We start from the raw sequence: 72,089 nt of genomic DNA, 5'->3' as shown, positions 1-72,089 counted from the left end.
AACAATAGAAATCATGGTTATTTAAAATGCTTTTCAAATAATTCTTAACTAAGTACAACTCCAGCAACACATAAACTAAAACAAGATAATATCAAAACAAAACATACTATGACATCCCTTCAAATCTTGTCACGACAACCGCCAAAACCACTAAACACACAATAAAGAATTTTAAATGATGTGATAGAGCACACATATCCAACTAAAACACTAAATAAAACTCTTAGTATAACAGAGCTAAATGCAAAAACAAGTCTTACCTTTTGTCGTCGTGCAGTTTTTATTCCACAAGTGGACAAAAATGCGCGCAACAATTCCCAGTGGAAGAAAACATGTTTATTTATCCACAGAGCAAATCATTACTTCTGGAATATGCAATATGCAAAGCGCGAGTGTGGGGGAGAACCATGAGTTTGTTTAAATGTTAAAACAAAAAAAAGGATTTTACTTGCGAAAATACAGATTATAAAAGCAGCGGTCATCATGAGACCTCCTGCAGCGCGAAACTCACTATAGATTGTGTTCGACTTCAAGCTGCGCAGCAAGAACGACACGCTGATGACGTCAAAGTACCGCGAGGGTGAGTCGAGGAATCATCAGAAGAGTTTGATTTCAAACCGCTTTCGCGGCACGTTGATGTCATCCGCTTGTCGGTTCCAGTGTTATAGCATGAAGTCGAACACACGTCTAAATGATCCTTATTAGTGATGTACCAATGTTTAGATATGTTCTACTGAAAATATTTAAAATGATCTTTAATGAGCATCATTATAGCCTGTTGATTTCTGGTGTTTTGTCTGAATGCTAGGGTATGGTAACTGCCATACCCTGCCATACGCAAACGCCGCCCCTGCTACTAATATAGGTCGAGACGGTCACATTTTAAACCATACAATTTCTACACAGAGGAGGTTAACAACACATTACCGTACTGGGGATTTGGAAATGTTGTGAGCGTGTCTTACACGTTTTAATTCCTAAGATAGCCAAATGCAGCCAGCAGCAACAGCTAAGCTCGTGAACGCGCGCTGACGTCTGCGGCTGCGCCGACTGCAGCGCCTGACGCCAGAATAAAGTAATGTACACGATCAAAACATTATCAAAACTCTGAAAAGTGACACGGATGCAGCACAAAATTGACAATTTGGGCATTTTAAACAGATTAAAAGATTAATGGACGCTTTTTTATTTTTGAGGTTGCTTGCAAAATCCATTTGGCTCAAAAATCCGAGGGGGCAGCTGCCCCCTTAGTTTCAATGGGCATGACGCCTCTGAGTATGTTATCAAGGAAGCTGAAAGAATTGGTTAAAATGTTTTCTTCTTTATTTTGTTTTTCTAACAAGGATCTCACTAAATTCTCTCACTAAATCAAACAAGAGAAAAACACATCATACTGTTGAATATTTAGCTGTGTTATCAGTGACAATACCTTTATGGTCTGCCCGATATGAAAAATCCCCAGCTCTGCTTCTGATGAAAGCCACAGTAGGACATCATTTAATATAATGTTAGGGTGCACTCACACTATTTAAACCAAACCATGCTCGGCTGCGCATGACCCCTGAACCCCAGAAGGTTTGTTTGACTAGTGTGATTTCTCTGTACCACACCTTGGCACGGTTTGGTTAATCGAGCCCTGGCCAGCTTGCAGAGGTGGGCTGGAGCGCAGTTCACTTGGGCTTAAGTGGAAGAGAGCACTTCCTGCTTTTTTCAAAACAATTGCATCCTAATGACGAAAGCACGCCGGATCGATAAAAGTACAGTGTGAGTGTGTGCTTCTGGGGGAGTAGCGAGGGGGACAATTGCATTGGGGCATAGTTTGGCTTGGATAATGTGAGTGCACCCTTAAGCCGAAGATATAGGGCTTATTCGATCTACGTCATCAATGTTCGCGGCCATATTGTTGACATAAAACTGTCAGTCTGTCAATTGACAAGCGAGGCAGCGTGGGTATTATGCATGGTATTATCGGTGTAATTTTTTTTAAAACCGCGCGATTGTGTGTGGTGTAATACACGGATGTTCTAACAACAGCAAAAAGAACCCCGGAATTAGTTTTTATGCGATACCGACTGTCAGAAAACATGAAAGGAGACAGAGGAGTTGAACCAGCGAAGGAGAGACTCCCAACAGCAAAGTCTGTCCCCATCATTTTACCACAGGTAACGTTAGGGATATATGCCTCACAGCCAAGTCTGTCCCCATAATTTGATCACATATGGTTAGCTGTAAGCAGTGGCTGAAACTGCTCTTTCAAATAAGCTGCCATAAATTGATATTAAATTAGTATTAATAACTATATGAACATAATAATAGGTCTGGCATTGATACTAGGTAGGGAATTAAGGGCCGTTCACACCAAAACTATAAAGATACAGATACAATGAACGACATCATTGGGATAACTTTCTGAGCGATTTTCCCACCTGATGAAGGATAAACCATTGATAGCATTAAAATCTATTTGAACTTCAAGTGCACGAGCACTTAAAATGACAGTGAAGCTCATTGCTGAGGTCTATAACATTAGATTACCTCCAGTTGCTGTGAAAATTGACTACGTAATGCTTTTTAATCTATTACATTAACTAACTGTTATGCCAAAAGGTAAGAGATTACACAAACTATTAGATTCACTGTTTAGAGTTACTCGAAACGCATCGTGTTGAGGACATCTGCAAAAGTTTTTATTACAAGCAATATTAAATGCAAGTGATTTGCGCGAGTGCCGTGAGCGAATTAGCATAAACGTATTGTTTGGTGATGTGGACGATGATATAGTTATCGTTATAGTTATTGTTATAATGTGAACGGCGCTTCAGTGCTTGTATGATGAATGTGGATACTGTATGAACGATATAGTTATAAATATCCGGATAAGTTACGGCTGGATCTTTACTTAAGGCTATTGGGTCTATTTGATATTGTTCCACAATAATCAAGCTCATCTTCTCTTAATACAGACGAGATTAAGCCATTAGGCTACTGCTCCCCTCGACTCAAATCTACGTGCGGCTAGGGGCAGGACAGATGTCATGTCAACAAGATGGCCGCGGCTAGCGACTTCCAGTGTTTGAGAATAAGCCCTATACTAGGGACGGCATTTTCATCAGCAGCTCGTACGCGTACAACAGCGCATGTGCGTGGACACTCCACCACAAACAATTATACAAAGAAAATAGACAGCATTTGCACAAACACTATCGTTTTACTTCTTTAATTTTTACTTTTTACCAAGAATTTTTACCAAGAACATAAAGAACAGAAAGCTGTGGAGCATGTTTGTTACCATAACATTTTGTTTAGGGCTGGGTATTGTTAGCAATTTCACAATTCGATTCGATTTCGATTCTTGAGGCTTCGATTCGATTCAATTCGATTCAATTCAATATTGATTTACTTCCTTCGATATCGATTCAATAATAAGTAAATACACAAGCAATTAAGTACCCGAGTATATTTTTAAATAATGTGTGTAGTATTACTTATGTTCAGAGGTGGAAAAAGTACTAAAATATTTTACTTAAGTAAAAGTAAAGTTACTGGTCTAAAAATCTACTCAAGTAAAAGTAAAAAGTAAATCATTAAAAAGTTACTTTTTTTACAGCGGGGAGAGGTGGAGGATTTTAGTATAGTTCAAAAACGACAAGGGAATATAAATCTCAAACTAGTTATTTTTAATTGTAGGAACATCTTTACAATTAAAGTGCAATAACAAAAAGTTAAAAAAATAAAAAGCCTTTTTAAACTAAGAAACATTTATGCAATTATTTAATGATTTTACATGTGAGTTATGCACTTTTGAAGGTGGTCAGCAGCTTGTAAATACAATCACTATAGTAAGGTTGTAATTGATGTACTGCTGGTAACATACATTATTTTATTAAACTATATATCTAGTTTAAATGAGCATATAATTAGATGAGTGCCATGTCATACTTTTGACAAGTTTATTGTCTTCTAGCGTCCCTGACCTGGGTACCTGATGTCAGACCTTTATTCTCTCTCTCTCTCTCTCTCTGCAATGTCTAATGAGCTGCGCATTTTCGAGGACGTTCTGAAGTTGTGTTTGACTTGACGCGAAGCTGCTTGACTGCGATGGATAATGCGCATTGTATTAAAAACGCGTCGTGCAAATGAGCATTAAAACCCGGTCTGCAATTTCGTACTCGAGAGCATGAATCCTACCTTTCATAGGAATGAAACACTTGCTTCGCGTCAGTGGAAAGTGGTCGCTTAAATATGACCAGGGGTTTCTTTCATAAGATTTGAACTGAGGCGGGTCTGCATCTGCGCCTGTCTTGCCGTCTCCATGGTTCTTTTTGCGCGTTCCCCCGCCCATCAATCATCCGTTGCGCGTCTTTATCACCGTGCTTTAAAAAAAATACTCTGTAACGGATATGATTAAAAATGTAGCGAAGTACAATACTTCAAGCAAAACATACTTAAGTAAAAGTACAGATTTTAAAAACTACTCAAAAAAGTAAAAGTACACAAAAAACTACTCATTTACAGTAACGTGAGTAAATGTAATTTGTTTCTTTCCACCTCTGCTAATATTTGATCAAGTTGATGGTGCAGGCTTGAAAGAAGTGCTGCTGTTTGCCATCTTTGATCTTTCTGTTTTGATATAGCGCGTCTTGTACAAGGCTGAATGCTCTCACTAGAGTGTTGCCCACAGCGCCGCCACTGGCCGGGGGGGCTGAATCGATTCATAGAATTTGATGAATCGATATTGAATTGAGAAACAAATAATTGCAATGCATTGATGAATCGATATTTTTACCCAGCCCTAGTTTTGTTATTTGTTCTAAACTGTGTTTGCAATGATGGATCGGTTACTTTTCTTCACCTATCCTAATGTTTTAATGTACTGTAAATGTCACCAAATCAATGCTGCCCTGACGGCTTGGTAGAGTAATAATTTGAATGAGAAATCATTTGTATTGCTTATAGTATCGAACGCGGCCATCCACGTATGGCCGCGGGGAGTATACTAGGAAAGCTGCTTCCACGTCCGGCTCGCACGCATCTGTGAAAAAATGTATACCCGGCCTTTAGTTTCCTTTAAGAAACACAAAACAGACTGAGTTTATTATCATACATGAAAAGATCATCTTTTTATAAATTGTTGTTTATAAAAACCATAAACTATTTATTCAGGCCTTACATTTAAACCCAATAAAAATAGTTTTAACAGTATAAAAAACACAATAAACATTATATAAAAATGTATTTACGTGCAACCGGCTTTGGTTTGTTCACTGGATGTTTTAAGAGTCAATTGTCTGTAAAGCTCTACTTTTTCATTTTCAAATCTATTCATTCAAAGACAAAGAACATCTTTCTAAATGACACTGCCAGAAAAACTAGTTTACTCTATTGTTGAGCAATTACTTATGGTTTCAGTAAATCTCCACCCACAATTATGAATAAAAACCCAGATTTGAACACCTGCAGCATCATAATTCTGCTTCATCTGTTGAAGAGAGAATCTCAGATTTTGTCCTGCAGTAACTTTTTATCACAGGTAAATTTAATTTTTATCATTTTAGGCCCCTGCTTATTTATAAATCTAAATGGTTTGGTAAAGGAAAGTTAATGTCTGTGAACATTTAATTTAATTTAATTTACAAACACAAATATAATAAAATGCAGATTCTTAATATAGACACAGGTACTGTATATGTTTTGTATTTATTCATTATGTTTGTGCAGGTGCAGGAGTTGCATGTTTGTCACAATGAGGTTTTTAATCTCATTGTCTATGTGTCTACTGTTGTTGACTAATGGTGAGTGTTTAACACATCTTACACTAACTAATCTCTCTTATGCTTTAGAATGACACTATATATGTAACTTCCTAATATTTAATCATTATAAGTATATATATTTGTTTCAATTTATTTCCTTAAAGTCGTATGGCATCATGAGGTAATAGCCACCACTGTACTTCATATAAAAATAATTAATTAAACAATCTTGAGCTATAACAACTTCCTCACCTAGCAGTTATTGTGTTCAAAATAAAATATTACTTTCATAGCCTTTACACACTGGATGTAAAAAATTATGCGGATGTGTGACGCCAATCTGATCTCATGAGAATGTGTGTGTGTTTTTTTAACGTATAGTAAAGTGTGATTGTACGACACATACATTAACTTACATTTTCACGAACATTGAAACACATAATATCAACGTGTTGATAGGACTAATTAGTCAATTATTTACGTATTAACAGCTTTACAGACGTACAGATACGTATTCCTATTTATAATTATTAAAATACTGGGCATTGGCGTCAAATTAATGACTTGTTTTCAGTTGTATTTTTTGACTTATTTATTAAAGACGGATTTCTCTTTTACCTGATGAAATGTTCATGACTTTAAAAAGAAAATTAGAAAATATTAAACAAGACTACACTTTAAAACCTGTAATCATTTAACCATTTTTTAAAATTTAATTTGTTTGTCATGACACACAAAAGGCGTTTTCTTCAATGCAGCACAATTACACCAAACAGGACATAACATCAATTCACAAAAGATTTTAATTTTATTCATTTGCTAATATACATCTACATCTTTAAAATTCATACGATTGCGAGGAACAGATCCAAATTCAGCCCTTTATCCAGCGATCTTGATCCCAGTTCTCAGCATCGACCATAAACGTCTACATTGTACATTTCATCATCTATTTAAACGTACAAAAAGTATGTTTTGTGTTTTTGAAAGTTACATGTTATTTCTGCGTTTTACAGTGAGACCAAGCTGTGTATACAATGTTAACTGCAGGGGCCAGATTCAGAAAACATTCTTATGAAGAAAATTCTTCATAACTGACATTTTTTTTCTTAAATTCAAGCTTAAGAAAAAAATTGTGTATTCTCAAAAAAAGCTTCAGAAGAAAGTTCTTATTTTTTTCCTTAAGCATGTTCCTAAAACATTTTACTTCCTTCATAATACATTCACTGTGACAGCTCAAAGACACTGTGAGTGGGTGTTTATCCGGCAATCGTTCGAGTTCGAAAGCTCGAATGCACACTTCACCATTCGAATCCACAGTGGCGGCTGGTGCAAAAAAAAATGGGTTGGGGGGGGCGCAAACAAAGTCAAAATTAAACTTTTACTGTAGTTTTAGGCAGTACTGTAAATAGCCATTCATCAAGTGATTGAATATCGTTACTGCTTAGCTAAAATGCTGAAAATGTTACAGTTGAAGTCAAACGCACAAAATAAATGAAGCTACTATGAATCTGTAATGAACTAATGAAGGTAATCATTCACACACACACACACACACACACACACACACACACACACACACACACACACACACACACACACACAGATAGAGAGGTTGCAATAGACTTCTTCAATCACCGTCATTTGTCCATTTCTAATCATAAACTTACAAGACGAGCATACAAGTCAAAATGTGTTTGTTTGTTTATTTATTTGTTGTAAGGTTTTGTTCTGTGTTTTCCTATGTTCTGTGTATTTTTGTTATTTGAACTTGTATTTTTGATTCTCTGCTCTGTCCGGACTTTTATTTTGAAATACATCATGCCATGTCACAGTTCACACTTCCTGTCTGTTTTGTATTTATTCCACTTCCTATACACCTGTTCCCGGCTGATTAATGTTTAGCCATACGCAACCTGTTAGCCTATCTGAATCTGAATCTGAATCTGTTCCTGTTTTTTGACCCGTGCCTGTATTTGGATTTATTGCCTGTTTGCCGCCTGCCCTGAACCTTTGCCTGTCTTTTGGAATACGAGTTAGGATTTGCCCTTGATGGATATGTTTGCTGGCCCATATTGGGATTTTTCTAATAAACAACTTTTGCAAATGGATTCACCCCCTTCTCCTCTTTCTTTAAAGCATCCGTTACAGATTACTCAGCCTACACCGGAATTCAGCAGAGGTTTGAAATTTCCCACCAGCAGCATGACTCCAGCAGATCAACTTGTTTGTCTTTGCCAAGGTAATAGGCCCATAGAGAACTATGTAGAGGATTTCTGTGAACTCTCATGTCAGGTGAACTTTAAAGATTCTTTTCTGAAAGACATTTTTATTGTGGATTAGATCGCAACATTTCCCGTGCTATGCCACTCCATACACCACACTGGACTGTAGAGATGTACATTGATCACGCTCTGTTGTTGTGTGGTTCACCCTTCACTGTGGGTGTTGTGGATACACCACCAGGGAATATTCACAACACGCCAACCCATATAATGCCTGTTCTGTCTGAATCTGATAAATCTGTGCCTGTTCCTAAAATGGCCGCCACCATGGCTGCATCTGAAAACTCTAAATTGCTGCCTTCTGAGGCAGCTTTCCAAGGCAGGAAGGCATCAAGGCATGTCCAAATTCATTGTTAGGTTTACTTCCTGTCTCCTGAGATACCTATGCGTAAGCGTACAACAAGAATGTGATTGGTCGAGCCCGGTCGAGTTCGAAAAAATAAAATGGCGGCCAAGGACGCGACTGGACCACCAATTTAGTGTAAATCAAGGTAGATGTTCACTTTTTACAACTTCTAATTTCATTTCTAGCAAGAAATTAGTATTGTAGTTTTCAAATATGTGATTAGTTATCACAAAGGGGCTCTCTGTTTATATTTCAAACACGCTGCCTTTGAAGTGCGTCCGAAAGTCTTTCTCTGAGCTGCCTTCATGCCTCCGAAGTCATTTCCTCATGAGGCAGCAAGGCAACGAGTCACTGCCTTGAGTTTTCGGACGCAGCGCATGTCTGTCGCTAAAATGGCCGCCACCATGCCTGTTCCCAAAATGGCCGCCATCATTCCTGTTTCTGCACCTGTTCTCGAGAGAGCTGTCACCATTCCTGCACCTATGCTTCAGAGAGACATCGTCCCTACCACACCTGCACTTATGAGGGCTATTGTTCACCCTGCACCCAACGTCAAGATGGCCGCCATGCCTGAACCGACTACCACAGAGGTATGTCTCCTTGACTCGGTACTGCCTGAATTTGCCATAGCCCTGTGGTGCGTTTGGTCTGCCTTCTGCTCTTTTGTCCCCTATGTTCCTCAAGGCCCTGAATCTGAACCAGTGGAAGCCTCTGGCTCGTCTGATTCGGCTGACTCATCTGATTCGCCTGACTCATCTGATTCGCCTGACTCATCTGATTCGCCTCACTCATCTGATTCGCCTGATTCATCTGATTCGTCTGACTCGCCTGATTTATCTGATTTGCCTGATTCGCCTGTCCCGTCTGATTCATCTGATTCACCCGATTCACCTGATTCGTCTGATTCACCCGATTCACCTGATTCATCTGATAGGTCTATTCCTGCCCCATGGCCAAGCTTCACGTCTGCCCCTTGATTCTGCTCCACGTCTACCCCTTGATCCTGCTTCAGGTCTGCCCCTTGATCCTGCTCCACGTCTGCCCCTTGATCCTGCTCCATGTCTGCCCCTTGATCCTGCTCCAAGCCTGCCCCTTGATCCTGCTCCAAGCCTGCCCCATGACCCAGGTCCAAGCCTGCCCCATGACCCAGGTCCAAGCCCGCCCGCCCACCCTCCATTGGACTATGTTTTGTTTGTTGGGCTCCGGGAGTCACCCTTTAGAGGGGGGGTTCTGTAAGGTTTTGTTCTGTGTTTTCCTATGTTCTGTGTATTTTTGTTATTTGAACTTGTATTTTTTATTCTCTGCTCTGTTCGGGCTTTTATTTTGAAAAAAATCATGCCATATCACAGTTCACACTTCCTGTCTGTTTTGTATTTATACCACTTCCTGTACACCTGTTCCCGGCTGATTAATGTTTAGCCATACGCAACCTGTTAGCCTGTCTGTGCCTGTTTGAATCTGTATCTGTATCTGTTCCTGTTTTTTGACCCGTGCCTGTATTTGGATTTATTGCCTGTTTGCCGCCTGCCCTGAACCTTTGCCTGTCTTTTGGAATACGAGTTAGGATTTGCCCTTGATGGATATGTTTGCTGGCCCATATTGTGATTTTTCTAATAAACACCTTTTGCAAATGGATTCACCCCCTTCTCCGCTTTCTTTAAAGCATCTGTTACATTTGTTTAGAGAACAGATAAACAGAGGCCATGCATCACTTTACATGTTTAACATCACATGAAGCAGATGAGTGACAGCGAAGGCGATAAAACACGCAAGCTTTATGCTAAACAGGCAAATATGAACAAATCAAATAACAAATACTAATGCAATTTAAATATCAAACGTGTAAAAATCTGAATTGAACTAAACTCATCTGAAACCATCTTGTGTAATAAACGCATGAAGGCAGATTAATGCAGACTCTTGTCATTAGATTTTGTGTCTTTACCTTAGACAGGCGTTTTGTTACAGCGTACCTGTAGTTTTTAACTTCAGCAGTGATGCGCAGACCAATCAGTGTATGACTATTGCGAGAAAGTTTAGAAACCAGGGCGTCATCAGTGAGATCAACACAACTGGACATGACTAGGAATTACATTTAGTCTAGTTGTTTGGGCAATCTGCCAAAATGACGTTCAGATTTTTCTTTTTCCTGCATAAAATTTTCTCCGTCAAAGACTTTTTGGTTAACGCAACCAAAAAACACAAAAAGAGACACTAAAGTTGCTTAATCACCGGCTCGTACGTTTCTTTTTGCTTTCATAGCAATAGCACAAGCACATTATTTCCCTCTTAAAACTAAGTACAAACAGTCCATCAGCTCAATCTGCACGGTTCGTGAATTTCCCTTAAAAACTTCACATCGGTATTCTCATGGGTGTTTTTTTTTAAACTCTACAACAACAAAACCAACAACAACAAAGTTGACCAATCCACTGAATATACCGGACTCTCTAAGCATCAAATGTGGCACAAAACTTTGCCCAGTATATCACGCAGACTTATAAACAGCAAACAGGGAAATAAAAGGCATTTGACTTACATAGCATCCAGCTAACGCTACCCTGCTGAAAAAACCGCATCAAACCAGCATGGATCAGCATGGGAATTATGCTGGTCTATGCTGGTTTAGCTGGTGGTCACCAGCATACCAGCACCAAAACACAACATATGCTGGTCTTGCTGGTATGACCAGCATGGGATGCTGGTGCTAATGCTGATTTGGTGCTGGTTTAGCTGGTGCTAATGCTGGTGCTGGTTTGATGCTGGTTTAGCTGGTGTTCACAAACAAACCAGCACCAAAACACAACATATGCTGGTCTTGCTGGTATGCTGTTTTTTTTCAGCAGGGTAGCCAACTTCGTTTGCCATAAGTCCTGGAAAAGCATGAAAACACGACCATGATAATTTCCTGCTGCTCAATCTGGTCCAAGCTCCTTAATTCTTTATTTATTCTTCAAATAAATGTCTTGTAAAGGGTGATTTTGTAAGCATAAATTCATATTTTCTTTCATCTCAAGGTATTTCACTTGCTTTCACTGATCAGAACTGCTGTATTTGGCAATCTGCAACGCGGTTATGAAACTCTGAAAACGATCCAATCACATGAGGTCCCAGACACACACACACACACACACACACACACACACACACACACACACACACACACACACACACACACACACACACATTCTGGTTTCCATGTTTTGTGGGGACATTCCATAGACGTAATGCATTTTATACTGTACAAACTGTATATTCTATTCCCCTTACCTACCCCATTCCCTAACCCCAACCATCACAGAAAACTTTCTTGTACCTTAGATTTTCAATAAACGTCATTTTGTTTGATTTATAAGCTTGTTTTCTCATGGGGACATCAAAATGTCCTGAAAACCTAGAGGAGAGAATACGACCACGAACGATACTTACCCAGAGCTAAAGTTAACTCACCTTGCACGTCCTGAAAACCTAGAGGAGAGAATACGACCATGAACGATACCTACCCATAGCTAAAGCTAACTCACCTTGCACGTCCCGAAACCTAAAGGAAAGAATACGGCAACGAACGATACTTACCCAGAGCTAAAGTTAACTCACCTTGCACGTCCCGAAAACCTAGAGAAGAGAATACGACTACAGACGATACTTACCCAGAGCTAAAGTTAACTCACCTTGCACCTCCTGAAAACCTAGAGGAGAGAATACGACCATGAACGATACCTACCCATAGCTAAAGCTAACTCACCTTGCACGTCCCGAAACCTAAAGGAAAGAATACGGCGACAAACGATACTTACCCAGAGCTAAAGTTAACTCACCTTGCACGTCCCGAAAACCTAGAGAAGAGAATACGACTACAGACGATACTTACCCAGAGCTAAAGCTAACTTACCTTGCACGTCCCGAAACTTAGAGGAGAGGATACGGTGACGAACGCTACTTACCCAGAGCTAAAGCTAACTCGCCTTACATGTCCCAAGAGCCAGAGAAAAGAATATGACCACGAACGATACGTACCAAGAGCTAAAGCCAACTCACCTTACACATCCCGAAGACCTAGAGGAAGGAATATGGCGACGAATGATACTTACCTATCTCCCAGCACTCAAATGTGCCTTCAGGAGGAAGAGAAGGGCGCCACGGGATTTACAGGAATACAGGAGGTGTGACAGGGACGAAGGAGCTCCGTCCTGTCCTTTCTCTGTGGGCACTTACCTTGCTGGCTGGACGATTGCATCCCCCTTCCCCTGATCCCCCGTCTCCCCTTGGAGGAGGGAGAGAGAACATTTTAGACTTTCCCCTTTCCCCAGTCTATTTTAAATAATTTAATAAAGATTGTTCTATTTTTACTTATCCCTTCTTCGTGTGTCTGGTCATTGGGATACTTTTGGGACCTCCTCGATGTGGAACTCAAGGAGGGGCGTGACACACAAAGTCTGTGGTCCGCCTCTGCCTGTGACAACATTTTAAAAATAAATACATTGAGATTCACTACTTTATTGTCATATACACTTCAGTGCACACAGTCAGGGTCGGAAACCCACAGACATCATGTGACTGTGACACACTTAGAACCTCTGTCTTTTTGGTGACATCGTCAAGCTGCTTGCCGATGCTTGGCCTAAGCATTTTGAGCTGGTGTTCAAGGCTGTCTTTGTCAAGCTCCTCTGAGAGCTGAAGGGCCTCCAGATTGACACTCCTTCCCTCTGCTGCTTTGATAACAGCCCTCTCTCCCTTTGCGGCACGCTTTCTTACTGGCCTGATTAAATCTTCTGTCCAGCTCCGCCGATATCACATCAATAGCCTTGAAAAAGCTACGTCACCAATCCACTGCCTCCGGCTCTCTAGTTTGGCAAAGTTGAGCTGGGGTTTTGCTCACTCTAGGGGTGGTGGGGTCGGCATTATCAGGGGGGATTGTGATGCGCAGGTTTCAACCTTGCGGATCAGCTTATCCACAATGGCATCATCCGGCATCAACGGAAGCAACTCCTTCACAGGGCTCGAACAGGGTTTAAATCTTTAAGCCGAGTTTGCAGGCCTGAAAAACACCCTGGCATATTAGCTGCTCCATCAAAACAAAATCCTGCAATGCGTTCAATGGGGAGTTTCTCCAGTGCTGTCCCGGGCGTTATAAAATCCCAAAAACACAGTGTGGGGCTCCAAGCTGCTGTCAACATATTTCAGACTGCAGAAGAACTGGTCAGTGGTGCTAATGTCAGTTGTAATGTCAGCTGTGAGGCCATAAAATCGGCAGTGCGATGAGCATGCAACAATTTCCCTCTGGATAGCATAAGCAAACTTTTCAATTACTAAAAATTTGTATATTTTGAATCCAGTTCATTTTGTATACATTTTGTATCCAGTTGTCTGTTCCTTCTATCCACTTTCTTTCTTTAGGGAGATAATAGGTGCACTCCAGCATTAATTCATACAGTATTACTTCACGTGGTGTGTCTCCCCTGAAGGCAATGCCCTTGTTGCCAAGGAATGGGGTGGTCCTGAAGAGAAGCTCCAAACAGTGTCGGGCAGTAGTTTTCAGAGGCCAATTTGAAAAGCCAGCATTCACGAAAGGGTTGTCTTTGTTAAATTTGTCTCTAGGTATGAATTTTTTCTGACTGCTGTCAGGCAAACAAAACACAAAATATAATCAGTCTCTTTCACATAATGGAGCCACTGCCATCTAGCAAACCAAGCCGGTGCCACAGAATATGAGAATTGTTCATTACCATTACATGTCGTGCAGGAAATTTGAAATTGCTTATTGGCTGGAAGGGCTTGTCTAATCCGGTGCAACTGCAGTCAGAGGCGGGTGGACAGTCTCCTCACTCAGGCTGCTCTCAGTTGTCATGGGTGCAGTACGGTTCTTATTAATCACTCCTGGTGGTGGTTTTTCAAAAAATCTAAAATCCGTTTCTGTGCCATATTTCCTCTTCATCGTTTCTGTCATTAGACCAGGCGCGAATTTATGGGTGGGCCTGGGTGGGCATGGGATCAGAAATAAAAAAGACTACTCTTTATAGTTAAACATGCATACTACACCATGTGCTCAATTATTAGGCAAGTTGTATTTTTTTAACACTCTGGGGTCGACGGCGGTGCGGGCGCCGCAAACTCTTTATTTTTCAATCACTCCGCAAAGAGACTTGGAGAACTCATGTTTGACGCACTTTGTATTAAGACGCATCTAAACATCTAAAACCCTGTTTGTTCGTGTATATCTCTGCACAATAAGTTTATTTAACGCAGGATCACGCATGGGAAGGCATTTCTTTTATGTTGCTTTCACAAACAAACACGTAACAATAATGGCGTTGTCTTACTGCCTAAAGGCTCATTATGCAGCTCATTATGCAAGTGTTTTGTTCTTCAGCTGTCAATCACAGATTATTCAAGAGCTTCCAGCCTTCTTGCATACAGTATTGCCTTCCTAACCAAAAAGTGACTTTGCAATTGTAAATCAGTATATTGTTTTATGTGAATGAGTAAGCAGAATGATTTTCACATCATTTTAAAGAAAAAACTCTAGACTACTAGATCAAAGTCTTGGGAAAACATGTTTAGTATGGGTTTTTTGGACTTATATCAGCCACTTAAATTTTTTTTATTTTATTTTTTCTCTCAAAAATACAAACATGTACATACATGTTGATCATATAATATAGTAGCCCAGTTTGTGCTGAACACAGTGTTATAAGACTTTTGCCATTATGTTTTTAAGCAACTGAAAAAAGCACAAATGTCAGTGCATGTCAAAACTTCTCCAGGGCCCTAAAAACCCCTTAGACCTTAGAATTATTAGGCAACTAAATGAAGAACAAAGATTTCCCATCTCACGGATTCAGTCAGTTTCTTGATCTGGTCAGAACCAACATTTTGTGCAGATGGAACCACAGCCTCCCAGACACTGTTCAGAGAGATGTACGGTTTACCTTCACTGTAAATGTCCTGCTTAGGAAGGGGTCCAAAAGTTCTTAATTGGGTTTAAGTGAGCTGAAGAAGGGGGCCATGTCATTAGATTTTCATCTTCAAGGCCTTTACTGGCCAGCCATGCAGTGGAGTACTTTGATGTATGTGATGGAGCGTTGTCTTGCATAAAAAGTCTTCTTGAAAGATGCAAACTTTTTCCTGTACCACTGCTTGAAGAAAGTGTCTTCTAAAAATTGTCAGTAGGTCTGAGCGTTGTTTTTTTATTTCCATATTCAAAAGGTACAACTAGCTCATCTTTAATAATACCTGTCTGTGCCTGTCTGCATGTAGTGTAGAAAAGTGTTTCACAAACTTTTTCATCGTGCGGCACCCCTTGTGTATGGTGCATTCCTTCGCGGCCCCCAAAAGAAAATTTGTGACAAAAAACTGTTCTAAAACTCAACATTTTAATAAAAAAACATTAAATTGTACAAAAAAGTAGTGCTTTTGGTTAGTAGCCTTATTTTTTAGATTTAATTACACAGAATTCATGATAGATGAATGTATTTCTTTAAATGTCATAAAACTGGGGCCCTCATGGCACCATCTCGCGGCCCCCAGTTTGAAAACCACTGGTGTAGAAGACACTTTCTTCAAGCAGTGGTACACATAAGGTACAGTGAATCATAAGAACGACGTATCGTTAAGATGTTTTCGGGAAACCCAGTCCTGGATTTAGGACAACTGCTTTGATTTCGGGACACCCATAGATTCAGGCCCACCTCGACTTAATCCATGCCCACCCATAAGTCACGTTTTGCATCCGCCACTGCATTAGACTATGTAAATTTATGCTGCATGGAATGAGCGGGAAACCTCTTTACTTGGGGAATGCAAGCTTGTCTGGCTGTAACGTAACTTCTGAACCTTGATTAGGCCTCAAAGTAATACAATTTTAATCCAAAATACAAGTTATAGCCTACATGTGTCAAAATAATCAAAATGTCAAAAATATCATTAAGGAATTTATAAATTGTGCAAAATATTTGTACTTTTTTAAAATTTCCCTCTCGCCAATAGGGGGTGCTGCAGCACCCGCAGCACCCCCACTTCCTTCTCCCATGTTGCAATGTGGGAAAAAGATTAATGGGCAGATAAACTCATGAGCACAGTAGAAAAATGTATTTCAAAGCTTGTCATTTAATTCTTAAGACATAAATTGAGGATGTTCTTAAGTAAATATTTTAGAACTTTTTAAGAAATGTCCAAGAATTGCACCAGGGAACATTCTTATCAACTTTTTATAATTTATCTTAAAGGCACACCATGAAACTTTTTGGCCACTAGGGGGTGCTAGACATGTATTTTTCACGCCTAACGCCCCTAGAGGCCACAAGCGCCGCAGCACTGTCGCAAAGGAAAGGAACTGGCCAACCTTAAAACTAAACTAAAAACTAAACATTTAAAACGCTAAACGATCAACATTTTGAGACAACAGGGAGAAACGCAGTCATGTTACAACTTTCTGATGAGGAACTCGTCGTGGCAGAAGCCATTTCTCAATCTGAAGGTTGCAGCCTCCGGATGTCGTATTTCTAAGCTGCATATGTCATCAAGACTCTCTTATTTCACAATATTAACGATTATAAAGTTGACTATTATACTTAGTTAATCGTAAATTGTTGCAGTATGCTTATGACTTGCGAATGTAATGCTCAGTTTACCTTAATAAACCAGGCTTGATAAAGTATTCAGCCTCCATATTTGACCTCCGGAGGCTGCAGCCTTCCAATTGAAAAACGACCAGAAATATTTCCTTGCCTTTTTCCAAACAAATATTGTTGCAGCGTCTCTCACTCCCTCGCCACCAGGATTTTCCGCAATGGCGCTCGTTTTTTCTCTCTTTTGTGTGAAAATTGTCGCTCCAAATCCAAGTAAATGTGATCCAAGCAGACCTAAAGTCTGCCGCTTTGTAATACGTCACGTGAGTGACAGCGGAACGCAGCAAATGAGGAAGAGAGAAGAGAGAAACGCTCGGATCTGATTGGTGAATGAGTAGGGTTTGGTTTTACACTGTGAGCAAGTTTGACTGCTATAGCATCCTGGATTGGAATGTAAATACCATAGACACAGTAAAATAAAGGTAAATACGTGAACACAGCATCTGAATACAGCGAACTATAAGCAAGATAATCGCCGTCATTTATAAATCGTGAGTTTATATAAAAAATTGCCTTAAAGGGGAATCGAACCCGGGTTGCCCGTGTTATAGGTCCGTGACACTAAAACTGTGCCACGGAGTCACATGCTATAAGTTGCTCTCTACACTCCTTAAGTAGCCTCCAGCAGAATTCACGTTAAAAACAAATTATGTGGAGGAAGTGACGTATGCTGTAAAGCAGTCGAATTTTGTAGTTTTTTTTGGAGTTTTAAAATACGAGTAAAAGTGATACACACCGTCAGGCTATGGTAGACATGTCATTCAACCTATTTAAAGTCGATGTACTATCACAAGGGTCTTGAAAATTTATTATGAAGGTTGAAAAATTACATGGTGTCACTTTAAGAACGTTCTTATTTTTTGTCTTAAGAATGTTTTCATGAATCTGGTCCAAGATCCTTAAATTGTTGCTTTGCTGCCTAACCTCTCTTCACACAAGTGTGATCCATGCTCACGTCTCCCCTCGTCTATAGGAAACTAAAACATTTTTATTTTCCACAAGGTATTGGTTCCAGAGGTAAGTTTTCCCTTTGGGCCAGTGCCTAACCATGACAACAAGCATGTGAAACCGTCTATTGAAACCTTTTGAAGCCTTTTACATTGCGTGCGATCATTCATGCCATTATAAAGCAATAGATACCGCAATAACATTTCTTATTCTTTCAACATGGAACGGCTTTATGGGACTTTTGCGCGTAGTTAACATACTCTCTGTCCAAAAGAGTATTCAAACTTACAATTAGTTGTACTACTTTTACTTAGTATTCTTGAGGTAAAAATTTTGAAATACAAATCTGTAAAACACCACAACTCATTGCGAGAGAGAATTTTATTGATGCTATAATGAATTTAAGAATGAAAAGATGCTTCACTGAGTAAAAACATTAATGACACTATATAGTAAACATACAAATGGTCCAGCATCATTAGTGTTGTTTACCTGAGTGATATTTTGCCTCATCAAGTTTATAAAAGTTTGGAAAAGCAACCCCAAGCAGATCGAGGACACATCTTATTTCTAGTCTTGACTTCAATTATTACACTCTTCTGAATGCATGCAGCCACAGTCTACCTTCCCGATGCACGTCTCAACTGAGCTTATTGATTTTTGATCGCCATGTCTCACCAGTTTCACGGCCCAAACGTTATCGTCCAGTTATGTTTGAGGTTTGTCTTTTAAAGATGATATTTCGAGCGAGATGGCAGGGATTTTGTACATGACTGTGACCAGATTTTAGAAATAAACTTGAATCATAGCACACACAGTTAAAACCGAGTGCCAAAAAACCAAGGCCATCTTGGAGGGGGGCACATGAGGTGGCCAACCAGATTTTAGTGTGTAATTACAGTAGGTAATGTACATCTAAACTGTCACTTGCATTATGCATTAGTATGTACTTGCATACTCCTTTGATACATACTTTAGGGCATAGTAGAAGTAGATTAATTGTGATGCAATAAATAGTCCAGCATCTTCCGTGCTGTTTACCTAAATTATTTTTTGCCTCACCAAGTTTATAAATGTTGGGAAAAGTAACTACTGCATTCAAAACACTGTGCAGTCTTTACATGACTTTAGAGAAAGCCTTTCTTCCCATGTTCTGTTTCAACAAGATGTCCTGTTTTCCTCATTCCTCTGTAAACATAAATATTTAATTCTTACATTTATGATCAAAGTTCTTAACACAAAGAATAATATTGTCCTTAAGCATAAATAAAATTAATGATGTTCCTAGAAAACACTAAAAACGATCAATGTAACTCTTATTTGGTGAGTGTAATGGAGTCTGTCTGTCTGATCTATCCTTAATCTATCACTCAAACATTCATGTTTTTATGTACTTCTGTAAGGTCTTTGACACTTTTTTAATGAAAATGTCTATAATGAATATCATCTCCTGATTTTTATTCATTTTCTCTTCAACAGTCAGCTCTGACCCATGCTATGATTACAACACTATTGATGACTATTGGAGAGACATACACCAATACACATACCAGTATGGACATGATGACACTACTGTTGAGTGGAACGGCTGGTATCGACTGTATTTGAATGGACAAAGTGCTCAGATGTCTGAATGGTGTGTGAGTTCAATGGGATGTGGTGGTGAAACTGGACTGTATCTCAATGGTTCTCATCCAAGACTTGAGGATGGAGTGGTGACCCGTGAGGTTGTGGGAAGTGATTTGTGGGGGTGGTACTCCAAGCGGTGTGATCAGTACAGATCCAACCCCATCCAAGTCAAAGCCTGTCCAGGAGATTATTATGTCTATGAATTCATCACACCAAATGTGTCACTCAACAAGCCCTCATACTGTGTAGGTAAATATCAAAATCTTCTGTTCTTTTATTCTCTTCAGATTTGTGTAAAGTTAACATGGTTTTTGAAAGATCAATATAAAGTCAGTTAATTATATCACAGGGTTGGTTGTCCTGAATGAACTTGATAGATACAATGGTAAAGAGATGGATCAAACAGACAGTGGAGGACTGATAAAGAAAAAATAAACACTCCCAGCCAACATTGCAAGGTGGGGCCCATGTGGGCCCCATATGGGCTTCCTATGTGGGCCCCATATGGGTTTGTCCATGGGTTCCACTATGGCCCCACGTGGGTTAGCCAACATGAATTTGATATAGAAACTGAGTGGGGCTTATGTGGGACCCAGCTGGGGAACACACATGGGGCCCATGTGGGCCCTACATGGGCCCCATATGGGCTTCCAATGTGGGCTGTACATGGGTTTGTCTATGGGTTCCACTGTGGCCCCACCTGGGTTGCCCACATGAATTTGATATAGAAACTGAGTGGGGCCTATGTGGGGCCCACATGGGCAACACACATAGGGCCCATATTGCACCCACGTAATGAAGCCCACGTTACATATCAGGGCCCAGAATGGATTTTTAATGGGTACTGGACTGGTCCCTTATTATGAAATAATTATAATTTTAATGCTTAATTGTAATTTACTTAAATAATATATTTGTTTTAAATTGAAAACCGATAAAAGCAAATCATTTCAGTTCGGTAAATATCAAATTTCAGCATAAATATTCAAGAGTTCATTCATCTGTAACATCACAAAACATGAAGGAGGTGCAATATGAGAAATCAAATTAAAAAACTGTAAAGGTTCAATATATCAAAATACTTTATTGTCAATTTATAACAATACAATGCTAAAATAATCATGAACATTTAAAAACTGCTAAGGCAGGTAATGACTAACAATTTAACATAACACTTAAAATAAGCATTGAAAGAAGTCAAACTCTTAAAATACTTTGAACTCAAAAACAACACAAACATTGCTCACTCTTCTGTAGATGGTCTTCTGATCATCAATTAATCTTTGCTCAAACGTTTTATGAGGAACTTCCGAAGCATCCACAGCCAAACTCATTAAATGTCTTTGCACGTTTGCTTTGATTCATCCCTGTGCAGTCCGTGTACTTGTACCGTAGTATTACATTTTCTAAAAACACAACTCAGGATAAATTACAAGTGTAACAGTTGTGAGAGACTCCTGCTGCTCCAGTAGAAACTGTATCCTTGCGCCTGAGCGGAAATTCTTGTAGTTTAAATGTTTATCATCTTTATAGTTGTAATTTTAAAAGTCTGCCTATTTTAGCAAAGATTATTTAAAATATGATATTTTATTATGTGATAAAAATCACAATTAAAAACATTTGAAGCAGGACTACTTTGTCAAGCGTAATGTGTCGTTGCAGTGAGCAGATCGTAATGAGGTCTCCTTATATGAAACACCTGACTCCACTAATCAGACTCCTTTCAGAATGTTTGAAACATTTCTTTAATTAACACACTTATCAAACTGATAACCTTTCTGACATTTCTTATTTTCACTCATGCTCAGCTGTGCAAATTAAAATTAATAATTGGCAGGTAAACATTACAAATATCACAAATAAATGTTAACAATAATGCATTTTTATTTAAAATGTTTTATACTGATGATATCCTATCTGTGATATTATTTGCTCTTTGTAAAAAAGTGACTATAAACCAAAAGTAATAATTTTAAGAGTTTAAATGTATATGAAATGTATTTTAAGCATAAAATGTTTTGCCCACATAGGTGCCATGAGGGCCCCACATTATTATCCCACATGGGCAAACCTATATGGGGCCCACATAGGGAAACCCACATGGGACCCACATAGTCAACCCACATGGGACCCATATATATTGCCCATGTTAAGCCCATGGCCACATGAAACCCATGTTGCCCATATGGGACCCATGTGGGGCCCACATATCAATGTTAATTAAATGTAAAAAAATTATGCATTTTTATTTAAAATGTTTTATACTGATCAAATCATTTCTGTTATATTATTTGCTATTTGTTTAAAAGTTATTATTTTAAGATTGTAAATGTATAAAGATGTATTTCAAGCATAAAAATGTTTTGCCCACATAGGTGCCATGAGGGGCCCACATTATTATCCCACATGGGCAAACCCATATGGGGCCCACATAGGAAACCCACATGGGACCCACATATATTGCCCATGTGAAGCCCATGCCCACATGTAACCCATGCTGCCCAGATGGGACCCACGTGGGGCCCACATGTCAATGTTGGCTGGGCTGAAAGCAACATGGCATCAGAATACATAATAGGGAGGTCATTAGTGCATTGGTCACAAATGTAGAAAACAAGTTTCAAAATGTTATAGCAACACTAAAGTCAATTTACATAAACTGCAACCGAAATGGATAACAGTACTGATTCACGTGGATAGCTGAGTTTGACACAAACGCATTGCTAATTATTAGCAATGTATGTATGGACAGGGCCAACCTGGTGGTGGTGGGGATGATGGAGGTGGACATCAGCGTCAGCATGTGCACACCCAAAAGAGGTTGAGTAGGGAACTTATATAGTCAAGTGATGATTGGCTAGATCAAAATGTAATGAATGACATGGCCTTTAGTCTTCCTAGTAGAACTTACGCTACAGCTTTCATTTCTGCCGTGCAGACAGTGAATCAGTACTGTTATCCATTTCAGATGTAGTTTATGTAAAATGACTCTTTTCTACTTTGTTTTAACACTTTGAAACTTGTTTTTTTACATTTGTGACCATTGCAATAATGGCGGTGCCCTTGCATTACAAACTCTAGTAAAACTCTAGTAACACCTTATTTCACAGAAAATGACTGTTCGCGTCTGTAGCATGACTTTCTTTATCGTGTCATTTTATATTTTGTTTTCTCATCGTTGTTTTCTATTTTTTGACCATTGTCGGTTGGGGTTTGGGAAAGTCAGATTTTCCTTATATGTCCAATTTATGTCATGTAAAAACATGTCTTGACTTATCAATCACTTCATGTTTTACGGTGAAGAATTCCTCAAAATATCATGTACTAAGGGACATTTAGATTACTCTTATGTCTGTGTTGTCACTTCTCTCTATCTGAAGGGTCTGAATGACTACTGGACCAGAAATCCTTTACTTGTGCTTGTACTAACAATTCTTTTCTTCATGTCAGTTGCTTTCAGCAGCATCATCAATGATCCCTGTTACAACTATGAGTCTCTGGATCGTCCCTGGAGAGCAACAACTGAAAGAGGATTGGATATTAGTGATAGAATCTTCTCATGGAATGGCTGGTACAGACTTTATCATTATGGGATGAACATCCAAATGCCAGAGAGCTGTGTTAATGCATACAGCTGTAACTCATACACTGGTCTGACACTTAATGGTCCTCACCCTCAGATAGAAGATGGGGTGGTCATCCGTGAGGTCTGTGGGGCAAGTTTTTGGAGTGGTGATTGTTGTGATTACAAATCAAAACCCATCAGAGTAAAAGCATGTCCAGGAAATTATTATGTTTATGAACTTGTAAATCCAAAAGACTCGTGGTCAGGATATTGCACAGGTATGTTCACTTTGTATTTTTCAGAGGTTTTCAAACATTTATTAATGTCTTTAATTATATTTCTTTAGATGTCAGCACTGTAACACAGGTGGACTACACAACACCTTCAGCCATGATTACTGGATCCAGCGTTACCATGAGTAGGTCTCCATAATGAGGTTATTAAAAAGAAATTTAAGAAAGTTTAAGCCTTACAAATGACAAAAATAATGTTAAGGCTACTTGAGGCTACTTTTAAAAACATCTAAAGAGGAATCAATATCCGTTTGTTTTATCTACAAAAATTCTGCTATGTGATGCAACAATTAAAGAAGAGTTCACCCAAAAACGAAAATTCTCTCAAAGTTTCACGACCATCACGCAGATGGACTGTACTTGACTTCCTATGTTCAGTTGAACAAAAATGTTTTTATTAATATAAATGCTGTTACTTTATGTTATTATACAGGACTACTGTATAATATACAGGATATACTGTATATGCACAGTTTAAACTCTCACAAAATGTATATAGAACGTGCTACTATCAGGGTTATTATGAACATGGTAACTACAGTAGCATAAAAACAGTTGCAAATCTGTCTCTCAGTTGTTCTTTACTCTGTTTAGTGCACAGGTGTACATGTTTCTCCTGTTAATCTTAGCCTGATATCTGGGGTATAAATGTAGATTTAGCTTTGTATCCATCAGCAATATTGCCATAAAGATATTAACTTTATTTTAATCTTAGGTGATCCATGCTCAAACTACAACATAGTGGATGAATACTGGAGGAACACACACAATTACTGGTATGAATATGGATATACAAATGAACATGATGACACTCGTGTAAAATGGGACGGCTGGTATCGACTCTTCATCAATGGATCGAGTGCTCAGATGCCCGAGTGGTGTTTTGCTTACATGTCATGTGGAGGTTTCAGTTCTCTGTGGCTTGCTGGTTCTCATCCTGGAGTAGAAGATGGAGTTGTTACTCGTGATGTCCACGGCTCTTATTATCATGAGTGCAATCGTTTCACATCAAACCCAATCCAAGTTAAAGCTTGTCCTGGACATTATTATGTCTACAAATTCAACAGACCAAGTCTAGCGATCGCAGGCCCTTCATATTGTGCAGGTACTGTACATTCACTCTGCTTATAGACTTTACATGTTTACATGTTGAATCATTGCCATTGTTGTGAAGGTCTAGCCTCTACCCATAATGAGATGTTTGTATACTTGGGTTAGAAAAGGCTTACCTAGCTCTGAACACGTCAAGCAGATGCAGAAGCAGAACTAGTAAAATCAGCTGCAGCTTTGACTTGATATATTGCTTTTTTGTAGTGTGATCAATAATATTTTCCTGTGCCATTTTTAATCACACATAGCTTTATAAATTGTGAATCTGCAACAAATAGCTAATCGATAAAAGTGATAATAATTGTTTATGAAAATATAATTTCATTATCATTTATTTAGTCTGTGACGTCACATGCTCCCGCTCCACCGTCATTTTGGACAGTGGACACGCATCTGCTTCATACAGCAGGAACTGTGCATTTACAAATAAAGTCAGACACAGTCTCTTTGTACAACGCGGGATGTATGGTTATAAAATCAGCCAATCTGTGGCAAAATTTCAAATCATGCTCTTTTAAAAGTACACTTTTACTTAAATACCGTACACTGTAAACAATTTGTTGTAATTGTGTAGCTGGTTGCCAGTAACTTACTGTAGAAGATAAAGCCTGAAAATGTTTCATGTTCATTTAACTTTGATATACTCAGTAATACTGTAATTTCTACAGACATTTTTTTACAGTGTTTAGGGCTTTATTGAGCTATAAGTGAAAAATCTAATTGAATAAATATTTGTGTTTTTATCTGATTACTCGATTAATTAAAAAATTATCTGATTAATTTTTTGTTGTATTCCTAATGGATCTGTTTATTATTTTTTAATAGTTGCTTTCAGCACTCCAAGTGTCGACCCCTGTGACAGCTACACCAGTCTGGATCAGTCCTGGAGAGCCACTAATTATCCAGTATATAGGTACAATGACAGGTGTGATTATAATGTCAAGTGGAATGGCTGGTACAGACTTTTCCTCGATGGTCAGAGTACTCAGATGTCAGAATCATGTGTTAGTCAAGGGATGTGTAGCTCTTATAACCCACTGTGGCTCAAAGATCCTCATCCACAGCTGGAAGATGGAGTGGTCACAAGACGTGTCTGTGTACCCTCATGGAATGGTTGTTGTGGTTGGGAATCTCATCCCATACAAGTCAAAGCCTGTCCAGGAAATTACTACGTTTATGAATTTGTCAAACCAATGCTCTGTGCTGCTTACTGTGCAGGTAGAGAATTTGCTCAATAATTTTAATAATGCACTTTAATAATATTAATAATATTAACTTTTCTGCGTTTGTTAAAAAAGTTTTGACATTAATACAAAAATGTTCCTGATCACAGAAGGCAACACCACACTGCCAATCCAGACGACATCAGAGACTCCGCCCACAGAATTCATTACTCCCCCCATCACTAACACTGGTAAAGTAAATATAATGCTTTCTTTATAAGGGTGTAGTAAAATTATTAAATTATTACATTGCAAAATAATTAATACAAGTTACAAAAATCCTAACTATATTAGCACAACAGAATAAACAATGATAGATTTAAATGGACCATGTCAAAATGTTTCTGTCACAAGTTGGTGGTGTACAACCCACAGCACGAGGACGACAAAGATTTTAAATCCACTTTAATACTAAATTCAAATGAACAAAGATGAGTACAATGAATATTGTTCTCATTTGAATACTTGTTTATATTTTTAGCAGTTAGGAGAAACTATAATCTTGGACTAACTACATTGGTATTGGTTGATCATTGCTTTCAAGCAGTCTTATGAACCAATATTTTTATTTACTTTTGTCATCATAGGGCTGAATGTGGTCGCAATTTGAGATATGCAGTATATTTTATGCAGTGCAAGCATTTTTAAAACCCGTTGCTCATGTGCGACCTGCAAATTTGGATTTCTCTCTCTGCATTTACAGAGATATGTGTATTTGTTATGAGGGTGCTCTCCAATCATAGCATGCAACGTGACACATCTTTACATCCCCATCAAACACCATATTGTGACGAAGCAGACAGGTTAGGTTCCATTTGCAACTCTTTATTGATGTAAACACACAGCAAACAGTAAGTAAACAGAGGGCAAATCCAGATAATCATAAACGTGAAACCAGTCCAAGATCGGGGCAGGCAGATATCTATCATATACGTTACACAGTCCAAGATCGGGGCAGGCAGAAAGCAGTCATAATCGTAATACAGTCCAAGATCAGGGCAGGCAGCAATCAACAATAATCCGAGAGACAGTCCAAAATAACACCAGGAAAAGCAAACACGGGTAAACACAGGAAAACGCTCAGTAATGCTGCTAGGGGCAAACAAGACTTCGCAAAGTTAGAGTGGCAGAGTCCCAGGTTAAATAGACCGTGCATCACAGTGCATTATGGGGAATGTAGTTCAATATGCGGGTGAATGGGAAGTAGCGGGAGCGTTAGCGCTGACATCCGTCACAGAGCCCCCCCCCCTGCGAGCGGCTCCAGATGCGGGAAGTGTTCTTTTGGGGACGACCTTGGGGATGGTTTATCCGGGTGAAGTCTGTGGAACTCGTGGATAAGGTTGGGATCCAAGATGTTGCTTGCGTTCTCACACAACCTTTCCTCGGGACTATACCCCTCCCAGTTGACGAGGTATTGGAGGTTGGAACCCTGTCGTCTGGAGTCCAGCAGCTCGCTGACCAGATAGGCCTCTTCACCGTCCACCATGATGGGAGGGGGCCCTGATCCTCCGGAATCTACAACTGCTCCCAGGTCCTCAGCGGGTTTGAGCAGGGACACATGGAAAGTAGGAGATATGCGGTAATTAGGAGGGAGATCTAAACGGTAGGATACAGGATTGATTTGTTTGATGATTTTGAAAGGGCCAACATACCTGGGACTCAGTTTCTTGCAGGGGAGACGAAGTTTCAAGTCTCTGGTCGAGAGCCAAACCAGCTGACCGGGTTCGTAGTTGGGTTCTAAGCTTCTGTGGTGGTCTGCTTTCTCCTTGACTCTTTTGATGGCTCGAGACAGATGAACGTGAGCTTGTTGCCAAGTTTCTTGACTGCGAGTGAACCATGCGTCAATGGCCGAATGTCTGCGAGTTCTTCATCCCAGGGGAACATGGGCGGTTGGTATCCAAGGACACATTGAAAGGGAGAGAGACCCGTGGAGGTTTTCTTCAGGACATTCTGTGCATATTCCGCCCAAGGTAGGAAGCGACACCAGTCCTGTTGATTCTTATGACAATAAATTCTGAGGAATTTGGTTAGTTCTTGATTGAGACGTTCTACTTGACCATTGAATTGAGGGTGATAACCGGATGTAAGACTGATGTTGATGTTTAAAGCTTTGAAGAACGCTTTCCATACCTTGGACGTGAATTGTGGACCCCGGTCAGATACGATGTCCTCGATGTTCCATGGCAGACGGCAGCTTGGGCAGAGGGATAAAACGACATGCTTTAGAGAAACGATCAATGACAGATAGCACCACTGTGTTACCATCAGACCTGGGTATATCTGTCACGAAATCCACAGCGATGTGAGACCACGGTCTTTGTGGGATTACAAGGGGTTGGAGGAGACCAGCCGGGTTCTGATGTGGAGTTTTACTAGCTGCGCAGATGGTACAAGCGTTAACCACAGAGCTGACATCTGGCAACATAGACTGCCACCAAAACTTGTTCTTTAACATCACAAGTGTCGAGTTAATGCCAGGGTGTCCCGAGGAGAGAGATGTGTGTACCCATTGAATGACTTGCTTCCTGTGGGATGGAGGTACGTAAGTACGTACTGCAGGACATTCAGCTGGTGGCGGGTTGGCATTATTGAGCTGGTTTATTTCTTGCATAACATTCCACTGAACAGGGGCTACAATGATGGAGGGTGGGATGATGGGCTCGGAACAGATAGGCTGGGGTGTTGAATCATACATCCGTGATAGTGCATCAGCTTTGTTGTTCTTGGAACCAGGTCGGTATGTGATTGTGAACTGAAATTTTGTGAAGAACAATGTCCATCTAGCTTGACGAGTGTTGAGACGTTTGGCAGATTGCAAGTATTCCAGGTTGCGATGGTCTGTAAGAATCAAAAATGGATGTTTGGCGCCAATTGCCGCCATGGGTTCAGTTTTCGGGAGTAAAAGGCACAAGGGTACACTTTACTAGGATTACCTTGATAATCGATACAGGGGCACAGACCACCATCTTTCTTGCCCACGAAGAAAAACCCTGCCGATGCTGGTGAAGTAGAATGCCGTATGAAACCCTTCTCCAGTTCTTCCTCAATGTATTTCTTCATTGCTTGTCGTTCAGGTTCAGATAAAGGAAAGATGCGGCCCCTAGGTGGTACAGTGTTGGGAAGCAGTTCAATGGCACAGTCACTGGGTCGATGAGGTGGTAGTTGTATAGCTTTGGTCTTGCTGAATGCGATGGCCAGATCCGAATACTCGTGGGGAACATTGTTAGGTAAACTGGTTACTGGATTAATTTGAGATATACATACAGGGAGTTCAGGAGACACTTACTCAGACAGGACTTCAAACATTCATCGCTCCAATTCAGAATGCACATATACATCCGTCACACATATACAACCATTTCATGCCAAAAGTTTTTATATATCTGCATGCAATTTTAAGTTTTGACAGTTTAAACTTTCATTTTACAGCAGCTCTTGTCCCTGGCACGTACACCCGATGCACGTGCAGAGACAAGGTGTCAGGACTCTGCCTTGAAGTCTTGTTATATTTGCATTTTGTCATGGTGGCAGAGTTCTGGCAGTCCCTGGCCTTGTGTGGAGGTTCATGCCTTGTTTTTGTGTTTGGCATGTGCCTCCGGTGTCTTGTCCTGTGACCCCACCCCCTCGTTCTCCTGCTTATTAGTAATCATTGGTTTTTCTCCCATCACCTGTTCCCGCTCGTTATCTTGTTTGCTTTCTTTTATTTATTGTCAGTGTATCTTTAGTTCTGTGCAGGATCATTGTGTTGTGTCGAGTTCTCATGTTGCTTGTATATTTAGAGTCTAGTTACCCAGTCAAGTTGTAGTGTTATCTGTCTAGAATTTCGTGTTTCATGTTTCATACCCCCTCGTGGGTCTTTGTGTTTTGTTGTTAAATAAAGTGTTTTCTGTTTTCCCCCGACATCGTCTGCTCTTGGGTTCATCTGTTCCCCTGAGCCTCACAGAATGATCCTGCCAAAATTGAACCCAGCAACGGTGTCGGGGTTAGTTGCTACACCTCCCGTTTTTGTTTTGTTGCCAGTCGTGGTGCGTCCTTTCCCGGAGTGGCTGACCAGGAGGATCCGTGGTGTCTTTTTTGCTGAACTTTGGAGAGCAGCTGTTGAGTCCGATCCGGACCTTGAGGGGTTGGCTGCCTTTTTGGGACTGACCCTTGGCTTGGCCGCTGTGTGGTTTGCTGCAGCTTACGGGAGGGCAGAGCCCGCGCCGTCGACCCAGTCCGCGCAGCCACAGCCGGAGCCCGCACAGTCCACGCAGCCGGAGCCCGCGCAGCCACAGCTGGAGCCCGCGCAGCCACAGCCGGAGCCCGCGCAGCCACAGCCGCAGCCCGCGCAACCACAACCGGAGCCCGCCCAGTCTACCCGTCCCGCGCATCCTGTGCCTTCTACCCAGCCTGCGCTGTTGACTGTGCAGTCAAGGCCAGTGAGGTCTGCGTGGCCACAGCTGCGCCCTCGTCCTGCACCCCCTTGGACTGTTGTGTTTTGAGTGTCTTGTGGACTTCAGTGTGTTTGAGAGTTTTGTTTTTATCTTGTTTTTGGCACCTTTTGTTAAGTTTTAGTCTGATGTGTTCTAGTCTTGTCATGTTTATTATCTGTCATGTTCTCTTGTCTTGTCTGTTCCCTTTTGGGATGCCAGGTGGCGTCCCCTGAGGGAGGGCTACTGTCAGGACTCTGCCTTGAAGTCTTGTTATATTTGCATTTTGTCATGGTGGCAGAGTTCTGGCAGTCCCTGGCCTTTTGTGGAGGTTCATGCCTTGTTTTTTTGTGTGGCATGTGCCTCCGGTGTCTTGTCTTGTGACCCCGCCCCCTCGTTCTCCTGCTTATTAGTAATCATTGGTTTTTCTCCCATCACCTGTTCCCGCTTGTTATCTTGTTTGCTTTCTTCTATTTAATGTCAGTGTATCTTTAGTTCTGTGCAGGATCATTGTGTTGTGTCGAGTTCTCTTGTTGCTTGTATATTTAGAGTCTAGTTACCCAGTCAAGTTGTAGTGTTATCTGTTAAGAATTTCGTGTCTCATACCCCCTCGTGGGTCTTTGTGTTTTGTTGTTAAATAAAGTGTTTTCTGTTTTCCCCCGACATCGTCTGCTCTTGGGTTCATCTGTTCCCCTAAGCCTCACACAAGGCCTGTCATTCAGCATGAGTACAGCATAGATCTATCTCACATCTTAAAGCTACAGTAACCTTATTAATTTGTTAATAATCTCTTTCTGCTCATGACTGAAGAACTGTTTTACTTTATAAGAATGCATCTATATTTAAGTCATACACTGAAGACTGTGCAGTGTTTTATATTTTAGGAGTGTTGGGGGTAACGCATTACAAGTAACTAGAGATGCGCGGATGGGCTATTATTTCATCCGCAACCGCATCACAAAACTCATCATCCGTCCGCCATCCATCCGCACCAACGTTTCTGACCAGTTTTCAAAACCGCACCCGCCCGCCATCCGCTGACTGGGCGATGCAAGGCGCTGCTGATGACAGCCGCTGCTGATGACAACCGCGAGACTAGAAAGCCCTAGAATATAAGCAGTGAACTCAGGCTTTGTTTACATTAATGCGTTTATCCTTTAAACCGCGTTACTTTTGCTACGTTTACGCCTTTCATCTACACTACATCACTGTTTTCGACCCTCATAAAAGGATTCGTTCGTCAATGCTGCAGACCCTGTTTTAGTTTGAGAACTCAGACGTTGCGCTGAGTGTAAATGTAGATGGAGTCTTATGTAAACGAACAGCTGATGTTAACATGACAGCGCATCATTTTAAAGTAAAAATTATTTTATTCAGGTAAATGGAGGTTTGCAACGGAGGTTTTGACAAAAATAGTAAACATCTACCAACCAGCTATATTATACACGCTATATCGGATTGTTTTAACATGTATCATCATAGATAATGTCTATTTTATATTTATGTTTGAGTATTGTTGGGTTTGAATATTGTTGTAATGTGTTTATGTTTTGTTTAAATTTAGTTAGCTTATTACGAAAGATAGACTGTAATTTTAAACGCCATATAGGGCGTTGTAAAGGCCAATATGAAGGGAGAATTGTAATGGGTCAGACATTATTTTCGAGTTTAATTTAAGTTTTGTTTTCTACTTTAAAATTAATTTCGTTTCAGATAATATGTCTCTTAATTTTAATCAATGTTTTGTTGATAAGTTTTGTGAATATAAATTAATAAAAACAATAAACTCAACGTCATTAAAATTTAATGCTCGTTTAGCCGATTGCGCTTTTAGCAATTTCAGCAATTTCTGTGTTGCTAGCGGAGGACGTGCACGGACCTCGCACACGTTTAAAAATTAATGCAATAAGCATTTCTGTAGGCTATATACTTCACCTCTTACTATGTTTGATTGAAGTTTGCATTTGCTGAAATGTATTTTTGCTTCAAGTTTGTTTAGTAGGCTACTGTTCACTTGAATGCTTTCTTTTTAAATCATAAAGACCAGTCTCCGATCGGCGCACATGACATGGGACAAAAATAAATAAATAAATAGCCTAAATTAAACGCACAAATTACATAGTCTGTAGCTACTGGTGTCATCCTGATTTACCACTTTGTAAAACTTATTCCAGGCAACCCTTTTCTGACCTTTTATTTCCTTTGTTTTTAATTCTCATTTTTTTGAGTTTGCCACGTACCTCCTTCGCTGGCGTTGATAAGAGCTGTGTCAAAATGCGTCCTCATTTCTCCGCGCTGTTAATGATAGTACGAATGGATCCTTAACCGCCGAGGCTATCCCAAACAATTAAAACCTTTATTAAATAAACGTGTATTTAGAAAACTTTTTCTTGTCACTGTTTTAGTATTATAAGTTATGTTTTGTGTTAATATTATTCGGTTTATGTTGCGTATATTTCTAAGGTTGATTATTTGATATACTGTTGTTGAATAGTTTAATCTACATCAATGTGTCATATTTTCTAAAATAAATTCATATTTTTCTGATTACATATTTATTTTAATAAGTCAGAAATGTCTCCGCTGTTTATTGCTGACAGGCGCGATGGGCGCTACTGGGGGCGCGTGCAACAGGTGACCCAAATTATGGGTCCTCAGAAGGCTAGACCGTCTCATTTCAGTTCTCTTCGCGAACTTCTGAGCCTGCCACCTTGATAGAAATAGTGCTCACCTTTAAGGTCGCATGCTTTGAAGGACAAAGCTAATAACAAGCAGTCTATCCGCCACCCGCCCGAATTTAATTAAAATATTATTTTTCGTCACGTCATCCGCCCGATCCGCGGTTTAACCGCGGAGTCCGCGGCTGTAACCGCCAACCGCGCATCTCTACAAGTAACGTGCATTATGTAATAATATTACTTTTCTGAAGTAACGAGTAAAGAAACGCATTACTTTTTAAATGTACACATTATTATTTGAGTTACTTAAAAAAAGTAATGCAAGTTACATTTTAAGTTTAATTAATTTGATTTAAAAAAATGATGTACTGAATTAAACTAAACATAGTCACATTATGCACTCTATGCGTACACGCCTGTGTAACTGAGAAACTGAGGTGGCAGACCAGAGCTCAACATTTTTGTGATGAAATATGAAATTTCTGAATGGAGAACTTAAAAAACACCTGCAAGGCCTGAAAGAGATCAAGCAACATAAGCAAAATTAATTAAAAGTAACTCCATGAAAAGTAACTATGTGACACAATTAGTTACTTTTTTGGGAGTAACTTAATATTGTAATGCATTACTTTCCCCAACACTGTATTTTAGCACTTTTAACAGACATAAGTCTTTTTAAATGCATATTAAATTGCTCTTTGTAGAATACATTTTTGTTGTGCTTATTTATTTGATTCTCTAATAAAATAATAATACCTGATTAAATATATAACAAAGGCAATATCTGTGCTATTACTTTATTGAGAGAAAGAGTTTCAAGTTCAGTCATCAAGATCTTACATATTAGTTTGAAGAATCAGTATCGAGCATTGGTATCAGCCGATCATGACCAAAAAATATTGGTACTCCGTATCAGCTGCAAAAATCCTTATCAGAACATCCCTACATTAAAGCTGCCGTTCTTTCTATGCTTTTGAATCTTTAATTGTGTTTATATTGGGCAATATAACATGTGTTCATGTTTCATGTGTAAAAAAAACACGGTATTTTTCCACAAAATGTACTTGTATAGCGCTGTTTTCACTGGCCTCAAAATGGTCTGATGTCTTCCTTGTTCTATGAATTCCCTCCTTCAGAAATACGTATCGAGTTCTGATGGTGTAGTTTGTTTAGTGTGTTGTGATTCGACAGCAGCTTAACTTAGCAGAGCCGTTTGAGCCAAAGCTGGTGACTGACGTATTCCTGTGGGCGGAGGTTAGTCAAAAAAAAAAAGTTTTACTGATGTCAATAAAGCAGGAAGTAGAGGGCTGTGGTCCAAACCGGCTGTTCGCTGTAGGCTTTGAAAGAGGAATTCTGTGAAAGAGAATATATCGCCTGGCATTGAACTTTGAGCTTTATCATTTTGCAGGTATTAGTTATGCTATTATAGGAACATTACACACTAAGTAGAGTTTAAAAATTGGATCAGAAGGAACGTGATCTTTAAGCTGTTAAATATTTAATTTTATGGAATAAAACAAACAAATTAAATTGTACATACAGAATATAATAACATTGTGTACTTTAATGTTTTTAAAACAGAAGTTGATCCCTGCTACAACTACAATGTGTTGGATGATCTCTGGAGATCCACCAGTAATCAGGATTTATCTCAGATAATGTGTGACATGAATGTGAATTGGGCGGGTTGGTATCGTCTCATCATTCAGGGTGAGAGTGTTCAGATGCCAGACACATGTGTTCAAGAATACAGATGTGGTACTCATGCACCACTGTGGTTAAATGGTGGACATCCAACGGTTGAAGATGGAGTGGTCACACGAGACGTCTGTGGTCACTGGAGCGGTGACTGCTGTCTGTTCCAGTCCAATCCCATTAGAGTCAAAGCCTGTCCAGACAATTATTATGTCTATGAGTTTGTGAGACCAACTGGCTGCTATTTGGCATACTGTGCAGGTAAATACATACAGGTGTACTTGGATCATTTGTTTTTCTTTTATTTATTGTACATTCTTAATTTTCTTTCAGATGTTAGAAACTTCACTCATACTACTGTCAGGCCAGAGACAACCACAACCATAGAAACCATGGACACCACTTCTGGTATGTCCTGTGTTACAGCAGGGGCTTCAGTGTTGTTTGTTTGTTTATTCTTAACAGCATTCAAGGCTTTCTTGCTAGGTTAATCCATACACAAGTTAATCCATACAGCTTTAGTGTTGTCAGCTTGCATTCCTGTTTTGCTGATAACAGAAAATAAGTAAATGAAAAGAGAGATTGTGGGCATTCAGCTATATTAAAATACAGTATATGACATTACAGAGAGTAGAAGAATAGCAAAACAGACTAGCAGACTTCAGCTACACAGTAGTTGCCAACAGGGGCTGTTTTATAAAGTTTAGGGCGTTCCTCCCCATTTGGGTGATGTGACTTCCCAAAAGTGGGAGTGTGGAAATAAATGCCTTAATATGGTTACAATTGGTTAATGGGGGGGGGGGGGGGTTGTGGCTAAGTGGTTAGATAATTGGACTTGTAACCCAAACGTTGTGGGTTTGATTATTGTCATAAGAAATCGAGAATCTTTTAAATCGACCTGTATCTTTATATCTTGTATGGCTTGTATCTCTGTATCTTCAATCCAGGCAATAAAATAAAATAACATTACTCCAAGGTAGAGTAGGCATTAATTTGGACACTTAAGTGTCGGATACGCTACAAGCGCCATCTTGTGTCGAGACGTGGGAGTTAATTTGGCACACGTTTTACGGTGAAGGGGTACCGGATAGCTGTTGAGTATAAATTATTGTGGTGCATTATGGGATTGAATACGTGCACTCGATAATCACTACAAGTGGCTGACCTCTTAAATAGTGCACTTTTTAAGGGTAAATGGAGCTAATTCAGACACAGCATCTGTGTGAAAAGGGCTAATGTAAAAGAAGAGATGACAAGGAAAATAAAAAAATTCAACTTAAGGTTCCCAAACTAAGACACAACAGTGATGAGCTTTTCACAAGTAACCATAACCTTTCATTGTCATTTACCTCTAAACCCAAAAACTAATATTATAAAGACATTTTATGTTTTGGTCCCAATGTACAATAAATGAAGGGGGGGGGGTATTTTATATTATGTGTCAAAATCTATTTTGTTCTGTCTGTGTTGCTTAATCCACTCGCATAGTTTGAAACGCCTCTGATTCTCGCCATGCTTTCGTTGCCAAAATGCATGCGCATACATTGATACATCATCATTATGTACAAACAGTAAAAGGGTCTATTCCATCTGTTTTCTTCTTAGCTGAAAGAGATCCCTGTTCTGCACTCAACTGTACTGAAGATGAATGGTGTGGAGAGATGAACAGTGTTTACGGCTGTTTATGCAATGACAACCAAACCAGATCTGATCCTGACTCTTTTGGTTAGAAACATCCCTTTAAAATATTCTAATCTTTTCTTTATTTGCTAATCTATACAATCTTTTTTACTGTATCTCTCAGATTTCTTTGAAACCTGTGAAAGCAGTACAGGATCTATATCTATATCTCGCTGTCAGCTCTTTGAAGCTGGTTTTTCAGCTGATAGCCTGCACCTCAATGATCCCAGATGCAGAGGAATCATCCAGAATGGCCGAGTGGTGTTTAGTTTTGATAACAATGAACACACGTGTGGTACAAATCTTATGGTAAGATTCAATATCTACATAGTGTTCAAACTATACCTGAATAACTTTCATAAATGAAATGAACCCTTTTCACATTTTGTTCAATCTAAATTATTTTCTAATCTTTCCAATTTTTTTTACTAAAAATAATGTTTGTGATCCACAGGCCAATGGCACTCATATCATCTATGAGAACTTTATTTTGGGAGCACCAGGATTATCTGAAGGTCTCATCAGCAGAGAGAGGATTCTGCAGATATCTTTCAGCTGTGTTTACCCCCAAACCCAAACACTTTCTATGATAGAAATCAACCCACTGGAAAGGTCAGACTTCAATTCTACTGGCTACATATATAAAAGACAATCAATACAGAAGAATAATACACAACTATATTGCATCATATCTTATCTACACTGAAAAAAAACAACTTGTAAAATTTACTTAAAAAAATCCTCGTAACAATTTGCACGAACTTTTTTTAAGTAAAATTTACTGCTTTTTTATAAGTAAAACTTACCTACTAAAATCAAATAAAATTTACTTAAAATTGCATGATAAAACATATGTTAAATAATTAATTAAATGTTACTTAATTATTTTATTTAGAAGTTAGATTTATTTTAATCGTTTAGGTAAAGTCTATTAGGTTTTTTTTTAAATTGAAGCATTGCTGTCCTAATAATATTAAATAAATCGTATTTTCTGTTTGTTATTTTCTTTAACATATTAATATGGACATAGTTCTTTTAAGTGTTATAAATAGCATTATAACACACAATTCATGACTGACAACAAGTCAGTCATTGAATAAACTTGATTCGGAACAGAAACACACACAAACTGTGTTTCTGACATGCATTATCAGCACTGTGGAGAGAAATACATATATAATGTTCCCAACAGGGTTCATGTAAAGAAACACTGATCACCTGAACGGTGACTTCACAAAATTATTATTTACAACAAAACAACATCAATAATATAAGAGCTTAAACCTTTTTGACATTTTGCTAACAAATATTTAAGTAGTTAAAGTTCTTATCAGTTCTTATTCTGTGATAAAGCTTAAAAAATAAAAATATTCAGGCGCAAAGAATTGTGGGTATTCCTTACAACATGTGCAAATAAATGTAAGTAAATTTCACTTAGATTTTTTTAGTGTAATGGATTTAATATTTTTAAGTAAAATGAACTAAGATAAGCTAAAGTATTTGATTAAAATTTACTTAATTATTTTAGGACTATGTGCAGTGACTATAAAACAGTTAAATAATACAAGAAAATATCAATTCAATTCAATTCAATTCAATTCAATTCAATTCAATTCAATTCAATTCAATTCAATTCAATTCAATTTTATTTATATAACGCTTTTCACAATTGTTAATTGTTGCAAAGCAGCTTTACATGAGTAGATGTTGAGGAGAACACAGAAAATCAATAGATAATTTAAGTAGTAGAGAAAGCGGTTAAACCGTACAAGCGAGCATATTAATAATGTAACGTATACTGTAAAGTGCTAAGTTAAGCCAAAGTTGGCTGACTCTCCCTGGGATTAAAAACCCTCTAGGAAAAAAAACCCAATGGGAAAAAGTCCTAGAAGGACAAAAACCCTTGGGAGGAATTAATATATATTTATATATATATAGAAACGGTAGGGATAGGAGGCGGGTAAGCGAATTAAACTGGTTTAGCCGGTGGTCGTTGGTCGGGCATCGGCTGGTCTTCACGTTGAAGGACAGCCAGTGGATCAGTGATGCAATGATCTTCACAGCAACCAGAACTGGGTCTGTTTGTCTCATGGTCCTCGTGGTTGAGGACGAGACAGGGAGAGAAAAACTGAATTCTATTAGCGTAGGGGCCGTTCGCATGCAATGCAAGTGTCAAACATTATAGTGGTTCAAGTCGGCTCGGTTCCAGACAGGCTAACTATTGCGGCAATAGTATATTACCCATATGTGGTATGTGAGTGCTTTGTTCTAGACAAACTAACTACTGCGGGAAAAGTACATTTACTGGACATTTTATGTGAATGCTTTGTTAAAGAAGAATGTCTTAAGTTTAGATTTAAATTGATTGACTGTGTCTGATACTCGAACATTATTTGGTAAATCATTCCAGAGCTTAGGGGCTAAGTAGGAAAAGGATCTACCACCTTTAGACACTTTTGATATTCTAGGGATAATTAAGTGACCAGAATTTTGTGAGCGCAGTTTACGTGATGGATTGTATTCTAATAGTAGTTCTTTAATATACGAAGGCGCTAGGCCATTTAAGGCTTTGTAGGTGATTAGTAATATTTTAATTTGTATACGATATTTAACTGGTAGCCAGTGTAAAGATGCCAGAATTGGACTGATGTGGTCATACTTTTTAGATCCAGTAAGCACTCTTGCGGCGGCGTTTTGAACCAGCTGTAGCTTGTTTACCTGATTTGCATGGCATCCCCCGAGTAACGAGTTACAATAGTCTATTCTAGAGGTCATAAAAGCATGTATAAGCTTTTCTGCGTCTGATGCAGACAGCATATGGCGTATTTTTGAGATATTTCTAAGATGGAAGAATGCTGTGCGGCAGATGTTGGCGATATGACTATCAAAAGATAGATTGCTGTCGAACATTACGCCTAAATTCTTAACCGTGGAAGATGGCACCACCTTGCAGCCATCTATGGGCAACTTGTAATCTGACATATTATGTTTGTAGCGATTCGGTTCAATAATAAGTATCTCTGTTTTATTGGAGTTTAGCATAAGAAAGTTTTGTGCCATCCAGTCCCTAATATCACTAATGCAGTCTGTTAGCTTAGAAAACTGGTGGGTTTCGCTAGGATGCGACGAGATGTAAAGCTGGGTATCATCCGCATAGCAGTGAAAACTTATGTTATGTTTCCTGATAATGTCTCCTAGAGGTAACATATATAACGAGAATAGGATAGGGCCTAGAACTGATCCCTGAGGTATGCCGTATTTAACGGGGGAGTGATATGACTCTTCCTCATTTACATAAACAAAGTGATATCGATTGGTTAGATACGATCTGAACCAGGCTAACGCCTGACCACTGATGCCAACATAGTTTTCTAGTCTGTTGAGTAAGATTGTGTGATCTATTGTGTCAAAGGCTGCACTAAGGTCTAGTAATATAAGGATTGAGATTTCACCACGATCGGATGTTAAGAGGAGGTCATTTGTAACTCTAAGCAGCGCTGTCTCTGTGCTATGGTGGGGCCTGAATCCTGATTGGAACTTTTCATATGTATTATTATTTTCTACGAATGTGCGTAGCTGGCTTGCCACTACTTTTTCTAATATTTTAGAAAGAAAAGGTAGATTTGAGATTGGTCTAAAGTTATTAAGATCTCCCTGGTCAAGGTTTTGCTTTTTAATGAGCGGTCTAATAACTGCTAGTTTGAAAGCTGTTGGAACGTATCCTAATTCTAGAGATGAGTTAAAGATATTAAGTACCGTGTCTAACACTACATGAAATACCTCTTTTAGTAATTTTGTGGGAACGGGGTCTAGTATATAGGACGATGATTTGGATGACGTTACTAGTTTAGAGAGCTCTTCTATTGTAGTAGGATTAAATGACTCAAGATGTTCGTTTGGTAATCTAGTGGAAAATGTACTATTGGGTAGAGTGATGGCTGCTTGCATAGTTTCTATGTTTTCCCCAATAAACATAATTTTGTTAGTAAAGAAGTTCATGAAGTCATCACTATTGTGTTGGAGTTTACTATTGGTTTCTGTTTGTTCTTTGTTTCTAGTCAGTTTCGCAACTGTGCTAAATAGAAAACGAGGGTTGTTATGATTTTCTTTAATAAGCGTACTGAGATAGGTAGATCTGGCAGTTTTAATAGCCTGTCTGTAGTGTTGAACACTCTCTTTCCATGCTGAACGCCATACCTCTAACTTTGTGTTTCGGTAGTTTCTTTCCATTTTTCTAGCTACTTTTTTAAGGGCTGCAGTATGATGGTCATACCATGGAGCTGGCGGTTTTTCTTTGATTCTCTTTTTTCGAATGGGAGCAACGGCATCCAACGTGCTAGAGCAGACGTTGTTCAGGTTTTCAATTATAATATCTAGATCTTCACGATTATCTGCTACATGTTTCATTTGAGACAGGTCTGGAAGAGTGCTAATAAAGCTATCTTTAGTGGTGGAAATTTTTGTTCTGGCTAATCTGTAGCATGTTGTAGGCTGAGCGGTCCTATCTAGAAGTATTGTGCATGACAGAAGGCAGTGGTCTGAAACGGCATCGCTCTGGGGTGATATTTCGATGTCATTAATATTGAGTCCGAGTGACAGAATTAAGTGTAGTGTGTGATTACGAGTATGCGTGGGCCCTGACACGTTTTGTTTAATGCCGAGAGAATTTAGAACATCCATAAACGCACGTCCTAATGCATCTTTTGGATTATCCACATGGATATTAAAATCACCAACGATAAGAGCTTTATCTACAGTGACTGTAAGCTCAGATAGGAAGTCTGCTATTTCTTTAAGAAAATCTGTGTGGTGGCCTGGAGGCCTATATATGGTAGCTAAAATGAACGAAAGTCGTTTGTTGTTGCGATCAGTTATTTCCATATTTAACAGTATTATTTCAAACGAATTAAATTTTAGGTTGGATTTATGGTTTACTTTGAATATTTTGTTGTGTATTGTGGCTGGGCCACCCCCTCTCCCTATTAGACGAGGAACATGTTTATAATAATAGTCTTGTGGGGTGGATTCGTTTAAACTGGTGTAATCGTCTGCTTTAAGCCAGGTTTCTGTTAAACAGAGTGCATCTAAGTTTTGGTCAGTAATTATTTCATTGATAATTGGTTCTTTGTTGGTAAGTGATCTAATGTTAAGAAGGCCGAATTTTAACATTTGAGTTTCATCTGTTAATGTATTATGTTCTAGTTTTATGTTAATAAGATTTGTACGAGACGAGGTAAACGGTGCTCTGTATTTATTTGTTCGAGGAACAGACACAGTCGAGATGTGTTGGTACTCTGTTAAAAAAGGCTCTATGTGCTGGGATATATGTGATCTTGACATGTCAAGGCAGCTAACAGACTGATGGGTAAGCCGATCTGTCTGTTTCCTGACCTGGGCCCTGGATAGTCAGACAATATCAAAAGTAAGACTATTGGTCAGATTTCTAGAGAGTATAGCACTTCCTTCCGGAGAATAGTAAGTCTAATAAGACTTACTATTCCCACACAGTTCATTTTTTACATGAATTAATTGTGTATTTATCATCATTTTACTTAGGAAAATCTAGTTCTCAATAAATGTTAATATTATTATGTAGAAATTATGAGAGTTAATCTAATAAATATTACTACACCAAAAAGTTCGTTTTTTCAGTGTATGTTGTTATTTGTGCAGTGTTGTGCACAAGACTCTTCCTGCTGGTCAAGGGATGTATCAGGTCCGAATGATCCCATATTATGATGTTGGGTTCTCTCAGCCCTTCAATGGTAGTGTGAATGCAGAACTCAACCAGGAGATTTTTGTTGAGGTTCGTGTTGATGGGGTTGACAGTCGACAGTTGGTCACAGTGATTGACACATGTTGGGCTACACCTGTGAATGATCCAGATTACAGTCTGCGCTGGGATCTCATCACTGGAGAGTAAGAGACAAACATTTCTTTGTGTTTGCTGTAACGTGTTTAAAGACATTTAAAGGGTTCAATAAATAATCCTCCTTATCCTCAGGTGTCCAAATCCACATGATAACACAGTGAAGCTTCTTCAGAATGGTGTCTCAACATCCAGTCGTTTCTCCTTCAGGATGTTCATCTTCAACTCAAACTCCACTAAAGTTTACCTGCACTGTTCTGTTCATCTTTGTCTTCTGTCAAACAATCACTGCTCAGCTGTAAGTTTACAAAAATAATTTACACAAAATTAGGATTGGGTACCATGCTTGGTACTTTTAAGAGCACATGCCAAATTACACCAGTACTACTGCGTATGGAATTATATTAAATCAACTGGTGCCAAATGTTGATACATGAGAATGCATCTAGGCCCTGTGAACTTGTTCAAACACACAGGTCAGTGTAGCTGCATTGTCACAATTACGTTTATCATTTTTACATGCTTTCATGCCTGTTTTTTAAACATTCAAGCACAAGAAGACGTGTAACAGATCTCAATGAGCTGCTAAAGCGCTATTTGATGAGTTTTGTGTGTGTACTGACACACATCCCCAGAAAGTCGCATCTTAAGGCTTCAGACAGCAGGCGCAAATGCCAACTGGGCTCATGCTTTCTTGCGCTTGGGCTGACATATTTACGCAAAATTATCTAAAAATATTGTGACTATCATCGTAAACACAGGTTGTAACTCTACCTCTTAAGTAAATACGTATATGCAGTTGAGAAAAAATTCATGTGTAACAGTATATTGGATCCATGCACTCTTAAAGTGGCAGGATAAACCAAACACCTACAGCAAAAAAAAAAAAAAGAATTATATATCAAAATATAAAAAAAGGCTAAAACAATATATTTCCTGAAATGTTTTTATAAATATGTTTACAAAAATGTATTTTTCACCAGTGTATTTTTTAACCATTTTAGGTTTTTTTGTCGTATGGGGCTATTAATAAGTATTATAAAAAATGAACAACTAAAAAAATCCTTTACTTGTCTTGACTAAAAACTTTTTGTAACTTTAATAATGGTTTATCTTTATTTGTATTATACAATAAAGATGCAGATTTTTTAATTTAGGCTACTTTTGTAGGCTACATGAAAACTACCCCATATGGCAAAAAATATATAAATTTCTTTGACCAAAAATATGTTTTAAATATATGCTGTATACATTTGGCCAAAACATATATTGGTGAAAAATTCGTTTTTGTAAACATATTTCTAAATATATTTTTTGTTATTTTTGTATATTTTGAAATGTATTATTAATATTAATTATATAAAATTATTTTTGAAATTATATGTTTTGCTGTATACACTCTTAAAATGAATGTGTTAAATTAACACATCTTGTGTCTAGTTAAGGACAACACATCTAGTGTGTTGTCCTTAACTTAACACATCTCTGTGTTATTTTTGAAATAACACACTTTGTGTTGTTTTAACACATCTTGTGTTGTCCATTTCATTTATTTAAGCTCACATTCTACACGAAATGACACACAATGTGTTAAAACAACACATAATGTGTTAAATAGTTTAACACAAAACAATGTGTTAAAATTAACACATCCTTTCTCAGAGTGTAGGACAGACCAATCTGAAAAAAAAAACATGAAAAGCATTGTTCATTTATTTGTATTATTTGTGCTTAAACTGCACCCTGGAGGTTGTAGGGACATTTACAGTTTTTCTCAGTCGCTTTGGTACATTTCTCAGATCAGAATTGAAATTCTCAAAACTACCTGTTCAATTCTCACATCATTGTGTCACTTGTGCACATCAAAAAATCTGTTTCTCGCCATTGGGATCCGTGTATTAGTCACTAGAGGGCGCTAGAATCAAAGGCAAAAATCTAGTGAGGTAAAGCCTAAACAATTTACAGCTGTAAATCTCCATATTTATGAATTATGGTTCGCAAGATTTATCGTGATATCTAACATGATACGATTCAATTATTTTGAGTATTTTTACACAATTTTTTTCCAAAATACAGTTGTCTTTTGAAGAAATTATAGGTTATAGATTATACACCAATAAATACTAATACTAATGAGTTTAAATAATTGTAATACTCTTTAATGTGTGCTCTGATTGGATGGAAAACTTCAATATTTTAATTATATAATTATCTGATGAAACATTTTCAATCTTTTAGGACTGTGCCTCTGGATATCACCAGAGAGTCGGCAGGTCTCTGGACTTCCATGACAGTTCTTCTATATCCATGGGTCCTTTCGTCTTGTCTGATGGAAATGCAGGTACATTTGCTTTAATATCCTTAACACTTAGTTTACAGATATATGAGGACTGTTTTATTTTAAAATCTAACTAATTTGTGTTTTGTAATTTTATAATCCACTAAATCCTATTCACAGACAAATAGGCTGCAGAATTGTGTGAGTGTCCGGAGCTCCAGGTCTGACTGGTTGTTTGATGATACTGCTGGTTTCACTCCTGAGTGCCTGCATCATCTTCTAGGATGTCTCCACAATGCTCAATTTCTAATCTTAAAAGTTTCTATAGCTTAACATTTGCTTTGTCATACAGTATCTGTTATCTCTGATTTTGTTTTTTTTACACTTATCTTGCCGTGTGTCTCAATTCGTTCCCTAGCTCCAGAGGTCGTGAATCAGTATATCGTGTACAAAGGTTCGGGCACTGGTAAGGACCCTAGCTCACTTCACATTGGGACAATGTTCACTTATCTTTCTGTCACGTGGCTGCTTAAGAACATTCACAGCTGTTACCCATCAATAACCGTCAAAACCAACATCTCTCTGTCTTAATTTTAAAAACAGTACATTGTGAAAAATGCTGTCATTATTCTCTTACATATCTGTGCATAAAATTGGAGGCATATAATTACATTTTAAATGTAATAAATATATTTACAATTTTAAATAAATATTATTATTTTACATATTGAGTAGATTGTGGTCCCTTACTGTGTAGCAATGCGTGTTTATATTTACAATTAAAACAAACATTTGTCTTTATAAAAGTTCTGTAACATTTCATAAAGTTTATTGAGTTGGATCACGTGATGTTCGGTTGGCGAGCTTCAGAAAAGGTCACGTGAGTTCCGGTTAGGGAACATAGGGACCATCGATGCTCACTGGTTTTTGCATTGCATTGTGGGAATTTTTAGGGAACGAACGTTCCAGTGCACTGAACGGATTTTGCGATTGAGACAGCCCTTAAAATGGCTGACTCCCTGATCAGTGCCCTGACTACTGAACAAGGGAGCTGATTGAGACACACGGTTGATGTTTATTTTGATAATATTCTATCTAGTGTGATGAAATAAGATTTAATTTGATTTTCACATTTTTTCAATTTTTTTCAAGTTCTTCTGTTAAAAACATGAATAAAGGTTAAATCAAGCATCAAAATTGAGGATTTGACGTTAATTTTGACTGACTTTGAAAATGCCTGGATGTTGTTGCCAGAAGAGGTGGTTTGAGTATTTTAGAAACTACTGATCTGCTCACACATCCATCTCTAGTGCTTTTAAATTTGGACAATTAATAATTTATTTTAATGTGAAGTGACTATTAAAACACGTTATGAGATATCGCCACTGATATTTTTATAATCAGCTTGCAAAAAACATCTCTCTGACACAAAAAAAAAAAAATGTTTATAGTAGGCTACTGACAAGAACAAAGTCTAATAATAAGCGAGTGCTCGAATCGCGTTAAGATTAAATGGCAAAAACAATAGTAACATTAAAGCTGCAAGCAGCGATGGAAGGGCCCTCGCACGCATGTGCACCGCCACCCTATGGCATTAGTAAAGCAGTGAACCAGGGGGATATGAATTAAAATGGGTAAATATAGGTGGATATTTAAAGGAACTTTGATGTGCCACACCGCATGTGTGCAGCAGGTGGCGCTGTGACTGTAACTGATTGTAGTTATATTGATGTGTTCAGGCCGTGACCCTTATCAAAAGTGTAAAGTATAGGGCAGATCGGACAATGTATGCCTGAATTACAACAGCTTCCTGTTTCATGGTGAAACATCACAATTTGCCAGGCTGCCATGGACATGCCCTTCAACAAAAAGTCAAGATCTCCGCAATTTATCACGGCAAAGGGCTTAACATCAATCTGACCAAATATGATGATGATTTGATTAAATCTCTAAGAGCAGTAAATCACAGCGTAAAACATGGCATTTCCTGCTACCTCTAGGTGGCGCTATGACTGAAGTTGAATATTGGCATTAAAATGTGTTCAGGTCAAGACCCTTATCAAACATGTGAAGCGTGGGGCAGATTGGACATTGTATGCCTGAGTTATAACAACTTCCTGTTTCATGGCGAAAATGCTAAACTTTGTCAGGCCGCCACAGACACACCCTCCAACGAAAAGTCAAGATCTCCACAATTTAACATCGCAAAAGCCTTTAGATGAGACTGACCAAATATGATAATGATCGGATTAAATCGCTAGGAGGAGTTCGTTAAAGTACGACGCTTGGAAATGTCAAAAAATGACACAGAAAATTCAAAATGGCCGACTTCCTGTGGGGTTTAGAGCTTAGCTCCAAGAGACTTTTTTGTAGGTCTTGGGGTGCTAGATGATCCTACCAAATTTCGTATCTGTAAATTTTTCGTAGTGGGGGGGCTGTTCTCTTGAAATTTTGCAGGTGGCGCTATCGAGCCATTTCTACACGCCCACTTCTGACGCCTATACTACATGTAAATTTTCGCCACTTCTGACGCGTGTGCAAATTTTCATGAGTTTTCGGGTATGTTTAGGCCCTCAAAAATGCAATCCATTTCGGAGAAGAAGAAGAAGAAGAAGAAAAATAATAATAATAATAAACGGAGCAAAACTCTTATTAATCATGTAAAGTTAGGGAAAGATCGGTCATTGCATAATCAGTGTAAACATGTCACTTCCTGTTGTCAGCTGGTGGCGCTATAACCATAAGTGACTATTGACATGTAGATGTATTCAGTCCAGGACTCTTATTAATCATGTGAAGTTTGGGACAGATCAGACATTGGATAATCATTGTAAACATGTCACTTCCTGTTGCCAGCTGGTGGCGCTATAACCATAAGTGACTATTGACATGTAGATGTGTTCAGTCCAGGACTCTTATTAATATTGACATGTATATGTGTTGAGTCCCGGACTCTTATTAATCATGTGAAGTTTGGGACAGATCAGACATTGGATAATCATTGTAAACATGTCACTTCCTGTTGCCAGCTGGTGGCGCTATAACCATAAGTGACTATTGACATGTAGATGTGTTCAGTCCAGGACTCTTATTAATAATGTGAAGTAAGGGAAAGATCGGACATTGTATAATCAGTGTAAACATGTCACTTCCTGTTGCCAGCTGGTGGCGCTATAACCTTAAGTGACTTTTGACATGTAGATGTGTTCAGTCCAGGACTCTTATTAATCATGTGAAGTTTGGGACAGATCAGACATTGGATAATCATTGTAAACATGTCACTTCCTGTTGCCAGCTGGTGGCGCTATAACCATAAGTGACTATTGACATGTAGATGTGTTCAGGTCATGAATCTTAGCAATCATGTGAAGTTTGGGACAGATCGGACACTGTATGCCTGAGTTCCAGCAACCTGTTTCATAGCGAAACATCAAACTTTGGCTGGCCGAAATAGACACAAATTTTAATATAGAATCAAATCCTTCGCAATTTAGCATCACAAAGGCCTTAAGATGAGACTCGCCAAATATGATGATGATCCGACGAAAACTGTAGGAGGAGTTAGTTAAAGTATGACTGCTGGAAATGAGAAAAACTGAGCCAAAATCTGAGAAATAATTCAAAATAGCTGACTTCCTGTTTGGTTTAGGGCATTGCTCCAAGAGGTTTTTTTGTTGGGCTTGTAATAATACATGAGCATACCGAAATTCGTACATGTAAGTTAAACACAGTCCAAGGGCTGCTTCATTCAATATTTGAAAGTGGCGCTAAAACATGTTCCTTCAGGTTGCCAGCTGGTGGCGCTATGGCTATAAATGAAAATTGTTATGTAGATGTGTTCAGGTCAGGACTCTTAGCAATCATGTGAAATTTGGGACAGATCGGACATTGTATGCATGAGTTCCAGCAACTTCCTGTTTCATTGGAAAACATCAAACTTTGTCGGGCCAGAACCAACACAAATTTTTACGTAGAGTCAAATCCTTCGCAATTTAGCATCACAAAGGCCTTAAGATGACACTCACCAAATATGAAGATGATCCGACGAAAACTGTAGGAGGAGTTAGTTAAAGTATGACGTCTGGAAATGACAAAAACTGCGCCCAAATCACAAAAATAACTCCGAATAGCTGACTTCCTGTTTGGTTTACGGCTTCGCTCCAAGAGAATTTTTTGTAGGTCTTGTCATGCTACAGACGCGTACCGAATTTCGTAATTGTACGTCAAACACAGTCCGAGGGCTGCTTCGTTGAAAATTTGTAGGTGGCGCTATAGAGCCATTTTCTCACGCCTAATTCTAAAGCCTACACCACATGTAAATTTTCATCACTCTTGACATCTGTGCAAAATTTCATGAGTTTTCGAGTATGTTTAGGCCCTCTAAAGTCCCGCTGAATTCGGAGAAAAAGAAAAAAAATAATAAATATAGCTGCAAGCAGCAATGGCGGGCCCTCGCACGGTTTTTTACCGCTACACGGTGCGTCCGAGAAAACGATGCACGGCGGCAAGGGCATCAAGTGGGTAAAATATCAGCGGGCTATTTAATGTTGTTTCTGAGCCATTTGGGGACTGTAGTTAAAAGAAACCCCACATTTTAGACAAACAGGGGCACTAGTGAGCCACTTAAGAGACACGCCTATGTCTGACCTTTTTGTCAACACTTAACAGCCGAAAACTCTGATGTGTGTGCCAAATTTAAAGTTCAACTAAGCATGCCAAGAGCCTTAAACATGCCTGAAATTAAAGTAAAGTTTGACAGGTTGCCATGGGAACAGCGTTTGAGATATCAAAAATCCCTTCACAATTTATCATCTACAATGTCTCGGCATCATGCTGACTGCTTCTCGTGTCAATCGCATGAAAATCCTGGAAGGAGTATTTAAAAGAACATCGGATGGAACTGTCAAAAAAAATCCACCTTTGTGACTGACACACTTCCTGGCGCCTGGTGGTGGCGCCATACCCGGGAGTCACAATAGGCACATCGATGTGATCAGAATCTTCAGACGAACAAACACAATGCGTGTCATCACAATAAGACCCTTTTTACCTTAGATATTAAACACTTCCTGTTTCTCTGATTTCGCCATGAATTTGTCGCCTTGCCATGACAGAACCCTTCGAGATATCAAAAATCCCTTCGCAATTTAGCAAGTTCAATATCTTGACATCATGATCACCACGATTGATGTCAATCCCATGTATCCCTTCGGAGGAGTATTCAAAAGTTCACTGCATGCATTTTTTAAACAATCCAAAATGGCCGACTTCCTGTTGGGCGGAGCTAATAGGTTAGAGTGCGAAAGTTGTTCGGGTTGATGAGATCTATATGTTTACCAACTTTCATACATGTGCGTACATTTTTGCCCAATCTGTGCACTACTGTTTGTTTTTGAATTACAGGGGGCGCTACAGAGCCCCCGTGCCACGCCCGTGTTCCAGCCTTTGGCTTTCGGCGATGACAGACGACTCTGACGTCTGTGCCAAATTTCAAGAGTTTTCGAGTATGTTAAGGCCCCCAAAATGCCCAAAAGTGTTGAAAAAAATAAAAAAAATAATAATAAAAAATATAGCTGCAAGCAGCAATGGCGGGCCCTCGCACGTTTTTTTACCGCTACACGGTGTGTCCGAGAAAATGAGGCACGGTGGGCAAGGGCATCAAGTGGGTAAAATATCAGTGGGCTATTTAATGTTGTTTCTGAGCCATTTGGGGACTGTAGGTAAAAGAAACCCCATATTTTAGACAAACGGGGGTGCTAGTCAGCCACTAAATAGACACGCCTTTATCTGACCTTTTTGTCAACACTTAACAGCCGAAAACTCTGATGTGTGTGCCAAATTTAAAGTTCAACTAAGCACGCCAAGAGCCTTAAACGTGCCTGAAATTAAAGTAAAGTTTGACGCGTTGCCATGGAAACAGCGTTCGAGATGTCAAAAATTCCTTCGCAATTTATCATCTACAATGTCTCGGCATCATGTTGACCACTTCTGGTGTCAATCGCATGAATCCCATACGAGAAGTATTTAAAGGTTCACAGCATGTAACTGTCAGCCTTAAATATGTGTAAAAATGAAAGTAAAGTTTGATGCATTGCCATGGGAACAGCGTTTGAGATATCAAAAATCCCTTCTCAATTTATCATCTACAATGTCTCTGCATTATGTTGACCACTTTTCGTGTCAATCGCATGAAAATCCTAGAAGGAGTATTTAAAAGTTAACTGTATGCAACTGAAAGGCTTAAATATGCCTTTAAAATGAAAGTAAAGTTTGACGCGTTGCCATGGGAACAGCGTTCGAGATGTCAAAAATTCCTTCGCAATTTATCATCTACAATGTCTCGGCATCATGTTTACCACTTTTGGTGTCAATCGCATGAATATCCTAGAAGGAGTATTTAAAAGAACATCGCATGGAACTGACAAAAAAATCCACCTTTGTGACTGACACACTTCCTGGCGCCTGGTGGTGGCGCTATAACCGGGAGTCACAATAGGCATATCGATGCGATCGGAATCTTCAGACGAACAAACACCCCGCATGTCATTACAATAAGACATTTTTTGCCTTAGATATTAGACAATTCCTGTTTCTCTGATTTCGCCATAAGTTTGTCGCCTCGCCATGACAGAACCGTTCGAGATATCAAAAATCCCTTCGCAATTTAGCAAGTCCAATGTCTTGACATCATGATCACCACGTTTGGAGTCAATCCCATGTATCCCCTCGGAGGAGTATTCAAAAGTTCACCGCATGCATTTTTTAAACAATCCAAAATGGCCGACTTCCTGTTGGGCGGAGCTTAAATGTTAGAGGGCGAAAGTTGTTCGGGTCGATGAGATCTATATGTGTACCAACTTTCATACATGTGCGTACATTTTTGCCCGATCTGTGCACTACTGTTTGTTTTTGCATTACAGGGGGCGCTACAGAGCCCCCCTGCCACGCCCGTGTTCCAGCCTTTGGCTTTCGGCGATGACGGACGACTCTGACGTGTGTGCCAAATTTCAAGAGTTTTCGAGTATGTTAAGGCCCCCAAAATGTTCAAAAGTGTTAAAAAAAATAAAAAAATAAATAAAAATAATAATAATAATAATAAATATAGCTGCAAGCAGCAATGGCGGGCCCTCGCACATTTTTTACCGCTACACGGTGCGTCCGAGAAAACGATGCACGGTGGGCAAGGGCATCAAGTGGGTAAATATCAGTTGGCTATTTAATGTTGTTACTGAGCCATTTGGGGACTGCAGGTAAAAGAAACCCCACATTTTAGACAAACGGGGGCACTAGTGAGCCACTCAAGAGACACGCCTATATCTGACGTTTTTGTGCATACTTAACAGTCGACAACTCTGATGTGTGTGCCAAGTTTTAGGTTAATCTAAGCACGCCAAGAGCCCTAAATATGCCTGAAATAAAAGTAAAGTTTGCGGCATTGCCATGGGAACAGCGTTCGAGATATCAAAAATACCTTCGCAATTTATCATCTACAATGTCTCAGCATTATGTTGACCACTTCTCGTGTCAATCGCATGAAAATCCTAGGAGGAGTATTTAAAAGAACATTGCATGGAACTGTCAAAAAAAATCCAGCTTCTTGACTGACACACTTCCTGGCGCCTGGTGGTGGCGCTATACCCGGGAGTCACAATAGGCACATCGATGCGATCGGAATCTTCAGATGAACAAACACCCCGCGTGTCTTCACAGTAATACATTTTTTGCCTTAGATATTAGACACTTCCTGTTTCTCTGAATTCGCCATGACTTTGTCGCTTCGCCATGGCAGAACCGTTCGAGATATCAAAAATCCCTTCGCAATTTAGCAAGTACAATGTCTCGACATCATGATCACTACGTTTGGTGTCAATCCCATGAATCCCCTAGAAGGAGTATTCAAAAGTTTAACGCATGCATTTTTTAAACAATCCAAAATAGCCGACTTCCTGTTGGGCGGAGCTTAAATGTTAGAGGGCGAAAGTTGTTCGGGTCGATGAGATCTATATGTGTACCAACTCTCGTACATGTGCGTACATTTTTGCCCGATCTGTGCCCCAATGTTTGTTTTTGAATTACAGGGGGCGCTACAGAGCCCCCGTGCCACGCCCGTGTTCCAGCCTTTGGCTTTCGGCGATGACGGACGACTCTGACGTCTGTGCCAAATTTCAAGAGTTTTCGAGTATGTTAAGGCCCCCAAAATGTTCAAAAGTGTTAAAAAAAATAAAAAAAAAAAAATAATAATAATAATAAAAATAATAATCCGAGCAAAACCAATAGGGCTTCGCACCTTTCGGTGCAGGCCATTCTGGCCTGCTCCTCGGTGCTCGGGCCCTAATAAAAATAATAATCCGAGCAAAACCAATAGGGCTTCGCACCTTTCGGTGCAGGCCATTCTGGCCTGCTCCTCGGTGCTCGGGCCCTAAATATAGCTGCAAGCAGCAATGGCGGGCCCTCGCACGTTTTTTTACCGCTACACGGTGCGTCCGAGAAAATGAGGCACGGTGGGCAAGGGCATCAAGTGGGTAAAATATCAGTGGGCTATTTAATGTTGTTTCTGAGCCATTTGGGGACTGTAGGTAAAAGAAACCCCACATTTTAGACAAACAGGGGCACTAGTGAGCCACTTAAGAGACACGCCTATGTCTGACATTTTGTCAACACTTAACAGCCGAAAACTCTGATGTGTGTGCCAAATTTAAAGTTCAACTAAGCACGCCAAGAGCCTAGCCTGACGTTGCCATACTCAATTCTAGTCAGAATTTGAGTCTGATACCGCTCCATTGAGCTATAATTATGAGGCGTGTCTCAACTGAAAAATGCCTCTGCACTCAATTGGATAGACCTACGACCAATCAGAGCAACCGAGTGTGTAACGTATGTTGAAATTACGTCTTTGCAGCCTGACCTAACTGGTAGTTATTCGCTACAATGACACTAACATTGTGATTATACCGAGTTAGCGAATGTACATCAACACCTATTATGTTTACAACATTTCGTTTATATCACAACATGAAGTATTTACTAAGTCATAGAGTAAGACTATCTCTTACCATTTGTACGTTAGGTGAACTTCATCCACGGCGATAGCCATTACGTTTGCTTGAAAATATTGGAGCCTAGCATGTCCCTCCACTCAACCACGATTCCGGGCTTCCGAAAAGAAGCTGGCAACGACCGCTAATTATATCCATCTCGTCGTGCACGCTGAGTTGCATCGCCGTGATAACGTTAGCCATTTCAGTTGCGACCAACTTTTGCCAATTAGGACATCAACAAATGCCCTGCTCGCGTTTCTCTGTTCCTCTTTTAAAATCAATGCTCTGTCGATATCTTTTAGTACAGACTCAATGTCAGAATCCACACATCTGAACTTTACAGCGGCAGCCATTCAACACACGCGCTCTTTGGTGACGTGGTTCATTACGTTACTGTTGATTATCTGTCCATCATCGTATAAAGCCCGCCCTGACAATTTGATTGGTTCGCCCAGCTCTAGTCCTAGCATAGCAGCTCCTCAACGGAGAAACCCCAGACCCATCTTCCCGTTTACAAAATCTTGTGGGCGGGGCTAAGATGGGCTGGCACCCAGGCTACCAAGAGCCTTAAACGTGCCTGAAATTAAAGTAAAGTTTGACGCGTTGCCATGGAAACAGCGTTCGAGATGTCAAAAATTCCTTCGCAATTTATCATCTACAATGTCTCGGCATCATGTTGACCACTTCTGGTGTCAATCGCATGAATCCCATACGAGAAGTATTTAAAGGTTCACAGCATGTAACTGTCAGCCTTAAATATGTGTAAAAATGAAAGTAAAGTTTGATGCATTGCCATGGGAACAGCGTTCGAGATATCAAAAATCCCTTCTCAATTTATCATCTACAATGTCTCTGCATTATGTTGACCACTTTTCGTGTCAATCGCATGAAAATCCTAGAAGGAGTATTTAAAAGTTAACTGTATGCAACTGAAAGGCTTAAATATGCCTTTAAAATGAAAGTAAAGTTTGACGCGTTGCCATGGGAACAGCGTTCGAGATGTCAAAAATTCCTTCGCAATTTATCATCTACAATGTCTCGGCATCATGTTGACCACTTTTGGTGTCAATCGCATGAAAATCCTAGAAGGAGTATTTAAAAGAACATCGGATGGAACTGTCAAAAAAATCTACCTTTGTGACTGACACACTTCCTGGCGCCTCGTGGTGGCGCTATAACCGGGAGTCACAATAGGCATATCGATGCGATCGGAATCTTCAGACGAACAAACACCCCGCATGTCATTACAATAAGACATTTTTTGCCTTAGATATTAGACAATTCCTGTTTCTCTGATTTCGCCATAAGTTTGTCGCCTCGCCATGACAGAACCGTTCGAGATATCAAAAATCCCTTCGCAATTTAGCAAGTCCAATGTCTTGACATCATGATCACCACGTTTGGAGTCAATCCCATGTATCCCCTCGGAGGAGTATTCAAAAGTTCACCGCATGCATTTTTTAAACAATCCAAAATGGCCGACTTCCTGTTGGGCGGAGCTTAAATGTTAGAGGGCGAAAGTTGTTTGGGTCGATGAGATCTATATGTGTACCAACTTTCATACATGTGCGTACATTTTTGCCCGATCTGTGCACTACTGTTTGTTTTTGCATTACAGGGGGCGCTACAGAGCCCCCCTGCCCGTGTTCCAGCCTTTGGCTTTCGGCGATGACGGACGACTCTGACGTGTGTGCCAAATTTCAAGAGTTTTCGAGTATGTTAAGGCCCCCAAAATGTTCAAAAGTGTTAAAAAAAATAAAAAAAAAATAAAAATAATAATAATAATAATAATAAAAATAATAATCCGAGCAAAAACAATAGGGTCCTCACACCCTGGTGTGCTCGGGCCCTAATTAAAACTGCAAGCAGTGATGGAAGGGCCCTCGCACGCATGTGCACCGCCACTCTATGGCCTTAGTAAAGCAATTAACCAGGGGGATTGAAATTTCAGTGGGTAAATATAGGTGGATATTCAAAGGAACTTTGAAGTGCCACACCTCCTTTGTGCAGCAGGTGGCGCTATGATTGTAATTGATTGTTGTAACATTGATGTGTTGAGGCCAGGACCCTTGTCAAACGTATGATGTCTGTGACAAATCGGACATTGCATGCCTGAGTTACAACAGCTTTCTCATGGCGAAACATCAAACTTTGATAGGCCACCACGGACACGCCCCTTTACCGAAATGTCAAGATCTTCACAATTTATCATTGTGAAGTCCCTAAGTTCAGACTGACCAAATATGATGATGATCTGAATACATGAATACATTACTCAATGAGCAGTAAATCACAGTGTAAAACATGTCATTTCCTGCTTCCAGCAGGTGGCGCTATAACTTTTACTGAATATTGCCATGTTGATGTGTTCAGGAAAGGACACTTATCAAGCCTATGAAGCGTGGGTCAGATTGGACATTTTAAACCTGAGTTAGAACAACTTCCTGTTTCTTTGAGAAACACAGAAATTTGGCAAGCCGCTACGTACACACCCTCCATTGAAATGTCAAGATCTCCGCAATATAGCATTGCAAAGCCCTTTAGATGACACACACCAAATATGATGATTATCTGATTAAATTTCTAGGAGGAGTTCGTTAAAATACGAAGGCCAGAAATGCCAAAATTTGCCCTCAAATTACAGATAAAATTCAAAATGGCTGACTTCCTGTGGGGTTTAGAGCTTTGCTCCAAGAGACTTTTTTGTAGGTCTTGGGGTGATAAATGATCCTACCGCATTTCGTATCTGTACGATTAACGTAGCGGGGGGGCTGCTCTATTAAATTTTTGTAGGTGGCGCTATAGAGCCATTTTAACACCCCAAGTTCTGAAGTCTATATCACATGAACATTTTCGCCACCTTTGACACGTGTGCAACGTTTCATGACTTTTTGAGCTTGTTTAGGCTGTCAAAAATGCGATTCATTTAGCGATACTTTGCGAGGCCGCAACGGACACGCCCTTTAACGAAAAGTCAAGGTCGTTGCTATTTATCATCACACAAGGTCTTGATATTAGACTGATGAAATATGATGTTAATATGGTTAAATCTGTAAGAGCAGTAAGTCACAGCGTTAAACATGGCATTTCCTGCTGCCTCTAGGTGGCGCTATGACTGTTACTGAATTATGCCATGTTGATGTGTTCAGGCTGGGACCCTAATCAAACGTGTGAAGTCGGGGGCAGATCGGACAATGTATGCCTGAATTACAACAGCTTCCTGTTTCATGGCGAAACATCACTCTTTGCCAGGCCGCCACGGACACGCCCTCTAACGAAAAGTCAAGATCTTCGCAATTTATCATTGCAAAGGGCTTAAGATCAGTCTGACCAAATATGATGATGATTGGATTAAATCTCTACGAGCAGTAAATCACAGCGTAAAACATGGCATTTCCTGCTAGCTCTAGGTGGCGCTATGACTGAAGCTAAATATTGGCATTGAAATGTGTTCAGGCCAAGACTCTTATCAAACGTGTGAAGCGTTGGGCAGATTGGCCATTGTATGCCTGAGTTAGAACAACTTCCTGTTTCATGGCGAAAATGCTGAAATTTGTCAGGCCGCCACGGACACACCCTCCAACGAAAAGTCAAAAGCTCCGCAATTTAGCATCGCAAAGGCCTTTAGATGATACTGACCAAATATGATGATGATCGGATTACATCTCTAGGAGGAGTTCGTTAAAGTATGACGCTTGGAAATGTCAAAAAATGACAGAGAAAATTCAAAATGGCTGACTTCCTGTGGGGTTTAGAGCTTAGTTCCAAGAGACTTTTTTGTAGGTCTTGGGGTGATAGATGATCCTACCAAATTTCGTATCTGTACGTTTGTCGTAGTGGGGGGGCTGTTCTTTTGAAATTTTGCAGGTGGCGCTATCGAGCCATTTCTACATGCCCACTTCTGACGCCTATACCACATGTAAATTTTCACCACTTCTGACGCGTGTGCAAAATTTCATGAGTTTTTGAGCATGGTTAGGCCTTCAAAAATGCGATTCATTTCGGAAAATAATAATAAATATAGCTGCAAGCAGCAATGGCGGGCCCTCGCACGTTTTTTTACCGCTACACGGTGCGTCCGAGAAAACAATGCACGGTGGGCAAGGGCATCAAGTGGGTAAAATATCAGTGGGCTATCTAATGTTGTTTCTGAGTCATTTGGGGACTGTAGGTAAAAGAAACCCCACATTTTAGACAAACAGGTGCACTAGTGAGCCACTTAAGAGACACGCCTATGTCTGACCTTTTTGTCAACACTTAACAGCCGAAAACTCTGATGTGTGCAGAGATGTATAGTAACGAAGTAGAACTACTTCACTACTGTTCTTAAGTACTAAAAGGCAGAATCTGTACTCTACTGAAGTATTATTTTTTTCTCCTACTTCCACTTTTACTTCAGTACATATTTTCGATGAGTTTAATACTTTTACTCCAATACATTTTTTATGTGCTGCATAGTTACTCGTTACACTCAAATGTTACGAATCATTCCAAACCTACATTATCACTGCCGGAGCGGTGATACACATTAGAAACACACACAGATTGTGGTCTAAACCAATAGGAGATAGTGAAGAGCGGACCCCTCCCTCCCTCTCACTCACAAATATGAGCCGCGGTTGTGGACAAATGTGAAGTGAAGAGAGAACCAAAGTGCACGAGAGAGACCGATAGAGAGAGAGAATTCGCGAGAAAGGGCGAGTGTGCGCGAAAGAAGGAAACCTAAATACATTGAAACATCTTGTACCTTTACCTATTACCATTACATCGACTAATATTTTATTAATTCTGAATTCTCTATTGTCATATTAGTTAAATTAATCTGAACATTCCTGTCCTTGTACTCCTGCTACAGCCAAAGCAATTGTGAGTGTCCTTTAGCTTAAATATTTGAAATAATATAAACAATATTATATTCAAACTTTTGACTGTTTTCTTTAATAACTACATTACACAATACTTGTACTTTTACTTTCAGTACTTGAGTAGTATATTTTAAAATAAACTACTTGCAATACTTAAGTAAAAAACATGTTTAATACTTCAGTACTTCCACTTAAGTGGTGTGCTCACTTTTTTGATAGAGCACTTGTACTTTTACTCAAGTCTGGGTCCCTAGTACTTTATACATCTCTGGATGTGTGTGCCAAATTTAAAGTTCAACTAAGCACGCCAAGAGCCTTAAACATGCCTGAAATTAAAGTAAAGTTTGACGCGTTGCCATGAGAACAGCGTTCGAGATGTCTAAAATTCCTTCGCAATTTATCATCTACAATGTCTCGGCATCATGTTGACCACTTCTGGTGTCAATCGCATGAATCCCATACGAGGAGTATTTAAAGGTTCACAGCATGTAACTGTCAGCCTTAAATATGTGTAAAAATGAAAGTAAAGTTTGATGCATTGCCATGGGAACAGCGTTTGAGATATCATAATCCCTTCGCAATTTATCATCTACAATGTCTCGGCATCATGTTGACCACTTCTCGTGTCAATCGCATGAAAATCCTAGAAGGAGTATTTAAAAGTTAACTATATGGAACTGAAAGGCTTAAATATGCCTTTAAAATGAAAGTAAAGTTTGACAGGTTGCCATGGGAACAGCGTTTGAGATATCAAAAATCCCTTCGCAATTTATCATCTACAATGTCTCGGCATCATGTTGACCACTTCTCGTGTAAATCGCATGAAAATCCTAGAAGGAGTATTTAAAAGTTAACTATATGGAACTGAAAGGCTTAAATATGCCTTTAAAATGAAAGTAAAGTTTGACGCGTTGCCATGGGAACAGCGTTTGAGAAATCAAAAATCCCTTCGCAATTTATCATCTACAATGTCTCGGCATCATGGTGACCACTTTTGGTGTCAATCGCATGAAAATCCTAGGAGGAGTATTTAAAAGAACATTGCATGGAACTTTCAAAAAAATCCAGCTTTGTGACTGACACACTTCCTGGCGCCTGGTGGTGGCGCTATACCCGAGACTCACAATAGGCACATCGATGCGATCGGAATCTTCAGACGAACAAACACCCCGCGTGTCATTACAATAAGACATTTTTTGCTTTAGATATTAGACACTTCCTGTTTCTCTGATTTCGCCACAACTTTGTCGGCTCGCCATGGCAGAACCGTTCGAGATATCAAAAATCCCTTCGCAATTTAGCAAGTCCAATGTCTCGACATCATGTTCACCACTTTTGGTGTCAATCGCATGCATCCTCTAGGAGGAGTATTCAAAAGTTCAACGCATGCATTTTTTAAACAATCCAAAATAGCTGACTTCCTGTTGGGCGGAGCTTAAATGTTAGAGGGCAAAAGTTGTTCGGGTCGATGAGATCTATATGCGTACCAACTCTCGTACATGTGCGTACATGTTTGCACGATCTGTGCATCAATGTTTTATTTTGCATTACAGGGGGCGCTACAGAGCCCCCGTGCCACGCCCGTGTTCCAGCCTTTGCCCGTTTGCAATGACAGACGACTCTGACGTCTGTGCCAAATTTCAAGAGTTTTCGAGTATGTTAAGGCACCCAAAGTGCCCAAAAGTGTTAAAAAAAAAAAAAAAATAATAATAATAATAATAAATTCGAGCAAAACCAATAGGGCTTCGCACCTTTCGGTGCAGGCCATTCTGGCCTGCTCCTCGGTGCTCGGGCCCTAATTAAAGCTGCAAGCAGCGATGGAAGGGCCCTCGCACGCATGTGCACCGCCACCCTATGGCATTAGTAAAGCAGTGAACCAGGGGGATATAAATTAAAGTGGGTAAATATAGGTGGATATTCAAAGGACAAAAAATGTGCCACACCGCCTGTGTGCAGCAGGTGGCGCTATGACTGTACCTGATTATTGTTATATTGACGTGTTCAGGCCGGGACCCTTATCAAACTTGTGAAGTTGGGGGCTGATCGGATAATGTATGCCTGAATTACAACAGCTTCCTGTTTCATGGCGAAATATCACACTTTGCCAGGCTGCCACGGACACGCCCTTCAACGAAAAGTCAAGATCTTCGCAATTTATCACGGCAAAGGGCTTAAAATCAGTCTGACCAAATATGATGATGATTTGATTAAATCTCTAAGAGCAGTAAATCACAGCGTAAAACATGGCATTTCCTGCTATCTCTAGGTGGCGCTATGACTGAAGCTGAATATTGGCATTAAAATGTGTTCAGGTCAAGACCCTTATCAAACATGTGAAGCGTGGAGCAGATTGGACATTGTATGCCTGAGTTATAACAACTTCCTGTTTCATGGCGAAAATGTCGAACTTTGTCAGGCCGCCACGGACACACCCTCCCACGAAAAGTCAAGATCTCCGCAATTTAGCATCGCAAAGGCCTTTAGATAAGACTGACCAAATATGATAATGATCGGATTAAATCGCTAGGAGGAGTTCGTTAAAGTACGACGCTTGGAAATGTCAAAAAATGACAGAAAAAATTCAAAATGGCCGACTTCCTGTGGGGTTTAGAGCTTCGCTCCAAGAGACTTTTTTGTAGGTCTTGGGGTGCTAGATGATCCTACCAAATTTCGTATCTGTACGTTTTTCGTAGTGGGGGGGCTGTTCTCTTGAAATTTTGCAGGTGGCGCTATCGAGCCATTTCTACACGCCCACTTCTGACGCCTACATTACATGTAAATTTTCGCCACTTCTGACGCGTGTGCAAATTTTCATGAGTTTTTGGGTATGTTTAGGCCCTCAAAAATGCGATCCATTTCGGAGAAGAAGAAGAAGAAGAAAAATAATAATAATTAAAACTGCAAGCAGTGATGGAAGGGCCCTCGCACTCATGTGCACCGCCACTCTATGGCCTTAGTAAAGCAATAAACCAGGGGGATTGAAATTTCCGTGGATAAATATAGGTGGATATTCAAAGGAACTTTGAAGTGCCACTACTCCTTTATGCAGCAGGTGGCACTATGATTGTAATTGATTGTTGTAACATTGATGTGTTAAGGCCAGGACCCTTGTCAAACGTATGATGTCTGTGACAGGTCGGACATTGCATGTCTGAGTTACAACAGCTTTCTCATGGCGAAAAATCAAACTTTGACAGGCCACAACGGACACGCCCCTTTAACGAAGTGTCAAGATCTTCACAATTTATCATTGTGAAGTCCCTAAGTTCAGACTGACCAAATATGATGATGATCTGAATACATTTCAATGAGCAGTAAATCACAGTGTAAAACATGTCATTTCCTGCTTCCAGCAGGTGGCGCTATAACTTACTGAATATTGCCATGTTGATGTGTTCAGGACAGGACAATTATCAAACTTGTGAAGCGTGGGTCAGATTGGACATTTTAAACCTGAGTTAGAACAACTTCCTGTTTCATTGAGAAACACAGAAATTTGGCAAGCCGCCACATACACACCCTCCATTGAAATGTCAAGATCTCTGCAATTTAGCATTGCAAAGCCCTTTAGATGACACTCACCAAATATGATGATTATCTGATTAAATTTATAGGAGGAGTTTGTTAAAATACGAAGGCCAGAAATGGCAAAATTTTTACTCAAATTACAGAGAAAATTCAAAATGGCTCACTTCCTGTGGGGTTTAGAGCTTTGCTCCAAGAGACTTTTTTGTAGGTCTTGGGGTGATACATGATCCTACTGCATTTCGTATCTGTGCGATTAACGTAGCGGGGGGGCTGCTCTATTGAATTTTTGTAGGTGGCGCTATAGAGCCATTTTAACACCCCAAGTTCTGAAGCCTATATCACATGAATATTTTCACCACTTTTGACTCGTGTGCAACGTTTCATGACTTTTTGAGCTCGTTTAGGCTGTCAAAAATGGGATTCATTTAGCGATACTTTGCGAGGCCGCAACGGACACGCCCTTTAACGAAAAGTCAACGTCGTTGCTATTTATCATTACACAAGGTCTTGAGATTAGACTGATGAAATATGATGTTGATATGGTTAAATCTCTAAGAGCAGTAAGTCACAGCATAAAAGGTGGTATTTCCTGCTGCCTCTAGGTGGCGCTATGACTGATACTGAATTATGCCATGTTGATGTGTTCAGGCCGGGACCCTTATGAAACGTGTGAAGTTGGGGGCAGATCGGACTATGTATGTCTGAATTACAACAGCTTCCTGTTTCATGGTGAAACATCACACTTTGCCAGGCTGCCACGGACACGCCCTTCAACGAAAAGTCAAGATCTTTGCAATTTATCACCGCAACGGGCTTAAAATCAGTCAGACCAAATATGATGATGATTTGATTAAATCTCTAAAAGCAGTAAATCAGAGCGTAAAACATGGTATTTCCTCCTACCTCTAGGTGGCGCTATGAGTAAAGTTGAATATTGGCATTGAAATGTGTTCAGGTCAAGACCCTTATCAAACATGTGAAGCGCGGGGCAGATTGGACATTGTATGCCTGAGTTAGAGCCACTTCCTGTTTCATGGCGAAAATGCCGAAATTTGTCAGGACGCCATGGACACACCCTCCGACGAAAAGTCAAGATCTCCGCAATTTAACATCGCAAAGGCCTTTAGATGAGATTGACCAAATATGACGATGATCTGATTAAATCTGTAGGAGGAGTTAATTAATGTATGAAGCCTGGAAATTACCAAATTTGCACAAAAATCAAGGCAAAAATTCAAAATGGCCGACTTCCTGTGGGGTTTAGAGCTTCGCTCCAAGAGACTTTTTTGTAGGTCTTGGGGTGATAGATGATCCTACCAAATTTCGTATCTGTACGTTTTTCGTAGCGGGGGGGCTGTTCTCTTGAAATTTTGCAGGTGGCGCTATCGAGCCATTTCTACACGCCCACTTCTGGCGCCTATGCCACATGTAAATTTTCACCACTTCGTACATGTGTGCAAAATTTCATGAGTTTTCGAGCATGTTTCGCCTCTCAAAAATGCGATCCATTTCGGAGAAGAAAAAGAATAATAAGAATAAGAATAAGAATTAAAACTGCAAGCAGTGATGGAAGGGCCCTCGCACGCATGTGCACCGCCACTCTATGGCCTTAGTAAAGCAATGAACCAGGGGGATTGAAATTTCCGTGGATAAATATAGGTGGATATTCAAAGGAACTTTATGCACTACTCCTTTATGCAGCAGGTGGCGCTATGATTGTAATTGATTGTTGTAACATTGATGTGTTGAGGCCAGGACCCTTGTCAAACGTATGATGTCTGTGACAGGTCGGACATTGCATGTCTGAGTTACAACAGCTTTCTCATGGCGAAATATCAAACTTTGAGAGGCCACAACGGACACGCCCCTTTAACGAAATGTCAAGATCTTCACAATTTATCATTGTGAAGTCCCTAAGTTCAGACTGACCAAATATGATGATGATCTGAATTCATTTCAATTAACAGTAAATCACAGTGTAAAACATGTCATTTCCTGCTTCCAGCAGGTGGCGCTATAACTTTTACTGAATATTGCCATGTTGATGTGTTCAGGACAGGACAATTATCAAACTTGTGAAGCGTGGGTCAGATTGGACATTTTAAACCTGAGTTAGAACAACTTCCTGTTTCATTGAGAAACACAGAAATTTGGCAAGCCGCCACATACACACCCTCCATTGAAATGTCAAGATCTCCGCAATTTAGCATTGCAAAGCCCTTTAGATGACACTCACCAAATATGATGATTATCTGATTAAATTTATAGGAGGAGTTTGTTAAAATACGAAGGCCAGAAATGGCAAAATTTGCACTCAAATTACAGAGAAAATTCAAAATGGCTGACTTCCTGTGGGGTTTAGAGCTTTGCTCCAAGAGACTTTTTTGTAGGTCTTGGGGTGATACATGATCCTACCGCATTTCGTATCTGTGTGATTAACGTAGCGGGGGGCTGCTCTATTGAATTTTTGTAGGTGGCGCTATAGAGCCATTTTAACACCCCAAGTTCTGAGGCCTATATCACATGAAAATATTCGCCACTTTTGACATGTGTGCAACGTTTCATGACTTTTTGAGCTCGTTTAGGCTGTCAAAAATGGGATTCATTTAGAGATACTTTGCGAGGCCGCAACGGACACGCCCTTTAACGAAAAGTCAAAGTCGTTGCTATTTATCATCACACAAGGTCTTGAGATTAGACTGATGAAATATGATGTTGATATGGTTAAATCTCTAAGAGCAGTAAGTCACAGCATAAAAGGTGGTATTTCCTGCTGCCTCTAGGTGGCGCTATGACTGATACTGAATTATGCCATGTTGATGTGTTCAGGCCAGGACTCTTATCAAACGTGTGAAGTCAGGGGCAGATCGAACAATGTATGCCTGAATTACAACAACTTCCTGTTTCATGGCGAAACATCACACTTTGCCAGGCCGCCACGGACACGCCCTCCAACGAAAAGTCAAGATCTTTGCAATTTATCACCACAACAGGCTTAACATCAGTCAGACCAAATATGATGATGATTTGATTAAATCTCTAAGAGCAGTAAATCACAGCGTAAAACATGGTATTTCCTCCTACCTCTAGGTGGCGCTATGAGTGAAGTTGAATATTGGTATTGAAATGTGTTCAGGCCAAGACCCTTATCAAACGTATGAAGCGTGGGGCAGATTGGACATTGTATGCCTGAGTTAGAGCCACTTCCTGTTTCATGGCGAAAATGCAGAAATTTGTCAGGCCGCCACGGACACACCCTCTGACGAAAAGTCAAGATCTCCGCAATTTAACATCGCAAAGGCCTTTAGATGAGATTGACCAAATATGACGATGATCGGATTAAATCTGTAGGAGGAGTTCGTTAAAGTATGAAGCCTGGAAATGACCAAATTTGCACAAAAATCAAGGCAAAAACTCAAAATGGCGGACTTCCTGTTGGGTTTAGAGCTTCGCTCCAAGAGACTTTTTTGTAGGTCTTGGGGTGATAGATGATCCTACCAAATTTCGTATCTGTACGTTTTTCGTAGCGGGGGGGCTGTTCTCTTGAAATTTTGCAGGTGGCGCTATCGAGCCATTTCTACACGCCCACTTCTGGCGCCTATACCACATGTAAATTTTCGCCACTTCTGACATGTGTGCAAAATTTCATGAGTTTTCGAGCATGTTTCACCCCTCAAAAATGCGATTCACTTTGGAGAAGAAGAAGAATAAATAATAATAATAATAATAATAATAATAATAATAATAATAATAAACCGAGCAAAAACAATAGGGTCCTCGCACCCCGGTGTGCTCGGGCCCTAATAATAATAATAATAATAATAATAATAATAATAATAATAATAAACCGAGCAAAAACAATAGGGTCCTCGCACCCCGGTGTGCTCGGGCCCTAATTAAAGCTGCAAGCAGCGATGGAAGGGCCCTCGCACGCATGTGCACCGCTACCCTATGGCATTAGTAAAGCAGTGAACCAGGGGGATATGAATTAAAGTGGGTAAATATAGGTAGATATTCAAAGGAAAATGTGCAGCAGGTGGCGCTATGACTGTACATGATTATTATTATATTGACGTGTTCAGGCCGGGACCCTTAACACACGTCTGAAGTCTCGAGCAGATCGAACAATGTATGTCTGAATTACAACAGCTTTCTGTTTCACGCCCTTCAACGAAAAGTCAAGATCTTCTGAATATATCATATTAAAGTCCTTAAGATCAGTATTACCAAAAATGATGATGATTTGATTAAATCTCTAAGAGCAGTAAATCACAGCGTAAAACATGGTATTTCCCCCTACCTCTAGGTGGCGCTATGATTAAAGCTGAATATTGGCATTGAAATGTGTTCAGGCCAAGACCCTTATCAAACTTGTGAAGCATGGGGCAGATTGGACATTGTATACCTGAGTTAGAGCCACTTCCTGTTTCATGGCGAAAATGCCGAAATTTGTCAGGCTGCCACGGACACACCCTCTAACGAAAAGTCAAGATCTCCGCAATTTAACATTGCAAAGGCCTTTAGATGACATTGACCAAATATTACGATGATTGGATTAAATCTGTAGGAGAAGTTCATTAAAGTATGAAGCCTGGAAATGACCAAATTTGCACAGAAATCACAGCAAAAATTCAAAATGGCCGACTTCCTGTGGGGTTTAGAGCTTAGCTTCAAGAGACTTTTTTGTAAGTCTTGGGGTGATAGATGATCCTACCAAATTTCATAGCTGTATGTTTTTCGTAGTGGGGGGGCTGTTCTTTTGAAATTTTGCAGGTGGCGCTATCGAGCCATTTCTACACGCCCACTTCTGGCGCCTATGCCACATGTAAATTTTCGCCACTTCTGACGTGTGTGCAACGTTTTATGACTTTTTGGGCTTGTTTAGCCTGTCAAAAATGCGATTCATTTAGCGATACTTGGTGAGGCCGCCATGGACACGCCCTTTAATGAAAAGTCAAGGTCGTTGTTTTTTATCATCACACAAGGTCTTGAGATTACACTGGTGAAATATGATGTTGATATGGTTAAATATCTAAGAGCAGTAAATCACAGCGTAAAACATGGTATTTCCTGCTGCCTCTAGGTGGCGCTATGAGTGTTACTGAATTATGCCATGTTGATGTGTTCAGGCCTGGACCCTTATCAAACGTGTGAAGTCAGGGGCAGATCGGACATTGTATGCCTGAGTTATAACAACTTCCTGTTTCATGGCGAAACATCACACTTTGCCAGGCCGCCACGGACACGCCCCTCAACGAAAAGTCAAGATCTTCGCAATTTATCAAGGAAAAGGGCTTAACATCAGTCAGACCAAATATGATGATGATTTGATTAAATCTCTAAGAGCAGTAAATCAGAGCATAAAACATGGTATTTCCTCCTACCTCTAGGTGGCGCTATGAGTGAAGTTGAATATTGGCATTGAAATGTGTTCAGGCCAAGACCCTTATCAAACGTATGAAGCGTGGGCCAGATTGGACATTGTATGCCTGAGTTAGAGCCACTTCCTGTTTCATGGCGAAAATGCCGAAATTTGTCAGGTCGCCACGGACACACCCTCTGACGAAAAGTCAAGATCTCCGCAATTTAACATCGCAAAGGCCTTTAGATGAGATTGACCAAATATGACGATGATCGGATTAAATCTGTAGGAGGAGTTCGTTAAAGTATGAAGGCTGGAAATGACCAAATTTGCACAAAAATCAAGGCAAAAATTCAAAATGCCCGACTTCCTGTTGGGTTTAGAGCTTCGCTCCAAGAGACTTTTTTGTAGGTCTTGGGGTGATAGATGATCCTACCAAATTTCGTATCTGTACGTTTTTCGTAGTGGGGGGGCTGTTCTCTTGAAATATTGCAGGTGGCGCTATCGAGCCATTTCTACACGCCCACTTCTGGCGCCTATGCCACATGTAAATTTTCGCCACTCCTGACATGTGTGCAAAATTTCATGAGTTTTCGAGCATGTTTCGCCCCTCAAAAATGCGATTCACTTTGGAGAAGAAGAAGAATAAATAATAATAATAATAATAATAATAAACGGAGCAAAAACAATAGGGTCCTCACACTTGTGTGCTCGGGCCCTAATTAAAGCTGCAAGCAGCGATGGAAGGGCCCTCGCACGCATGTGCACCGCCACCCTATGGCATTAGTAAAGCAGTGAACCAGGGGGATATGAATTAAAATGGGTAAATATAGGTGGATATTTAAAGGAACTTTGATGTGCCACACCGCATGTGTGCAGCAGGTGGCGCTGTGACTGTAACTGATTGTTGTTATATTGATGTGTTCAGGCCGTGACCCTTATCAAAAGTGTAAAGTATAGGGCAGATCGGACAATGTATGCCTGAATTACAACAGCTTCCTGGTTCATGGCGAAACATCACACTTTGCCAGGCTGCCACGGACACGCCCTTCAACGAAAAGTCAAGATCTTTGCAATTTATCACGGCAAAGGGCTTAACATCAATCTGACCAAATATGATGATGATTTGATTAAATCTCTAAGAGCAGTAAATCACAGCTTAAAACATGGCATTTCCTGCTACCTCTAGGTGGCGCTATGACTGAAGTTGAATATTGGCATTAAAATGTGTTCAGGTCAAGACCCTTATCAAACATGTGAAGCGTGGGGCAGATTGGACATTGTATGCCTGAGTTATACCAACTTCCTGTTTCATGGCGAAAATGCTGAACTTTGTCAGGCCGCCACGGACACACCCTCCAACGAAAAGTCAAGATCTCCGCAATTTAACATCACAAAGGCCTTTAGATGAGATTAGCCAAATATGATGATGATCGGATTAAATCTCTAGGAGGAGTTTGTTAAAGTACGAAGCTTGACAATGTGAAAAAATGACAGAGAAAATTCAAAATGGCTGACTTCCTGTGGGGTTTAGAGCTTAGATCCAAGAGACTTTTTTGTAGGTCTTGGGGTGATAGACGATCATACCAAAATTCGTATCTGTAAGTTTTTCGTAGCGGGGGGGGGCTGTTCTTTTGAAATTTTGCAGGTGGCGCTATCGAGCCATTTCTACACGCCCACGTCTGACGCCTATACCTCATGTAAATTTTCACCACTTCTGTCGCGTGTGCAAAATTTCATGAGTTTTTGAGCATGTTTAGGACTTCAAAAATGCGTTTCATTTCGGAAAATAATAATAATAATAATAATAAACGAAGCAAAACTATAGGGCTTTGCACCCACGGTGCAGGCCATTCTGGCCTGCTCCTCGGTGCTCGGGCCCTAATAATAATAAACGGAGCAAAAACAATAGGGTCCTCACACTGGTGTGCTCGGGCCCTAATAATAAACGGAGCAAAAACAATAGGGTCCTCACACCCTGGTGTGCTCGGGCCCTAATTAAAACTGCAAGCAGTGATGGAAGGGCCCTCGCACTCATGTGCAACGCCACTCTATGGCCTTAGTAAAGCAATAAACCAGGGGGATTGAAATTTCCGTGGATAAATATAGGTAGATATTCAAAGGAACTTTGAAGTGCCACTACTCCTTTATGCAGCAGGTGGCGCTATGATTGTAATTGATTGTTGTAACATTGATGTGTTGAGGCCAGGACCCTTGTCAAACGTATGATGTCTGTGACAGGTCGGACATTGCATGTCTGAGTTACAACAGCTTTCTCATGACGAAAAATCAAACTTTGACAGGCCACAACGGCCTTTAACGAAATGTCAAGATCTTCACAATTTATCATTGTGAAGTCCCTAAGTTCAGACTGACCAAATATGATGATGATCTGAATACATTTCAATGAGCAGTAAATCACAGTGTAAAACATGTCATTTCCTGCTTCCAGCAGGTGGCCCTATAACTTTTACTGAATATTGCCATGTTGATGTGTTCAGGACAGGACAATTATCAAACTTGTGAAGCATGGGTCAGATTGGACATTTTAAATCCGAGTTAGAACAACTTCCTGTTTCTTTGAGAAACACAGAAATTTGGCAAGCTGCCACGGACACACCCTCCATTGAAATGTCAAGATCTCCGCAATTTAGCATTGCAAAGCCGTTTAAATGACACACACAAAATATGATGATTATCTGATTAAATTTGTAGGAGGAGTTCGTTAAAATACGAAGGCAAGAAATGGCAAAATTTGCACTCAAATTACAGAGAAAATTCAAAATGGCTGACTTCCTGTGAGGTTTAGAGCTTTGCTCCAAGAGACTTTTTTGTAGGTCTTGGGGTGATACATGATCCTACCGCATTTCGTATCTGTACGATTAACGTAGTGGGGGGGCTGCTCTATTGAATTTTTGTAGGTGGCGCTATAGAGCCATTTTAACACCCCAAGTTCTGAAGCCTATATCTCATGAAAATATTTGCCACCTTTGACATGTGTGCAACGTTTCATGACTTTTTGAGCTTATTTAGTCTGTCAAAAATGTGATTAATTTAACGATACTTTGCGAGGCCGCAACGGACACGCCCTTTAATGAAAAGTCAATGTCGTTGCTTTTTATCATCACACAAGGTCTTGAGATTAGACTGATGAAATATGATGTTGATATGGTTAAATCTCTAATAGCAGTAAGTCACAGCATTAAACATGGCATTTCCTGCTGCCTCTAGGTGGCGCTATGACTGTTACTAAATTAAGCCATGTTTATGTGTTCAGGCTGGGACCCTAATCAAACGTGTTAAGTCGGGGGCAGATCGGACAATGTATGCCTGAATTACAACAGCTTCCTGTTTCATGGTGAAACATCACACTTTGACAGGCCGCCACGGACACGCCCTTCAACGAAAAGTCAAGATCTTCCCAATTTATCATCGCAAAGGGCTTAAGAACAGTCTGACCAGATATGATGATGATTTGATTAAATCTCTAAGAGCAGTAAATCCCAGTGTAAAACATGGTATTTTCTACTACCTCTAGGTGGCGCTATGACTGAAGCTGAATATTGGCATTGAAATGTGTTCAGGCCAAGACCCTTATCAAACGTGTGAAGCGTGGGGCTGATTGGACATTGTATGCCTGAGTTAGAACAACTTCCTGTTTCATGGCGAAAACGCTGAAATTTGTCAGGCTGCCACGGACACACCCTCCAATGAAAAGTCAAAAGCTCCGCAATTTAGCATCGCAAAGGCCTTTAGATGATACTGACCAAATATGATGAGCATCGAATTAAATCTCTGGGAGGAGTTCGTTAAAGTATGACGCTTGGAAATGTCAAAAAATGACAGAGAAAATTCAAAATGGCTGACTTCCTGTGGGGTTTAAAGCTTCGTTCCAAGAGACTTTTTTGTAGGTCTTGGGGTGATAGATGATCTTACTAAATTTCGTATCTATATGTTTTTCGTAGCGGGGGGGCTGTTCTCTTGAAATTTTGCAGGTGGCGCTATCGAGCCATTTCTACACGCCCACTTCTGATGCCTATACCACATGTAAATTTTCACCACTTCTGACGCGTGTGCCAAATTTCATGAGTTTTCGGGCATGTTTAGGCCTTCAAAAATGCGATTCATTTCGGAAAATAATAATAATTAAAGCTGCAAGCAGCGATGGAAGGGCCCTCGCACGGATGTGCACCGCCACCCTATGGCATTAGTTAAGCAGTGAACCAGGGGGATATGAATTAAAGTGGGTAAATATAGGTTGATATTCAAAGGACAAAAAATGTGCCACACCGCCTGTGTGCAGCAGGTGGCGCTATAACTGTACCTGATTATTGTTATATTGACGTGTTCAGGCCGGGACCCTTATCAAACGTGTGAAGTCTGGAGCAGATCGGATAATGTATGCCTGAATTACAATAGCTTCCTGTTTCATGTCAAAACATCACACTTTGCCAGGCCGCCACGGACACGCCCTTCAACGAAAAGTCAAGATCTTCGCAATTTATCACGGCAAAGGGCTTAACATCAGTCTGACCAAATATGATGATGATTTGATTAAATCTCTAAGAGCAGTAAATCACAGCGTAAAACATGGCATTTCCTGCTACCTCTAGGTGGCGCTATGACTGAAGCTGAATATTGGCATTAAAATGTGTTCAGGTCGAGACTCTTATCAAACATGTGAAGCGTGGGGCAGATTGGACATTGTATGCCTGAGTTATAACAACTTCCTGTTTCATCGCGAAAATGCCTAACTTTGTCAGGCCGCCACGGACACACCCTCCAACGAAAAGTCAAGATCTCCGCAATTTAACATCGTAAAGGCCTTTAGATGAGATTGACCAAATATGATGATGATCGGATTAAATCTCTAGGAGGAGTTCGTTAAAGTACGACGCTTGGAAATGT

At 39.9% G+C, this 72,089-nt stretch overlaps 1 protein-coding gene across 1 annotated transcript; it reads left to right on the top strand.

Annotated features, from left to right (window-relative positions):
* Positions 1–13,481: 13,481 nt before the first annotated feature.
* Positions 13,482–42,441, top strand: LOC129420329 (uncharacterized). The gene is made up of 12 exons (XM_073866514.1): positions 13,482–13,617; positions 19,439–19,837; positions 23,039–23,290; positions 23,500–23,571; positions 24,162–24,551; positions 25,382–25,774; positions 25,890–25,970; positions 36,167–36,286; positions 36,366–36,550; positions 36,696–36,853; positions 41,915–42,160; positions 42,246–42,441. Exons 1-12 carry the CDS (start codon positions 13,482–13,484, stop codon positions 42,424–42,426), a joined length of 2,613 nt encoding a protein of 870 aa, XP_073722615.1. The 3' UTR covers positions 42,427–42,441.
* The last annotated feature ends 29,648 nt before the right edge of the window (positions 42,442–72,089 follow it).

This window comes from Misgurnus anguillicaudatus, chromosome 4 (assembly GCF_027580225.2).
Source record: "Misgurnus anguillicaudatus chromosome 4, ASM2758022v2, whole genome shotgun sequence".
Taxonomy (NCBI): Eukaryota; Metazoa; Chordata; class Actinopteri; order Cypriniformes; family Cobitidae; genus Misgurnus; species Misgurnus anguillicaudatus.
This window is presented reverse-complemented; position numbering and strand designations above follow the sequence as displayed.

Excerpts from the sequence above, each read along its gene's own strand:
- LOC129420329 (XM_073866514.1), top strand. The coding sequence starts at position 13,482 with ATGGGGAGTTTCTCCAGTGCTGTCCCGGGCGTTATAAAATCCCAAAAA. Across the intron at positions 23,291-23,499 it reads AGAAGATGGGGTGGTCATCC|ATGTCAGCACTGTAACACAG; the intron begins GTGAGGTCTGTG and ends ATATTTCTTTAG. Across the intron at positions 36,854-41,914 it reads GAAATCAACCCACTGGAAAG|TGTTGTGCACAAGACTCTTC; the intron begins GTCAGACTTCAA and ends TTATTTGTGCAG.